This window comes from Phragmites australis, chromosome 15 (assembly GCF_958298935.1).
Source record: "Phragmites australis chromosome 15, lpPhrAust1.1, whole genome shotgun sequence".
NCBI classification, from domain to species: Eukaryota; Viridiplantae; Streptophyta; class Magnoliopsida; order Poales; family Poaceae; genus Phragmites; species Phragmites australis.
The window spans coordinates 30,376,729-30,447,319 of record NC_084935.1 but is presented as its reverse complement, the minus strand read 5'-3'; the positions used below and the strand labels follow the sequence as shown (position 1 = coordinate 30,447,319).

Here is a 70,591-nt window from a genome sequence, read left to right as displayed (position 1 = left end):
ACCATGTTTTTTACTCATATGTAATTGAACAATGCAGGAAAAGGTAGAGAACAAAACAAATTCGCCAATAGAAAAACATGTCGCAAGAATATATACAAGAGGTGTGTTTAACTTATTCAGTGAACAGCTTGTTGATAGTTTATCATTCAAGCTTGAGCCATCTGAAACTGAAAAGGTACACAAAGTTATTCACATGTGCAAGGATTCTACTAATTGGTGGCGGCGCCCTGAACATGAGGTATATGCCGATGTCGATCGAAAGGAATTCTCCTGTAACTGCAAAATGTTTGAGCAGAAGGGTATATTATGTTGTCACGTACTGAGGGTATGTATGCCATCCTTTTTGTCTACTATTCATAATCTTTGCTTAGTAATTACGTATTAAATAATTAACTGTTATCCCTTTATGATAGGTCATGTTTCAATATGGAATATCTGAGATACCAGATAGATATATCCTGAAAAGGTGGACCAAGAATGCAAGAGACTACATACCATCACATCTTCAGGGATACAAAGATGACGAGGATGCTACGGCATCTAGAACATACAGGCATTCTATGCTTAGCAGGTTATCAATGGAGCTTGCAAGACGGGGGAATAAGGATGTAGAAACATATAGGAAAACCATGGATGCGATGTCTCAACTATTAGATGATCTAAAGATTGGGGAATCTTCACAAGACGATGCCTCAGGTATGCAAGGCCCAAATAGATCAGGACAGCAAACGGCAAGGAGGTAAACACACTCAAAATAATAAGAACGATGTCGATGTCAACTTGACAGAAACAGATGAGGAATTGGAGCTTGAGGTAACTAGTGAAGAGGGTGTAGGGCATGGATTGGTGGCTCGAGAGGTGTTGCCTCCAGTAGCGAAGCATAAAAGAGGAAGGCCAAGGGTGAAAAGGATGAAGACAGGGGGCGAAGAGGCAAGCGTGCAATATGCACGTGACAAAAGAAAGGAAAGAAATATGAAGATGGATTTAGATGTTCCGGTAGTAGGATCATCTTCTGAGGGCACACAGAACTTAGAAGGAGACAACATACCGCCACGTCCAAGATACTGCCACACATGTGGCGAACGAGGTCATTATGCAAGCACGTGTGGAAAGGACTCGACATATAAGAGGAAGGACCATTTTAAGGGATAGAGTATATTTGTGATGTGTTCACTCTCTTGTTATAAAAAAATGATCATTTGTTTCATGTAATTTGATTTGTGTCGAGCTGTAATCGTAGTGTTGGGACGGTTTAATTTGCTTGTTTTGGGGTGCTGGTTAGTAAATTTTGATATTTTACAATACAGGATACGCAATACCATGTAGTGATTGCAGGGTAATTGACGCAATGGTTTTCCTGTGTTGGTTTTAGGAAAAGTTAAAATCGTCTCCGATTTTACAAGACAGAGTCTGATTACTCGCTATGATGATGTTTGTTGATCTCAGCTTGGGTGAGGTGTTAGTGTTGTTGTACCTCATCAGCTAGAATGCTGCTAGAACACTATCCTAACAATAGCTCCATGTTACACTCTGATCAAGTAAATGTTCAGGATTGCAAGGTCACTGTTGCTGAAGACATAACCTGGCTTGGTTTTTATCTTCTCTAGTATAGATACCCTTCTGCTCGTGGATGCCAGGCCAGCATTTTTGACTTGTCGAGTGAAGAAAACTGCTATTACTAGTTAGATCAGATCAGCTCTTGGGCGCCCCTGGTATCAGATCAGATCAAAGAAAACTGTTATTACTAGTATATACTGCTCCGTACCGTTGCATTGTTGAACCGTCAGATCAGAGAAGCCATTTCATTAACATCAATCAGCACATGACATCCAGCTAGGATAGGGGTTGCATGTTGCAAAGTACTACGTACTAAATTAGCTGTTTGAGTGGTCTTATTATCTCAAGAGAAGAGCATAGAGATTATGTGGTTATGAATCTCATCAGGAAACCATCCACCATCCATCTGGAGTATCAGTATTATTCAGAATGTAACCAAATTCGCTTGATAATAATGTGGACATAAAAGTGAGCAGGTAAGAGGTAGATTTCTGTAGTAATATGAAGGTTTGTTGCGATGGAGTTTATGTACCATCAAACACTGAAGAATAAACGTTGAAGGTAACGAAATCAGTAATCAACAACACAGTTTACAAAAACCAATGTGCAAGCTGCATTATAAATCCAAATTTGCATATATAGACAATCCATAGAAAAAATCAAAGCCTGCGTGACAATCTGTCCATGAAAATTGTGATTCAATGTCCAAACTGGTTGATGTAGGCACAATATCTAGGAAAATTTGGTAAAGCCTATATCTGTATTCGACTAAGCTGCTGGTGGACGAAATCCGGTAAAGTGGCCTCATTTCCCATGAAGGTTAGCAGCTGCATCATGAACTTCTTTCTTAACTCAACTGTGTCCTGCATGTTGCATTAGTAGATCAGAATTAGTAATGCAGTATATTGAGCGAGTTTTGCAGTATATTGATCCAAATTTGCTTGTGAACTGTGTCCTGCATGCTACCTCACTTATCGAGTTGATGAGCTGGTGATCGTTCCAGTTGGACATGTAGTTGAAGGCAAAGAACCCACAATCATCCCTGGAAGTGTATCACAATTATCATTATTTAATGGGTTTGTATGGATGTGCAAATAGATAGGTTAAACACTTACCAATTTTTCTGCTCTAGTAAATTCTCCAAGATCTCGTATTCCCAACTTATTATGTCTTCATCCCACCCCGGGAATGCTAATGCCAAGCACTGAGATAGACATTCTGATATTGTGATTCTTAACTTCTCATGCCTAGTTATTTGATTTTCACCTAGGGGGCCTTCGGAAAGAGAATCCAGTATAGCAAGCTTTTGATGCTCCATATCAAAAGCATACAGAACATAGTGGTTGAAGAGGTGAACCGGTAGTAATATCTAGATGTACATGAGTCAGTTAGAAGTATGTACAATATCAAGATATAAGCTTCGAAAAATAATTGAACTGAAACTCACCATGTGGCACTCTGAAACATCATATACTATTTCTGGCCCAATAAAGTGGGCAAGTTGATGTTCAGGGTTCCAGAAATCGTCATTAGCCACTGCAAACATCTGAAATGATGTAGGTAAGAAAATTGTTCTGAAACTAATAAGATTGTTCTTTAATAGAAGGGGGACGATCATACCCCAAAATCCTAGTTGATGTAGTGCCTCCAACCCAAGAATTTGGTGTTTTTAAACATGTCAACTTCAGTATTATATAGTTTTCGTACAACCAAATTCAAGCAGTTGGAGTCCATTTGGCCTCCTATTTTGAGTGTGTCCTGAAGATCCCGTAATTTTAGCGATATCTTAAATGGATGAGAGCTTTCTATCCAAATTTCACTGCAAATGACAGATGGCAACTCAATATGATATAAAAACAGTAGAAGAGTGAACAGTATGTAGAGTATGTACTCACTCCAATATAGACGTATCTGATATTGACATGATGTATGAGTATATAACATTGAACACGGCAGCATCGTGCCTCTCTGGTTGATAGCTTTTGGATATGAACGGTGACAACAGGTTCTTGTTGGGCCTTATGTTGCGCCTGGTTTTTTCTTTCAACATGTGTGACGGTGGGTTCTCGACGGTATACTTGCGTCTCTTCCGATCCTCGTCGGCATACTCATTGATCATAACAATGGCGCATTGAGTTGTCATATGCGTTGCAGTTGCTAGTGACAGTGACGCTGTTCCCTTGCTTGATGAGTGTCCTTCACTTATGCCCATACTTAATTTCAAGCAGAAAGCAAAATTAATTCATATGAAACGAAGTTTCAGTACCTGTATGATTGTTGGATTTCTTAGGAGTTTCGAATTCTTGTGATATTCCTAGGTCAAAAGAGGGGGGTTCGATGGCCGATGAAAAAGAAGAACTATCAGGAAGATGCACAGCAGGTGTGATGTCGATGTTTGAAGCTACACCTGCATGGAAAAATAGTATGCACATTTGTTTAAGAACACCCCTCCAAGGAAACGCTAATTACTTACCATGTTGGGAATAGAAGTCAGATTGAGGGCCTAAAAGTGAAAAATGGAAAAGCTTAGCAAGAACAAGTTAGTACTCATTAATGTGTCAGATTGACAAATGCCTTGCTTTTGCATAGGACTTCTAATTTCAGAAGACAACAGCAATGGGTAGAAAATGTTACTATCATACATACAAAAAATAGTAATGGGTGAAAAATAGTTGCATATTCATGGCAAAAGAATAATTAATTTATATACAATTAAGAATAATGCAGCATGCGTACTAGAATGTTCCTTCTGTCAATTAAAAAGCATATTTGCTAGATTAGAGCTGTATGAACATAGTTGAAGATTGAGCAATCAGTATGCATATTTGCTAGATTAGAACTTTAACACTGAAGATGCATATCTTTTTAGAAACACATTCAGCAACATAGATAAGTATATCGACAGCATCACAACTGATTACCACTGCTTTTCAACAGCAGATTCACTTGTAACAAAGGATTTACACCATTCTCATGTATTCTGCTACAATTCTATAAAACGTTCGACATCATAAACCATTCACAAATGTTATGTAACGAATGTAAGTATATCGATGAGGAGTATATGTAACAAATGTAAGTATATCGATAAGGAGTGATTCGAAAACTAGTATGTACTGTACACCGAAGAGAAGTATATCGAAAAGCAGTATGTACACTGAATAGGAGTGATTCGAAAAGAAATATGTACCCCAAAGAGAAGTATATCGAAAAGGAGTATGTACACCAAATAGGAGTGATTCAAAAAGCAGTATGTACACCGAAGAGAAGTATATCGAAAAGGAATATATAAGTACCTAGATGAGTACCTGGATGAGTGACGGAATTATTAGGAGTCTCTAATTCTTGAGATGGACCTAGGTCAGAATTGGGAGGATCGATGGCCATATATAGAGCAGCTCTAACAGGACGTTGCACAAGTGGTGTGGTGTCCTCGTTTGAACCATCACTTTGCCTTCTTGGGTAACCTGTTGTTTGGAAATAAGTATACGTAAGGATTGAGGGTATTTGAAACTCTTTTCACTTACCATAGTTAAGTATATTGTATCTGCAAAGAACATATCTGATCCCTCGCTACTTCCAGTACTCCAAGGCCCTATGCTAGATATGTTTTTTCTTCCTTCGGACAGTGGACCAGCAGGGGAATTAGCATGTTCTGGGCATGTACTGAGAATGTTGCGAACTGTTGATAAAACTGCTATCTTCAAAGATGACTTGACGATTTGCTCAAGCACTTGTGTTAAATCCTAAACTGTTTGGACATTGGCTGGGTTATCAAAAGGATTTATGAAGTCATGTATACCATCTATAATTGAATAGAACTTATTGTTTGCCACATCCACCATGTTGCTGATGCTTGTAACAGCCTGGTATGTAGACATGAAAGGTGGGGTCAGCTTGTTGTTGGAAAGTTGTAAACATGCTACAGATAAAAATGTTGCCAACATAGCACTCGAATGGAAATATAACTGCCAAGAGTATGTGTCACCTTGTGACCCACGACTGCAGATAGCTTCTTTGATTTAAAACAACTCATTAGGTATTCGTATACAAAGTCCATGGATGGTGAGCCTGTGCTTCCTAATTGTGTCGAGGAGGAGCCCAAAATGATTGATTGTGTTCTGACACTTCGATCATCCGGCCTTACAAAGCTTGGTGTGTCTGTCGGTGACACAGGAACCAGGGGTCCCCGAGTCCCGAGGCCAGATCAGCAGGTTGCCATGTGGCGCCCTCCCGCGGGGATCGTCTCCCCGAATCACGAGAAGACTAAGTCCCAGGAGAGGGTGCTCGGGGCCATGAACAGTGGTCCCCGAGTGCCCGAGTTCCCCGATGACCCGAGAAGTCCAAGTACCGGGAAGAGAGTGCTCGGGGCTGTGAACAGTGGCCCCCGAACACTCAAGTCCCCCGACAACCAGAAGAGCCGAGTGCCGGGAAGAGGGTGCTCGGGGCCGCGAGCAGCGGCCCCCGAGCACCCGAGTACCCCGAAGACCCAAAGGAAGTCAGTTCCGGGAAAGAGTGCTCGGGGTCGCGAGCAGTGGCCCCCGAGCACTCGGTTCCCCGAGGACCCGATCAGTCAGATTCCGGGAGAGAATGCTCGGGATCATGAACAGTGGCCCCCGAGCACTCGGTTCCCCGAGGACCAAGAGAGGGCATATCTGGGAGAGAGTACTCGGGGCTGTGAACAGTGACCCTCGAGCACTCGGTTCCCCGACGGCCTAAGAAGCCCATCTCCAGTGGCCCCCACAGAGGTCCAGCGGTGAGGTGTCGACCAGTGAAAGGCCCGGTGCCGCATTTAAGAGGGAGTGTGGCCTGTCACTTCCAACTGCTCCTACCACGCTCGATGTCAGTCCCTGCCACATTCTGGCAGGAGGACGTGGGGACATTTAATGCACGGGTCCCATCCCACGTCATCCGGCGCGCCTCGGGATAACATCGCGAAGCCCAAAGCGTCCCGCCTGCCGCCCTGCTGTGTCAGACCCGCTCTGACCGAACAGGCACGCCAGGCTGCTCGATGGCTGCCCGGTGGGCCCTCTACGCGGCGCCCATTGCAGGACGACATCATGACGATCAGACCGGACGGAGGCGCGTTTTCAACCCCCCCCCCGGTCACTTTGCGCAGCAGCCCATGATGGTTGCTTTCCATTTATGGCACCTTGGAACTCGAGCCCTCCCTTTCTGGGCACGCTACCGCCGGTGAGTATTTAAGGCGGGGCGGGCTCCCCGGAGAAAACAGGTAACGGAAGTTGGAGGAAAGGAAACCGAGGAAGAAGACAGAGGTCCAATACAAGCGCAGAAACTGAGATCACCGAAGAACAAGGAGCCCGAAGCTCTAGGATAGACAAATATTCTTGTAACCAGCAACATCTCTGAGAGACATTTTCAGTGCATTTATAGCACACAGGAGTAGGGTATTACGCTCACTGCGGCTCGAACCTGTCTAAAAACCTCCTGAGCATTTACTGCATTCTGCATCCGATCATCCCAGTCCACCTGCCATCGCATTTACGCCCATTTATTTCACCCGCAAAACAGATTCAGAATCATCCCCCCGGCCGAATCTCAAAGGGGGTCCCTCCGGATCCCTGCTCGAGGAGTTCACCCTCCGACAGCTGGCGCGCTAGGTAGGGGGTTGCATCCTTGAATTTGTTTTGTTTTCCTGCAGAAAAAATGGCAGGTGGCCGTCGTCTCCGATGCACCGGCTCCAGCTCTAGTGAAGAAATGGAGCCCCTCGCGCAGGAGGCCCCAGTCGCTACTGCTCCTCAGCTGCAGCCACGGTCCGCCCGCACGGTGCTCCCCTCTCACGGGGACCATGGCGCTGGGCCCAGCAGGGCCGCCGCCGCCGCTGCAAGCACACCGCCTAACCCTCAGCAAGCAGCAAAAACTCCTGTCGCTAGATCCACATCTGGACAGCGCAGGAGCTGCTGCGACGTCGGCTCACCTTCAGCGATGCCAGTCCTGGGAGCACGCTGCTTGCGGCGCAAGCTCTCCTCAGGCACCCGGAAGTCCAGACGGCGGGGGAAACCCCAGAAGGCCGCTGGCTCCAGGAGGTGGCCGCCTTGGTGGGCACGGCTCACCGTCAGGTGTTGGCCGAAAGCTCCCGGACTACCTCCCACCGCGGCGCAACCAAGACCGGTCCATCATCAGGTGGCAGCCGAACCGACCGGGGGGTCTCCAAGCGAGTGCCACCCCCCTGGCTACAACCGGAGCCCAGGACCTCCGCTTGCATCTCAATGAGCGGAGGGCCATGGAAGATGCGCGCGTCACCCTCGAGCGCCAGCAAGAGTCCTGGCATGAGGTCGAAGCTGAGGACCAGGCCTCCTCCATGCCGGCCCATGACCGCCGGGGTTCCCCGGCTAGCCCGCGTTCACCGCCCAAGGGCGCTGCCCGCGCAGCAGGGTACGGCACAGGCTGCCGCGCCTTCACCAGCGAGCTCCGCCGGGTCAAATGGCCCACCAAGTTCCGACCAGAACTACCGGAGAAGTACGATGGGTCCATCAACCCCATCGAGTTCCTCTAAATCTACACCACCGCTGTTCAAGCGACGGGCGGCAGTGAGAAGGTGATGGCCAATTATTTTCATGTAGCTTTGAGGGGCTCTGCCCGTTCTTGGCTTATGAACTTACCCCCAGGATCCATCGGCTCCTGGGATGACCTCTGCCACCAGTTTGTGGCTAACTTTCAGGGCACGTTCACGCGCCCAGGCCTGGAGTGCGACCTCCACGCCGTCAAATAGTAGGAGGGGGAGACGTTGCGGCACTTCATACAACACTTCAGCCAGGTCCGCAATACCATCCCGCGGATAACCCCCCACACCATCATTGTCGCGTTCTGGCAAGGCGTCCGCGACGAGCGGATGCTCGAAAAGCTGGGCACGCACGAGGTCGAGACCACCGCGGAACTCTTCGCGTTGGCCGATAAGTGCGCCAAGGCGGCCGAGGCTCGGGCGTGGCATGTTCCGCGCCCTGAGCAGCCCGCCGCCGATCAACCAGGTCCTTCCCGTTCTGACAGGCGGGAAAAGAAAATGAGAAGAAGGCTCAAGGCTGTCCCTGTCATGCCAGCTCAGGGCTCTGCCCACCGGCCGGCCAAGGAGCATGACCGCCGGCCAGCGCGCTGGGCGGCCACTGACAGAAGGCCTGCGCCCGCAACAGGATCATCACTGTTGGTGAATCAGGAACCGGGGGTCCTCGAATCCGCCACGTGGTGTCATCCCGCGGAGTCTCCTCCGCAAGGTAAAAAAGATTAAGTCCCGGGAGAGGGCGCTCGGGGCCACAGTCAGTGGTCCCCGAGTACCCAAGTTTCCTGATGATCTGCGAAGTCTAAGTGCCGGGAAGAAAGTGCTCGGGGAGGTATACGGTGACGCCCGAGCACCCGAGTCCCCCGACGACCAGGAAAGCTAAGTACCAGGAGAAGTGTGCTCAGGGCCGTGAGCGGTGGCCCCCCTGGGCACCCAAGTATCCTGAGGACCCACTGAAGGAAGTTCCAGGAGAGAGTGCTCGGGGCTGCGTGCAGCGGTCCCCCGAGCACTCGGTCCCCCGAGGATCCGTACAACGGTGCCCGAGAGAGAGTGTTCGGGGAGGTGAACAGTACCCCCGAGCACTCAGTTCCCCGAGGACCAAGAAAGGGCATTCTCGGGATTAGAGTGCTCGGGGAGGTGAACAGTGGCCCCCCGAGCACTCGGTTCCCCGACGACCCAGGAAGCCCCCTGACAGTGGCCCCCACAGGGGCCCACTGATGAGGTGTTAGCCAGTCAAAGGCCCGAGGCCGCATTTAAGAGCGCGTATGGCCTGTCACCTCCAACTGCTCCCGCCACGCTCGGTGTCAGTTTCTGCCACATTCTGGCAGAAGGGCGTGGGGTCATTAAATGCACGGGTCCCATCCCGTGCCATCCGGCCCGTCTCGGGATAACGTCGTGAGGGCCGAGGCGTTCCGTCTGCCGCGCTGCTGTGGCAGGAGAACAAGACAGGGCGGGCACGCCGGGCCGCTCTGCGGCTACCCGGTGGGCCCTCTCCACGGCGCTCGTTGCCAGTGCATTTATGGTGACGGATGACCGGGCGCGGGGAGCCTTTTCCACCCCCGATCACTTCGCACATAGGCTATGATGACGCCCTTTCCATTTATGGTGCCTTGGAACTCGTGTCCTCCCGTTCGGGGCACGCTACTACCGGCGGGTATTTAAAGCAGCCGGTAACATGGACATAATCAATGGCTCACAAGTAGACAAGCTTGGACAGGCTAAGAATATCAGAACAGGCTGAATCTCAGCATAATCTCTGAACAAGCTCGACAAGTTAGACAATCTCTCGGAAGTAGGAAAATCCCAGAGGAAGTGGGTAGAGAAGAGAAGAGAAGCCCAAGAGCACCCAAAGCCAATAGATACACACAGACCGAAGAACAAGGAGCCCCAGGCTCTAGGATAGACAAACATTCTTGTAACGAGCAACATCCTTGAGGGACATTCTCAGGGCATTTATGGTATCAATACAGGAGCAGGGTGTTACGCCTCCGTGCGGCCCGAACCTGTCTAAACCCCAGTGCATTTACTTCGTTCTGCACTAGATCATTCCACCCCACCGACCATCGCATTTATACCCATTTATTTCTCTGGCAAACATATTCAGTATCATCCCCCTGGCCGAATCTCAAAAAAGGGGTCCCTCAGGATCCCTGTGACAGGAGTTAACCCTCTGACAATCACCGACAATAGCACTCAGTTTACAAGTGCCCTGTTCGGGGACTACCGCGAGGACCTCGGTATCAAGCGCTGCTTCGCCTCTGTCGCTCATCCTCGGAGCAACGGGCAAGTCGAGCATGGCAATGTTGAGATACTGAAGGCGCTCAAAACCCGGACCTACGACGTGCTCGCAAAGCACGGGAAAGGGTGGATCGATGAGCTACCTGCTGTGCTATGGGCCAATCGGACCACGCCAAGCCACACCACTGGGGAGACTCCTTTCTTCCTCGTGTACGGCGCTGAGGCGATCCTCCCCTCCGAGCTCACTCTTGGCTCCCCTCGAGTGCATGCCTACTCCGAAGGCGAACAAGAACAGCGAAGACGTGACAACGTCGACTACTTGGAGGAGCGCCGACGGCGTGTCGCCGTCCGAGCAGCCCAATACCAGCAAAGCCTGCGGTGCTATCATCAGCGTCACATCCGGGCCCGGTCACTCGAGGTTGGGGATTGAGTTCTTCGACGCGTCCAATCGCGCGAAGGAAGGAATAAACTGTCCCCCATGTGGGAAGGCCCCTTTACCGTGATCAGTGTCCCGCAACAAGGCTCGTTTCGACTGGCTACGGAGGATGGGCAGCCGCTCCCAAATGCGTGGAACATCGAGCATCTGCGCAAGTTCTATCCTTAGGTGGACATGTTTGTGCTCGAGCCAACTAGGCCAGGGGTCCCCCCTGCCCAAGTTGGCCGGGGGCAACTACCAACCATGTAAGTCACCCAATCCTGTACAAAATTGTCAATATATATTCTCATTTTCTAGTTCTTATTTCGAATTTTATTTTTTCTCTCTGGAATCCATATGTTTAATCTGTCTGGTGAGATACTCGATTGTACGAGAAAAACATGCTCTCTCATTTTTCCTGTTGATAAAAGAATCCCGATCGGTATGCGCGCAGGCAATTGCCGCTGACCTAAGTCTGTTGTGGTAGGCTGTGGTGTCCAGTGCCATGGCAGCACCCCAAGCATCACCGAGCCTCTGGGGGTCTCGGGTAATCCTACCGCTTGAGCAAAGAGTGGTCGGGAGCCTAGACCCCAGGGGCGGGTTGTTGGTGCTCGGTCTGGTCAGTCCTTCCAGGGCGCCACCAAGCTATAGGACCTCTGGGTTATGCCTCTGTCTGCATACTTCGCCGGTTCGGGTATTCAAGAGGTCTCGGGTCAAAAATGAGAGCAGTCTATAATAAGTACCGCACTAAAAGAGCACACCGAACAAAGAATCTTTTCCTATTTTCTTAAGCTACAGATCAACAACCGAGAATAAAAGCAGCTCGACCGCAAGGGCCTCAGTGCCCAGGCCGCTGCTAAAGCCTAGGGGGTCCTCGGGTAGTCCTATCGCTCGGGCATGAGTGGTCGGGACCGCTTGGCCCCGGGCTCCCTCTCATGCTTTCCGGTGCTTGGGCGCTCCGTCCAAAGGAACCAAGTTCCCGGGCACCCCGAGCTTGGAGCGCATACCCCTCCTGGATCGGTCGGCCGAAAGGCTGACAGCTGTCCGGTGAGTGGCTAAAGTCATACGAATTTACATTCTTACAAACTTAGCAATCTATTGTTCCCGAGTTATCCTCGGGACCCTCGCATTCTAATCTGTTCGGCGAGATGGTCTCCTCGCGCACAAAACCCTGCCCATGTGCTCGCTTTTTCCGGAACGATAGAACAGACAGTAGAAAGGTGTACCGTACGAACGGCGATATCTGACCGAAGTCCTTCATGGTGGTCGTGGTGTTCGGCCCGCTTAGCAGTACCCCGGGCACTACCGAGCCTCTAGGGTTCTCGGGTAATCCTACCGCTTGAGCCAAGAGTGGTCGGGAGCCTAGACCCTAGGGGCGGGCTGTCCGTGCTCGGTCCCGTCCATCCTAGCCCAGGCACCACCAAACCGTGGGGACTCTTGGTCGTATTTCCGCCCGCACGTGTCTAAAGTCTACTCGTTTGAGTGGTCATAAAGTGGAAAAGCGTTCACTGGTCGTGGCGTGCTCCATGCTAGATCGACCTATCTCCCGAGCAAGGAAGTTTGTGCCTTTGTCTCTTGACTTAGCCGCTACGGACTCGCGAGGGCTCGAGGGCTGAACGCGCGGAGAGGCCTCACTACTCGGATGATGAGTGGTCTGGGCGACTTCGTTCTCGGGGGGGGGGGGGAGGTCGGGCTTGGTCCAGCTAAGTACTCCTCGGGACATCAAGTGAAAAGAGAAAAGACTTCATCAAGCATCAAGACAACATTGGAGTTGCGATCCCAAGGAAAAGCTTTCATTATATTCAAAAAAGGAGAGCCATTCGGAGGGATCACTCCCGTATTTACAACAAGTCAAAAGAAAACAAACGACAAAAGCCTAATCTAGGTCGGCGGGCTCTAAAGGCGGCGAGGAGTCTTCGCTGCTGCTGCCACTGCTCGGTACCCCGGCGGATCCCGCGTGAAGCACGCCGCCACCTTGGCGGTGACGCCCCGGACCGCCTCCCGGGCGGCCCCTTCCTCGGCCTCCGCCACCCCTTGCCGGGCTGGCTCCAGCGAGAAGTTGGGGTCTCGGCTCCGGTAGCAGGCCAGGACGTGCTCGGCCACCGCTTGGGCCAAAGCGCGCCCCTCTCGGGAGGCCAATTCCTGCACAGCCCGGGGAAGAGCCTTCAGTCGCCGGCTGATCTCCTCGAAGCCAAGGGCGATGTGGCCGATGGTCTCTCGATCCATCCCCTTCTCGCCCACCCTGACTCGCCCGAGCCTGCCCACCTTCATGGACCTCCGTGCTTGCCGAAGGATGTCTCGCATCATCAGCTTGGCGTTGGCCCGCTCGGCGACGACGGTCTCGAGCTCGTCCTTCACGATCTGCAGCCGCTCCTCAAGACTTATCTCCTCGGCCGCGCTGGTTGGGACGCCGCTGGTTGCTGGGGCTTCAGCTTGCCCCCGCTTCACCTGCTCGGAGAGGGCAGCAAGGGCCTGCTCCCCAGTGGTCAGCTCGGCCTCCCACCTGGCGGCCTGCTCCACCCGAGCAGTTAAAGCCGCCAACGCCGAGGCGGCCTTTGCTTCGCGGCGAGTAAGCTGCTCCTCCCGGGCGTCCTGAGCCGTCACTGTGATTTCGACGTCGGTCTCGCGGATCGTGACCTCCTCCTCCCGACGGCGGACTTCGGCGCGACTCCGCTCGAGTTCGTCATTCCGGCGGGCTAAGTCTGCCTGGGAGGTCTCCACAGCCTCCTCGCGCGGCACGATGGCCTCCTCCCGAGCACGTACCAGCCGCTCCCTAGCGAGCAGCTCCGCGGCCCGCCGCTGCGATATCTCCCCCAAGCGGGTGGCTTCCTCCTGCACGGAGATGGCTTCTTCGTGTATCTCCTCCAGCGCCTCCCGCTCCTCGGCCACCACGCGCGACTCCCTCTCATGGTTCGCACAGGTCGAGGCGATGCGGGCCTCCAAAAGCCAGCTGACCTCCTCCAAACGCCCCCTCTCCTCGACGAGGGCGGCGCGGTCCGCCTCGAGTTGCGCCCGCTCCCCCGCCACGGCCGCCACCAGCTGCTCGATCACCTCCCGGGCGCTTCCTAGCACGTCCGGGAGGGGTTCTGCGACCTGACTGGACGACAGCAGGGCGCTGGGTCCCCTGCGAGCCCTCTCTGCAAAGGCGCTCAGGGTCCCCGATTGCTGCCACGTCGGTACCGCCCTCGCCGAGGCCATTCGCCCCGCCCACGAAGTACTCGGGGCGGGCTCGGGAGTGGTCGCTGCCCTCGGCTCGGGGCAGGGCGGCGCCTGCGGCTCCGGTTCGGCCGGCGCGCTCGGCTCAGGCGCGCTCGGCTCAGGGGCAGGAGTCGGCCGTGGCGCCTCCGGTCGCCTTTGGTCTCCGGCGGCGTCCTTGGGCGGCCTGAAAGCAAACAAAGGTTAGTCCCCTAACTTACTCCGGGCGAACCGCGCTCGGGAGAAGGAGGAAACTCACGTTGATTTTGGACCGCGGTATTGCCACCGGGACTCTGGAATCTTAAACTCCGGGACCTACGGCTTCGGCCCGGAGTCTGCCCTCCTCCTCTTCGGCGGGGGGCTCTGTCCCTCGGGCCGCTGAGGGGCCACCGTGGAACCCGTCTCCAGCGGCCGATCGGCCCGGGTGCCCACTGTGGCGCCGCCAACCCGGCCTTGGTCTTCGGGCTCCCGCGCCCTAGACCTGGCCTCCATCGTGGAATCCGTGCCGGACGACTGGTCGCCCCGGCCTTCCTCCTTCGCGCCACCCGCCGACGGCCGCTGCCGTGGAGGCGATGGCGACGACGAAGACGACGGCTGAGGCACGAACGACCGGGGGCGTTTACCTTTGTCCCCTAGGGCCACCGCTCCACTGCCGGCGATGCCTCTCCCGCCGGCCTGATGGCTGTTGCCTGCGGCAGCCCCACGGTCGGCCTACGGCCTGCCACCCACGGTGCCCCTGTTGCCGACCTACGTCCGGTCGCCCGCGGCCTCCCTGCAGCCCGCCTGCGGCCTGCCACCTACGGCGTCCCCGCCGCTGGTCCTCCGCGCGCCGCCCATCTCCTCGTCTACCCCGGGAATCTTGATAGTCCCGGGATTCCGGTGCCCCGGTGGGTCGACCAGACCCTGCGCGTCGAACTCGGGCAGCATCACTTGCAGCGCCACCCGGCTCGGGTCCGCGCAGAGCGCCAACTGCTCCCGAGGAAGGACCGCACGGGTGAGGTCTTCCACGCCGGTCACCACCCAGAGCAGGCCCGCCAGCGCTGCCTCATCCAGGTTCTTGTCCTCGCCGATCTGGGTCCTGGTGATGTCCTGGGGGCCCGTGTACATCCAGCTGGGGCGGGTCCACTCCCGCAGGGGCGCCAGGCGGCGGCGCAGATAGTCCGCCACCACCATTACTGACGTCAGCCCAGCCTGGCGTAGGTCATCGATGCTGTTCAAGACAGGCCGCATCCTCGCGCCTTCCGCTGGGGCCACCTCCCAGATCGACCTCTGGGGCTCCGCCACCACCTCCAGCAGCATGAGGCGGTCGTGGGGGCTGATGTCAACGTAGACCTAGTCGCACCACCAATCGTCTCACTTGCTCCGTAGCACCAGGGGGATGTACAGCTCCGCCAAGCCGTCCCGCAGCCGGAAGTTGAACTAGCCGGCGACGTCCGAGGTGGAGGAGCCTCTCTTCTTCCCAGCCGGCCACAGCACGAAGAAGTGGCGGAACAGTGCCACCGATGGCGGCACTCTGACGAACATCTCGCAGAAATGCGCGAAGATCGCCAAAATGACCACCGAGTTCGGACTCAGGTGCGCCAGTTGAATCCCGAACGTGTCGAGGATCTGGAGGAAGAATGTTGAAAATGGCGGCACCAGTCCGGCCGCCACGAAGGAGACGAAGACGACGATGCGCTCCGGCCGGTCCGTGACGGGCGGGAAGCTCACCGGCGTCACCACCGATGCCTCTCGCTGGCCTTCGAGCACCATCAGCTTGCACACCTTCTCCACCCCCTCCTCGTTGACGATCCGTGACTCCGGCAGTATGCTGTCAGGCCCCTTATCACGGCGGCTGCTTCCTGCCCTCGGCATTGCTTCGGGGTGGGGAGTGTGCTGGAACGGTGGGGGAAGAGACTGCGCTGCTGGCCTAAGGGAGGGCGAAAGCTCTGGAGCGCAAGGAAGAAGAAGAAGAAGAAGGCAAGAAGGCTTGATCGCAAAGATGGCGTAAAGGGGCAACGGTTCACTAACCTCTCCTCTTTATATCTTCGGGATTTCAAACGGCGCTTTCCGTGGTGCATTCGGCGAGGCGCGGTTTTTTCCTCATTCTACGCGGGCGCCAGGCGAATCTCCCTCGATCTGTGCGGTTGCCAGGCGCACTATCCTCGATCTACGCGGTTGCCTCGCGTGCCACCCGCCTCGTTATCACAATCCTCAGGAATTGGACGGGCGTGCGCCCGTTCGGCTTCCCGCCGCGCCGTACGGAAGGCTTGGGCCAGAGAAACCGGTGCCTGCGAATCAACCACGTCGCGTCAGTGCTGGGTTCGGCCTCGATGGAGATGAGGGCCCATCCGTAGTCTCTGGACCATCGCCTGCCAATGGGCCCGGGACTGCTGTCGGTGACACAGGAATCAGGGGTCCCCGAGTCCCGAGGCCAGATCAGCAGGTTGCCATGTGGCGCCGTCCCACGGGGATCGTCTCCCCGAAGCACGAGAAGACTAAGTCCTGGGAAAGGGTGCTCAGGGCCATGAACAGTGGTCCCCGAGTGCCTGAGTTCCCCGATGACCCGAGAAGACCAAGTGCTGGGAAGAGAGTGCTCGGGGCTGTGAACAGTGGCCCCCGAGCACTCAAGTCCCCTGACGACTAGAAGAGCCGACTGCCGGGAAGGGGGTGCTCGGGGCCGTGATCAGCGGCCCCCAAGCACCCGAGTACCCCGAAGACCCAAAGGAAGTCAGTTCCGGGAAAGAGTGCTCGGGTCGCGAGCAGTGACCCCCGAGCACTCGGTTCCCCGAGGACCCGATCAGTCAGATTCCGGGAGAGAATGCTCGGGATCATGAACAGTGGCCCCCGAGCACTCGGTTCCCCGAGGACCAAGAGAAGGCATATCCGGGAGAGAGTACTCGGGGCTATGAATAGTGACCCCCGAGCACTCGGTTCCCCGACGGCCTAAGAAGCCCATCTCCAGTGGCCCCCACAGAGGTCCAGCGGTGAGGTGTCGACCAGTGAAAGGCCCGGTGCCGCATTTAAGAGGGAGTGTGGCCTGTCACTTCCAACTGCTCCTGCCACGCTCGATGTCAGTCCCTGCCACATTCTGGCAGGAGGACGTGGGGACATTTAATGCACGGGTCCCATCCCACGTCATCCGGCGCGCCTCGGGATAACATCGCGAAGCCCAAAGCGTCCCGCCTACCGCCCTGCTGTGTCAGACCCGCTCTGACCGAACAGGCACGCCAGGCTGCTCGATGGCTGCCCGGTGGGCCCTCTACGCGGCGCCCATTGCAGGACGACATCATGACGATCAGACCGGACGGAGGCGCGTTTTCAACCCCCCCCCCCCCGGTCACTTTGCGCAGCAGCCCATGATGGTTGCTTTCCATTTATGGCACCTTGGAACTCGTGCCCTCCCTTTCTGGGCATGCTACCGCTGGCAAGTATTTAAGGCGGGGTGGGCTCCCCGGAGAAAATAGGTAACAGAAGTTGGAGGAAAGGAAACCGAAGAAGAAGACAGAGGTCCAGTACAAGCGCAGAAGCTGAGATCACCGAAGAACAAGGAGCCCGAAGCTCTACGATAGACAAATATTCTTGTAACCAGCAACATCTCTGAGAGACATTCTCAGTGCATTTATAGCACACAGGAGTAGGGTATTACGCTCAGTGCGGCCCGAACCTGTCTAAAAACCTCCTGAGCATTTACTGCATTCTGCATTTGATCCTTCCATTCCACCTGCCATCGCATTTACGCCCATTTATTTCACCCGCAAACAGATTCAGAATCATCCCCCGGCTGAATCTCAAAGGGGGTCCCTCCGAATCCCTGCTTGAGGAGTTCACCCTCCGATAGTGTCCCTCAGCTAAATGATTGAATGAAAAAAAAAATTAAAAAGGTATTGAGAAGATACGGTAGTAAATTAAAATTGCTACAAATTACCTTTAGCTTGCCATATTTTGGAAAAGGGTAGCCTGGGTTTGTTCTGGTCACCAGGTCAGCCGATATCATCATGTTTATGTGCATGTCATTGAAAGCGGCTATGGAAGGAGACGTGTCGTGGGTGAGGTATTCACAACCAAAATCAAGGTTGGATAAATATAATGCCTACAAGGAGGTAAAATACTGAGTAAACTATATTTAGTTCATATTATACACTGAAGAATTCAGTACGTACCTGTAGGAATACAGTACAACTAGTTATGGATCCTTGTGAAGATCTTGGAAATCTTTTGGGCATGTTGTTAGCCGATTTCTTCAGATCATCCACCACAAATTGGGACCAATTATACTCCCTAATGTTGTCAATGTCGGCAACAGCTCTAATATATCTAGGAGAGATGAAATTGGCCAGTGATTGTGGAGCCAACAACTTCATCATAACATAGAAAACAAACGCAGCCTTGAAAGCCCTTTGCTCATCACAGGTCAATTGATGTGAGTACTACTTTGTCAGAATTTCTTTGAGGAAGGATACATTGAGTGTCTTAAAATTTGAGATCTCAAATAACCCACAAAAATATGCTTTCCTAACTTCTACTTCTTCTTGCGAACAAGCTTCTATAGCTTTCCCTGATGATGTTACACTGAAAAATAAGTTAACATCCTTGCTGGAGAAGGGTATCACCTTGTTTCTTGCAGGGATAATGGCGCATCGTTGTGGATCAACTTTGCTAAGCAGCCATGCTCCAAATTGCCTGTTAACTTTGGTTAACTTCAACTCTAGTATGCCACCAAATCCAGTCTGCCGAACTAGCTCCTTCTTCTGCTCATCAAATTGTGTAACCATGTTGACCACATGTTTGGGTTGGCATCTGCAATTGATTTTAATGCTCCTTCCCTTCTGTTTGGTTTGAGATTTTTGGATCTTGAGTTGGCGGTATCTGCTTGACACGAGCAGCGCTCATGGCAATAGAACTGCGTCTAGAAGAATGTGTGTTTTCTGCATTAGATCGATATGATATACCTTTTATCCTTGAACCCTGAAAATAAATTCAGTGCACATTAAATCTATAAGAATTATTGAACATGCATCTACCAAAGATTCAGTTGAAAATCTGTAATTTATTGCTTGCAGTTTGACGGTGCTTACAGTTGGCATCCTAGCACTATGATTGGTAATTGAAATAACACTAGTAAGAAGAATTTTGTAGATGTACTGTAACCTATAAACCATCTACTATGTTGGAATAAGCTAATACCAACATCTTTTTTAGTTAATTTAGGCAAGGCAAGGCCGATAACAATTGCCACAAATTGCAGAGGATGCTACAAAAAAGTGAGGCAGTACATAAAAAATTGCTAATCATGCAACATTGTAAATATGTCGAGCAGTGAAATCTGTATGTAATGAGGCAGTACATACAAAAAAATCACTAAGTATAATGCACTAATGCAAATTCAACAACCAATGAAATCAGTTTGCAAATGAGGCAGTACATAACAAAACTCTATGTAACATGCAAGATTGCAAATGCTACAAACACTTGAAATCAGTTTGCAAATTCTACAACCAATGAAATCAGTTTGCAAATGAGGCAGTACATACAAAATCTCTAAGTATCTTGCAAGATTGCAAATGCTACAAATAATGTGATCTGAGTTTGACAATAGACAGTAGTATCAGCATCAATACTCAAAAGAATTCATGAGAATGTCCCCAATTGAGTTAGATGGAGCGGGGCAGATAGCAGATGGAGCTATAAAGTTGCAAACCGATGGAGGATGCTGGGGTTGTGGGGCAGCGGCAGAATCCATCGCATCCGCGGGAAGAACCTCGTACGACTGCTCAGCCGTGCCATAATCGAACGCAGCCGTGGGTGGTTGAGCACCGCCGTGAGCGGGGGTGGAAGATCTGTGTTGGAGGGTGAACTCCTCAAGCGGGGATCCAGAGGGACCCCCTTTGAGATTCGGCCGGGGGGATGATTCTAAATCCGCCTCGTACGTGAAATACATGGGAGTAAATGAGATGCAGGTGGAGTGGAATGATCAGATGCAGGAGGAAGTAAATGCTCAGGGGATTTTTAGACAGGTTCAGGCCGCACGGAGCGTAATACCCTACTCCTGTGTGTATGCTATAAATGCTCTGAGGATGTCTCTCTGAGGGTCTGCTGTGTTACAAGAATGTTTGTCTAAGTCTAGAGCTTCGTGCTCCTTGCTCTTCGTACAGAGCTCGTTGGATGTGCCCCGGTGTTCTTAAAACTCGTCAAAGACTCCTCCTATCCTCCGGGGAGCCCGCCCCTCTTATATACCCGTCGGGGCGGTGGCGTGCCCAGAAAGGATGGCGCAAGTTCCAAGGCGCCATAAATGGAAAGCAACCATCATGGGCTATAGCTCGAGGTGACAGGGAGGGTTGAAAACGCGCCCCCGTCCGGTCTTGTTCGTCATTATTCCGCTTTTCAGCGGGGGCAGCGGGGAGGGCCCGCCGGGCAGCGACAGAGCAGCCCCGCGTGCCCGCCTGGTCAGAGCGAGTCTGACACAGTAGGGCGGCAAGCGTCGCGCCTCAAGCCTTGCGACGTTATCCCGAGGCGCGCAGAATGACGCGCGATGGGACCCGTGCATTAAATGTCCCACGCCTCCCTGCCAGACTGTGGCAGGGACTGACAGCAAGCGTGAAGGGAATGGTTGGAAGTGACAGGCCACGCGCCCTCTTAAATGCGGCATCGGACCTCTCACCAATTGACTCGTCACCGCTGAGCCCTTGTGGGGACCATCGGCGAAGGGCTTCTCAGGCCCTCGGGGAACTGTGAGTGCTCGGGGACTACTGTTCACTGCCCCGAGCACTCTCTCCCGGATATGCCCTCTCTTGGTCCTCGGGGAACTCGGGTGCTCGGGGACCACTGTTCACGGCCCCGAGCACTCTCTCCCGGAACTTGACTGCTCGGGTCCTCGAGGAACTTGGGTGCCCGGGGGCTACTGTTCACGGCCCCAAGCACTCTCTCCCGGAACTGACTTCTCTTGTCATCAGGGAACTCGGGTGCTCGGGGACCATTGTTCATGACCCCGAGCACCCTCTCCAGGAACTCGGCCTTCTTTTATCATCGGGGAACTCGGGTGCTCGGGGACCACTGTTTATGACCCCGAGCACCCTCTCCCGGAACTCAGCCTTCTTGGATCATCAGGGAACTCGGGTACTCAGGGACACTGTTCATGACCCCGAGCACCCTCTCCCGGAACTTGGTCTTCTCAGACCTCGGGGAGATAATCCCAGAGGGAGGGCGCCAAGTGGCACTCTGCTGTCCTGGCCTCGGGATTCGGGGACCCCTGGTTCCCGTGTCACCGACAATCTGCCTCCAAGTAGCTATCGTTGCCGCTCGTCCGAGCAGGCCGTGCCGTAGCGGGGCCCCTGGGGCGGATGCTCGACGTTGTCCGGGTAGGTCACGAGGCGGCCGAGAACCTCGGGCGCGGGCTCGACCTCGCCCGAGCTGGCCGTGACCCCACCGGGAACCTCGGGCGCCCGCTCGACCTCACCCGAGCGGGCCTCACTGCCGTGGGAGACAACCTTGGAGCACTCTCGCCGAGCATCCTGTGAAGAAATGTATCCGTGCGCCACCATACCAATTGCCGTGGAGAAGGTCCGATCTAATCTCTCACGGCGACTGAATTCTCGCGCGTGGAAACCTCGGAGAAGAAGGCGGCAGCAGCAGCAGCTCAGTATACGCGCCCAACCAACATACTCCGTATCTCATCAACTTTTCAGATTTCAAATGCTCTGTTTCTCCTAGGAAGCCTTATCGGCATCAGGTTTGTTTCAAAACGGGTGCAAGACAGCAAGACCCGATAGGAAGGGAAAACGTTCCCAATGGGTGCACGACTGTAAGACCCGGCAGGGAGTACGTGGTGCAAGACCCGATAGGCAGGGGGTACGTACTCCCAGGTGTACTAACTAGTTATATATATATATATATATATATATATATATATATATATATATATGCTTATTATGTCCTTCACTAACCCACTTCTGGGCATCAATTTTCTGGAGTTTAAAACACGACCTACAACTAGTACCTTGCTACATGACTCGAGTTGCACTTGATGGTCAAGATGTGCCACAGGAAGACGGTGGGCACAGATGTTGACAAGATGGTTGTGATCCAAATCATAGTCTCCGAACTATCCGTTGGTATACTGTTGGTACTCATAGTGCACTCTAATCTATAATGATAGTCAGACATAACCAATATTGAATGAGCAAGTAAAAGGAGTAGAGCATGATTAGCAGCACCAACCATCAAGTCATCTTCAATCCTGCCATGAGAAGATCTCACTAAACTTGCCGAAGTCGGCAAAGTTGTGATGAGTGGGTTAGATCATATAACTATGCCTGAGCATGCACATAGCATCACATTTCCTATGCATGATCATAATTTCCAGTATTCATTAATGATGATCAAATAAAATATAAAAACTAATGATCACATAACAATATATTCACCCTTAAATGGAGCAATGGAGAAAACAGTTCGAGACAACTTTGCAGCAATTCCTTTGCTGAGTTCACCCCAGACACCTTGACCAGAATCACTTGAATCGCCAAATTGCTCTTCAAAAGTATCAATCAGATCCCTGCGCACTGATGAAACAAACATGATACACAACAATTTTGAGTGCAATACAATGAAGTGGTGAAAAAACTGAATTCATGTGAAGAAAGAATAATTGACACAATGGAAAGCAATGACTTAATCATGATTTTTATTGCAATAGTTGTTTGCTTCTTACTTTGACTACTCTCTCCTCCGCAAACATCTTCTTGCTTATATTTCAGCATCTTTCCAACCTGCAGCAATAAGCAAATACCATGTCATAGCCAGTAGGTCGAACACAAGGTTCATTTCAAGCCCTGCTGTTCTTCAACCTGTAATAGCTATTTTTCTCTTTCTTCTCTCAATTGTATTAACAAATAGTGTGTATTCTACTGAAAGAACAGATATTCTGCTCAAAGTCGAGCGTGAACCATCTTGAAAAATGCCAGAATGTATGCTCCAATATATCAAAATCCTAGGCTAGCAAAGATGATAAGGGAACCAATTATTACCATGGATCAAAATTTTGGTCGAGATAAAACTCTAAGATCCTACTAACCTCCGGTAGCTGGTTGTCAGTCAAATTGCAGCCCAAGTCCAACTTTCACCCAATTTTGGATGAGGGGTTGTACGACAACTTTACCTATCTTCCGATGAACCGGTGATCGATCTGGTGGATTTCGACGACAAACTTTCCGGCGACGATCCAAGCGATCGCCCATGAGGACAGCCACGAAGGAGCCCAAAAGATGCTCCACCACCTGCGTCATGACTTTCACACAACCAGCGCCCGCGCAGTGCTTCAGTAGTTCGTTCGAGGTTGTGTCACCTGTTAGTGCAACAAGACAGAACACCTCCACCCGCCCGGCCTTCTCCTGCCATTGCCCGTGCCCTCCGCCATCTGAACCGATGTCACCATGGACTTCATTGAGGGGATGCCCAAGGTTGGAGGTAAATTGGTCGTCCTCATGGTGTTGGATCAGTTCTCGAAGTATAACTGACGATGACTACTAGATAATTACCATATCCAGGCACCTCAGGATTTCTCGCAATTACCGAGGCAAGAGAAAGGGATACATGGATGAAAGAAAACTACCTATAGGTATCCAAAGTATACCGTAAATAGGGAAGTTTATCTTCAAGAATAGGATGGAAGACTTCAGAGGACGTACTATGTCCACATATATATATATGGAGCCTAGGGACCCTACGGAGGACAACTAAATTGAAGCCATCACAATCAGAGCAAGCCTTTCTACAAGCCATAAAGTCCATTAGAAGCCAAAATGAGTAGGAGAGGCCCATACAAGCCAACAGACGCCAAGGAAGAAGTCAACGACTAGATTTAGATCCATCTAGGCTAGCTACACTGCCTTGTAACAGGCTCAGATCAATACAAGACAAATATGTTGTAGGGTTATTATCCTCAGGGAGGCCCTAACATGTCTAAAAACCCTTTTGTGTGTCTCCCTTGTGATTCGTCTACTCAAAGCATTCCCATATTCTTCAACAAGTTCGCTAGATAGACGATTTACAAATCATCAACAGTAGCCACTTCATCCTGCTGGCTCATCCATACTCGGCGGAAATGGTGTCCCATGTCTTCTTCATCGAGATTGTGTGTCTCCATGGTCTCCCTGCTTCCATCGTCTTTGATCGCGATCTCGTCTTCACCTTCAAAGTATTTGATGTCGACTAGAGGGGGGTGAATAGTTGTTTCTGAAAATTAAAACTCTGCAGCGGATCAGACATGGTCCGGAGACTCCGGCTCAATCCGGATACTCCGGAACCCGGAGTATCCGAGTTCACCCGGATTATCCGGACTATACAGGAACTCAAAATCAAAGTAAATCTAAGTAAGTATAATATTGTCTATGAGTTACCACAGTATCTATAAGATGTATATGCTCCTTTTCAACAATAACCTGCACTCAAATACTCACAAACAACAATATTGAGGCAAATCCCCAAATAATAATTTGAACGAGTAAAGTGCAAGAAAGTAAGTGGAGACAAGATTTATTCCCGAAGTTCGGCCACATCACAAAGAAGTGCCTACGTCTCCGTTGAGGAGCTCACAAAGAGCCGGGTCTTTTTCAACTCTATCCTCACCCAAGCGACCACAAAGATCGAGCTAGGGTTCTTACTCAAATTACGGGTAATACAAACTTCCTGTGGCACTCCATAAAGATTGGATGCTCTACGGGTGACCTCTTGCCGTCTAGAAGCACGAAGCTTCAAGAGTAAAGAACGCAAATTGCAGCTTGGCAAGAACTCAAAATGCTCAAAGGTTTGATTGTTGCTCTCTTGCTCTAAATCTCACTCCCTAAACCCTAACTCTCAAATCATGCAAAAATCAAGCACTAGAGGGGTTTGGGAGGGCTATTGAATGCTCTTGAGAGGGTTGGTTCACAGGTTGCTTAGCAGCATTGAATGGAGAAGGTAAAGAGGTATTTATACCCTTCCCCTAAAAACTAGCCGTTACTGTGCTTTTCAGACAGACCCGGAGTATCCGAGTTCACCCGGAGACTCCGGGTACCACAGAAACATACGCACCTAACCTGTCAGAACTAGCCGTTATACTAACTCAGAGTATCCGAGTTCACTCGGAGACTCCGGGTAACACTTGAGAAAAACGGCCAAGACTCTAGTTCGGAGGATGCCCGGAAGGTCCGAAAGCATCAGGACCCTGAGACTCCAGACCAACTCGGAGACTCCAGCTTTAGCACCCTCGATAGACAGAGACTCTTTCTCGGAGTCTCACTCGGAAACTCTGGGATACTGACAGCATCCGGAGTATCCGGGCTAACCCAGCTCCAGGCTCAGGCTTGAAGTGAGACAGAGACTCTCTCGAAGTCTCACTCGGAGAATCTGGGACACTAACACGGTCCGGAGTATCCGGGCTAACCCGGAGACTCCGGGCTCAGACTTAAAGCCAGATAGAGACCTTCTCTCGGAGTCTCACTCGGAGACTCCGGAACACTTAATAGAATCCGGAGTTTCCGGGCTAACTCGAAGACTCCGGTCTCAGACAACTCTGCCCTTTTTTCCGGTGTCCGTGAGTAAATGTGTCTCTCAAAATTTGATTTTAACAAGATACTTTGAGCACTGAGACACTAGCAAGACTACAAAAATGCATCCCTCTTAATAGTACAACATTCCTAAACTCAAATTCAAAAGCAAAATAAATTAAACCCTATGAGTTTCTTCATACCGCATCTCTTTTCCTTTTTGAGGGACGTCGACTCCTTTTAACCTTTTCAATGGGACTAAAACCTGTTCATAAACTCGATAAACTCATTAGTCCTTTAATCGTTTGTCATCAATTAGCCAAAACCCACAAAGGGGCCTAGATGCACTTTCAATCTCCCCCTTCTTGGTGATTGATGACAACCCGATTAAAGCTTACAAAGGATAATTTATTTTAAGGATTTTAAATTTTAAGGTATACGGTGAGCTCCCCCTAAATGTGTGCATTGACTTGAAATATGACTTTGAGATCAAATACACATATTTAAAAAAAATGTGAAAGCTCCCCCTATATCTTAGAATCCGTGGGGTGCAAAAGTGAGTGAACATATATATCCGTGATGCATATGACAAGATATATCACAAAACCTAAAAAAGAGAGAAACAAACATTACATCAAGTAACTCATGGCATCACACTAGCACAAAAATAGTCTTACGAATTTAAAAGGTTCAACTACAAGCACACCACACATAGTTCAACACAATTATTACAAATATCTCAAATATCCAACGGAAATGATGAAGGGTTTAATAATGAAGCAAGACAGGACACAAGGATTTCTCTCCCCCTTTGGCATCAAGCACCAAAAAGGAAAGAGAAGCAAGAGAAAGATCTAGCTGCTGTCCTCTTCAAAGTCGTTATCTCCATCATCATCGGATTCGTCTCCATCACCATTGTCGTCCGAAGAGCTCGCTTCGGCTTCTCCCATCTCCTCTTCGTCGTCGGTCTCCTCGTCCTCTTGAGCATGAAAAGGACCCTCAACAACTATATGGGCTTCATCATACCAAGCCCATGGATTCTCGAATTCTAGCTCTCTAGCTTCTTCTTCGGTTATAATTGGAGAGCAAGGTGGCTGAATTCCCAGATAAGTGTGAATCTCCTTTTACCTTGCCTCTATCTTCCTCATCCTTACTTTTGTCTCTCGGATTTAAGTAGCATTGTGAGTGCAAACTCAGAAGATGGCCTTGAGTGCACTCTTTATAAATGATTGAGAGCCACGTGAGGATGGTACACGCTTGGGAGTCGTTCTTTGTGCACTTGGAGCTGCGGGAGGAGGAGAAGGAGGAGGGGATGACCTAGTGCTCACAATCCTCATCCGATATGGTTCATGCTTAACTTCCTTGAAGAAGTTTTTCTTGGTGACCCTTTCTATCATATACATGATGTATGGAGCATAGGCACAACTTTTGTTGAGAGTGTATGATGTAGTGTGAATTTCTCCCAAACAAAATCAATTACACTGAAAGGCTCGCCCACATTTGACATCTAAGCTAGCAAGTTTCTTGATATACTTTGAACATTTATAGCATCACCACCCTTGGGATTCAATGTGAGATGAAATAAATTGTTTAAGTACTTGTAATAGGGCTTCATCCCTGTTGTCGTGCCATGAATCACCCTTCCATGATCCAAATACATGAAGTCCATATCATTTGGAGACAACTAATTCTCATTATGGATCTTTGTGTTATGCAAATCATGAACATCAAATCCAAAAATGTGAGCAAAGGTTTGATAAGTGATTTTGTACATCTCTCCTTCTATCATCCAAAACATGGATTGGTTTTCCTAGTGATCATAGGAGAGAGTCGCATAAAATTGTGCAATGACTTCCACACTCCAGTCACACTTCAAGCTCATGAAATTCTTGATCTTCTTTTCTTCACAAGCTGCAATGACTGCCTTGAAAGTTGGGTCATTCTTTTTCTCCATGTAATCCCAATCTATCCATTGCATTGGTGTGACAGGATTCTTCTTTTTGAGAATCACGCGTTCATAGAAATCAGCGTGAAACTCATTCCAAAATCGTGGATCTGCCACGCTCTTCTCATACTCATATGGACCATCACTTCTATCTTTTTTGCGCTTAGCTGCCTTCTTCATATAGTCAACCATTTTTCTTGGCATTTGATTTGCTGGGTGAATTCTGTAAGGTTTGTGCAGTTTCAGAGGAGCTAATACAATATTCTCTTCTTCAATTTCTTCTTATCTGTGGACACTAAACCAGCATCCACGGCTTTCCCTTTGCCTCTTCCTGCTGTCACAGGGGTTGTTCCCCTTCATCTGCCTACAACTGTACTTGATGTACCCCTTGCCCTCATAGCTTGCAGTTTAGTCAACCCACGAGGCACATTTTCACATTGTGCCTGCTCCTCGATCCGAATGCCGCTTGACTCAAAACGCGGAGGAGGAACATCACTTTGTCCTTGAGGTTGTGGGTCACTCTTGTGCTTCTTTCTCCTCTCATAGCTATGTCCCTTGTTCCGATCCATCTCAAAAGTCCTGAGGTATACATGAAAGATATATAAGAGAAAGGACAAGGATTGCTAGAGAAAGAATTTAGAACAGAATACAGACTACCAAGTCTGACAGACCCCCGACCCAGGGGCAAAGGTTTAGGGTTTGAACGATTCTTCCTCCACATTGTGAAACCCTTATAGGAAATGATTCTAGGGAGCATAAGGAACATCTTCACCAAAGAGATTTGATTCTAGATCAAACTATTGAGAGATCGGCTAAGAGGTACCTTTTAGGGCTAAAAGAGCACGGAAGATCGATTCGGAGGGAGGGTCGGAGATTCCGACCTAGAGATGATGAAGATTCCAAGAAGTTCTTCAAAAATCCTTGGACAAGGCTTGAAATTGCTGGAGCTCTCCTCTCACGGTGAAGGGAAGGAAGAAAGAGTGGAATAGATGGAAGAGAGAAGAAAAATTGTTCGGGTCTCTGTATAAACTGGATAACCCGGAGACTCCAGCTTGACCCAGAGACTCCGGGTGGAGTCTTGAGTCCGAACAGAGAGCCTTTCCCGGAGGGTGACCCGGACCCTCCGGGTTGAGTGACAGAATCCAAATACTCTGGGTGGACCCGGAGACTCCGGGTTCTGTCAACTCAACAGAACCAGAATTTTGCAGAACAGTTCCAGTTCCTGGATACTCCGACCTAGCTCGAACACTCCAGGTTCTAGAGAAATTGCAGATTGGATTAAGAGCTGAGATTCGACGAGGGATGGATTGTTGGACAAATGAGATAAATATTTACCACTTGTGATCAGTCAATGAGCAACATTACATAACTATAATCACAAGTAGCAAAATATGATCCAAAGATCAAAGAATCAAAAATATTTTTTTTCAAAAATAGCACACAAGAGTTTTCGCAAACCTCTATCTACAAAAACTATAAATCTACAACAATCAATTGTATGCAATGTATCAAGCCACGTTGCGAGAATCTAGAATATTAAGCTCACATCTCAACTCGCAAAACCTTCGCTCATCTAATGGCCTTTAGGATATTGGCTAGTTGTTTCTCAGTTCTCAGATGGCGAATATCGATATCCCCTTTGGTTGAGTGGTCTCTCAAGAAGTGGTGAAGAATGTCTGTGTTTGGTTCTTGAGTGTTGTACGGGGTTGTTGGCTATTTTGACGGCACTCTAATTATCACACAAAAGTGGAACTTTGGTCATATTGTAGCCGTAATCTCTCAAGGTTTGTCTCATCCAAAGTAGTTGAAAACAACAAGCGCCCGCAGCAACATACTCGGCTTCGGCAGTGGATAGGGCTACGGAATTTTGTTTCTTTAATGACCAAGACACTAAGGACCTACCCAAGAATTGGCAAGTCCCAGATGTACTCTTCATATCTACTTTACAACTGGCATAATTGAAATCCGAATAGTCGATAAGTTCAAAGGATGAACCTTTAGGGTACCATAAGCCAAGGTATGGAGTATGAACTAAATATCTAAGAATTCTCTTAATGGCTATTAAATGACACTCTTTTGGAGCGGCTTAAAATCTTGCACACATGCACACACTAAGCATTATATCGGGCCTAGATGCACAAAGGTAGAGTAAAGAGCCAATCATGGAACAATATACCTTTTGATCCACGGCCTTACCTTCTTCATTTAGATCGAGATGCCCATTTGATTGCATTGGGGTCTTTATGGGCTTCGCATTCTCCAAGTCAGACTTATTAAGCATGTCCTTGATATACTTGGTTTGACAAATGAAAGTTCCTTCCTTGAGTTGTTTCATTTGAAATCCTAGGAAGAACTTTAGTTCACCCATCATTGACATCTCGAACCTCTTGGTCATAATCCTGCTAAATACCTCACAAAACATTTTGTTAGTAGAACCAAATATAATATCATCGACATATATTTGGCAAACAAATAAACCATTATCGATATTTTTAGTGAAAAGAGTAGAGTCGGCTTTGCCTATTTCAAGGCCTTTCTTGATAAGAAAATTCCTAAGGCATTCATACCATGCTCTAGGTGCTTGCTTAAACCCATAGAGTGTCTTATGGAGTTTATACACGTGATGAGGACACTTGGGATCTTCAAATCCGGGAGGTTGCTCCACGTATACTAATTCGGAGATTAATCCATTTAGGAAAGCACTCTTCACATCCATTTGATATAGCTTGAAATCATAGTGAGTAGCATAGGCAAGTAATATACAAATTGACTCAAGTCTAGCTACAGGAGCATAAATCTCACCAAAATCCAAACCTTCTATTTGCATGAAGCCTTGAGCAACCAACCTTGCTTTGTTTCTAGTTATGATCCCGTTCTCATCTTGTTTGTTGCGGAAGACCCATTTGGTGCCAATTAAATTTTGGTTTGATCTTTCCACCAATGTCCAAACTTCATTCCTCTTGAAATTATTCAATTCTTCTTGCATGGCCATCACCCAATCCGGATCTACAAGTGTATCTTCCACCTTCAATGGTTTCAAAGAGGAAATAAAAGAGTAACATTCACAAAAAATTGCAATTCTAGAACGAGTGGTTACCCCCTTTTGTATATCACCAAGTATGTTGTTCACCAGGTGATCTCTTTGGATACTTTGATGAACTCTTAGGTGTGGCACTTGGGATTGGGGTTGAATGTCTTCTACTTCATCATCAAGAAATTTGTTGAAGTCATCATGAGTTTGATCTTGACTTTGTTCTTGATTTTGATCCTGCATTTGAGTTGATGGCAATAGCTCTACTTGAATTGATGAAGATGGTTGGCTTGGATCATTATTGACCATGTGTTGCTCTTGGGACTCTTGAGGCTTGATTTCTCCAATTGCCATCTTATTAATTGCTTCGCTTGGAATTTCTTCATCACCTAAAATATTAGAATCAACTTGCTCCACTTGGGAGCTATTAGATTCATCAAATGTCACATTACATGCAATTTTAACACAACTGGAGGTTTTGTTGAAAACACGATAGGCGTAGGCATTTGATCCATAACCAAGCATAAAACTTTTATCTACTTTAGGGGCAAATTTAGAACTTTTTGCTTTTTTATTAAGAATGAAACATTTGCTACCAAAAACTCTAAAGTAAGATACACTTGGCTTGTTACCGATTAGAAGTTCGTAGGTGGTCTTCTTCGAGATCTTGTGGAGATATAATCGGTTGATTCTATGGCAAGCGGTGTCGATGGCCTCCACCTAAAATTGATTCAACACCTTGTATTCATCAAGCATGGTTCTTACCGACTCTATGAGAGTCATATTCTTCCTCTCTACAACCCCATTTTGTTGAAGGGGGTAGGATGCCGAGAACTCATGCTTGATTCCTTCTTCATCAAGAAATTCTTCAACTTGAGTGTTCTTGAATTCGCTTCCATTGTCGCTTCTCACCCTCTTGATCTTCACATCAAATTCATTTTGAGCTCTCCTCACTAATTTCTTGAATATGGCTTGTGTTTCACTTTGGTCATGCAAAAAGAATATCCAAATGAAACGAGAATAATCATCAACAATAACTAAGCTATATTTGTTATCATCAATGCTTATGTAGGCGATTGGTCCAAATAGATCCATGTGAAGAAGTTCCAATGGCCTTGTTATCGTCATCACATTTTTGGCGGGGTGAGGAGCTCCAATTTGCTTTCCTGCTTGACAAGCACTCCAAATCCTATCTTTCTCAAAAGAAACATTTGTTAGTCCTAGGATGTGCTCCCCCTTTAGGAGTTTAGATAAATTCCTCATGCCAACATGGCTTAGCCGACGATGCCATAGCCAACCCATGTTAGACTTAGCAATCAAGCAAGTTTTAGGTCTCACTTCATCCTGTTGAAAAATCAACAAGATAAAGTTTACCCTTCAACTTACCCGTGAAAGCTATTGAGGCGTCCTCCCTTCTAGAGACGGTCACACCCTCATTAGTAAAAAGATAATTATAACCCATCTCACACAATTGTGACACGGATAACAAATTGTAACTAAGAGATTTAACTAACAAAACATTAGAGATAGAACGATTATTTGAGATAACAATTTTACCTAGACCTATTACCTCTCCTTTTCCATCATCACCAAAAATAATATTTTCATGTGGTCCTCCATCTTCTTCAAACGATGAGAACATACTCTTCTCTCCGGTCATATGATTTGTACATCCACTATCGATCACCTAACTCGATCCACCGGAGGAGTATGCCTACAAACAAGTTTAAGGCTTTGTTTTAGGTACCCAAATTTGTTTGGGTCCTTTCATGTTAGTCACAAGCATTTTTGGTACCCACAAACTCTTTTTCACAATTCTATCCTTTGTGCGGGCACCAACATATAGAGCAACCACTTTACCACGGTGGTTCCTCTTGAGCATATAAGAAGCATAGAAAGTGGATTGAGGTACATGAGTCTTTTGTTGCTTCACTTGAGAGGTATGATCGACTTGCTTGCCTCCCTTGATAAATTTGAGGCACTCCTTGCCATTGATCACAACATGCTCATTTGTCTTGCTTGTATGCATATCAAATTTGATGCCTCTCTTTTGCTGGTTGTTTTTTGCCTCAATGGTCTTATATAGTGCATCCTTTGATTTATAAGTTTTAATGCACCCATACTTGACCAAAGCATTTAGCCTCTCATTTTCCTTTTTAATGCTCGCAAAGATTCAATGTTAGTAGCACAAGCATTTACATCAATGTTATAACAACAGAACAATCATTGCTTGTGGAAACACTAAAGAGCAAAGCTGCATCATTAGAGAGGGATGAGCTATCATTGAGGATATTAATTTACACTTCAAGAGTTTTATGACTTTTATATAAACTTGACAATTTCTCTTGAAGCATAGAATTGTTATTCTCAAGACTAGTAATTGAGCTATTGGCCAAATTTAGATCTTTGGTCAATTTCTCAACTTTCTCCTTCTCTTTAGCAAGGAGTTCCTCGAGTTCAAAGTTTCTCTCCTTTTCAAGGATGAGAAAGTCTTCTTGCTTCTCGAGGATCTCCTCTTGACCCTCTATTGTTTCGATAAGTTCTTTTAATTTAGACATTGCATTCTTGCTAAGACCTTTAAACATGCTTTCATTACAACTATCACTATCACTATTACTATCACTAACTAGAAGCTTGGATGTGATTTTACCTTCCGCCCTTTTACCATAAGGCATGTGGGGGTGTCATCGTTGCTCATGTCGCCAAAGAGTGATTTTGTTGGTGTAGGGGCGCGGATGGCGATGGTAGCGACTCCTTCATCATCGGAGTCGGAGTCAGAGTTTGAATCCCACTGCTCGCCAATATGAGCGTGACCCGAATACTTCTTCTTATATGTCTTGTTCTTGTCTTTCTTGAATGGCTTGCTCTTCTTTTTATCTTTGTCTTTGCTCTTCTTTTTGTTAGGACAATCGGCTATGAAATGGCCAACTTCGCTACACTCATAGCATGCCCTCTTGGACGTTCTTTTTTTGGTCATGTCTCTTTTGTACTTGCTATAGCCTTCTTTCCTCATGAATTTCTTGAATTTCCTCACAAAGAAGGCTATCTCTTCATCATCGGAGCTTTCATCTTCACTTGAACTAGACTCTTCAATTTGTTTGCTCTTGCTTGCCTTGAAAGCTATTTCTTTGATCATGGAGGTGGAGCTTTGATTGGCTAAATTCTTCACTTCATTTGCTTCCTCCTCCATGAGCTCATGAGCAATTATTCTCCCAAAAACATCACTTGGGGTAAGCCTTTTGTAATCTCTTCTTTCTCAGATGAGGGTGACCAAAGTTGGGTTTCTTGGTGCGAAGGCTCTAAGCAACCTCCTCACCACCTTGTGATCATCAAGTTCCTCACTTCCAAGTCATCCAATCTTATTGACCAACACCATCATCCAGTCATACTTAGCTTGGGGGGTCTCATCATCCTCCATCACGAATATCCCCAATTTTTCTTCAAGCAATTCTATCTTAGATTCCCTCACACTAGTTGTACCTTCATGTGAGACTTGAAGTGTATCCCAAATTGCTTTGGCCTCCTCAAGCCCATCCACCTTGTTGAACTCTTCGGGGCTTAAGACACTAAGTAGAATACTTGTTGCTTGAGCATTTCTATGGATGGCTTGCTCTTGTTCGGGTGTAAGCTCAATGTCTTCCGCCAGAAAGTCAAGACATACACAAACAATTTTCCAAATGCTCGGATGGAGCGATATTAAATGCATCTTCATCTTGTGCCTCCAAGCGGCGTAATAAATACCATCAAAAAATGGTGCACGCTCAGAAGGCACATAGATGAAGTTGTTAGATGGGGAATTTAATTTGCTATAATCAAAATTAATTTCAACTCTCTTTCTATCTTTGGAGCCACCGGCTGTTAAAGCATCTCCCGTATCCATTTGCCTTCTCGAACCATCACCCGAAGTTTCACCTTTAGGACTTCTCAGGCTTTTTCTCCGGATGCCGGCATCTTTAATTCCTCCAAGCGGTTAAGCCTTATAGAAAGTTAGGCTCTGATACCAATTGAAAGTACTTGATGTCGACTAGAGGGGGGTGAATAGTCGTTTCTAAAAATTAAAACTCTGCAACGGATCAGACGGGGTACGGAGACTCTAGCTCAATCCGGATACTCCGGGTTCTGGAGTATACGAGTTCACAAGGATTATCCGGACTATACAGGAACTTGAAATCAAAGTAAATCTAAGTAAGTCTAATATTGTCTACGAGTTACCACAATATCTATAAGATGTATATGCTCATTTTCAACAATAACCTGCACTCAAATACTCACAAGCAACAATATTGAGGCAAATCCCCAAATAACAATTTGAATGAGTAAAGTGCAAGAAAGTAAGTGGAGACAAGATTTGTTCCCGAAGTTCGGTCACCTCACAAAGAAGTGCCACGTCTCTGTTGAGGAGCTCACAAAGAGTCGAGTCTTTTTCAACACTATCCTCACCCAAGCGACTACAAAGATCGAGCTAGAGTTCTTACTCAAATTACGGGTAATACAAACTTCCCGTTGTACTCCATAAAGATTGGGTGCTCTACAGGTGACCTCTTACTGTCTAGAAGCACGAAGCTTCAAGAGTAAGAACATAAATCACAGCTTGGCAAGAACTCAAAATGCTCAAAGGTTTGCTTGTTGCTCTTTTGCTCTAAATCTCACTCCCCAAACTCAACTCTCAAATCTTGCAAAGATCAAGCACTAGAGGGGTTTGGGAGGGCTTCTCTATGAGTTTCTTCATGCCGCTTCTCTTTTCCTTTTTGAGGGACGTCGACTTCCTTTAACCTTTTCAATGGGACTAAAACCTATTCATAAACTCGATAAACTCATTAATCCCTTAATCGTTTATCATCAATTAGCCAAAACCTACAAAGAGGCCTAGATGCACTTTCACACCTCAGCTTTCTGGCAGGAGCTATTTGGCGCTTCAAGCTCCAAGTTGCGCATGAGTTCGGCGTATGCCTGTTCATGGGCAGCCCGCCCGGTAAGCCTGACCCGACCCAGCCTTTAAAAGCCTGACCCGGCCTGGACCGACCAGTGCACAGGGCCAGGCTAGGGCTTAACTTCATAGCTCGCAGATTTTTTTTCGGGCAAAGATCAGCTTCAAAAATAGGCTCAAAACCCGAAAAATCCTAGAAAATCCCGAGAAACCCTGGAAAAGAAAAGACTGTTGTCGGGTTGGACTCGGGCCTAGAATTTCAGCCTACTATCGGGCTCGGGCTAGGCTTAGGCTTGTGGTTTTCCCGTTGTACTTTTCAAAGCTCGGCTCGGCCCGACCTTCGAATAGATCTAGTTTGGCATTTCACCCGTAGTTCGATGGGCAGTTTGAAGCCGTAAACAAGGTAATCACCATGTACCTTCGTTGTTTAACAGAAGATCGACCCGTTAGTGGGTTTGTTGGCTGTCATGGGCTGAGTACATCTATAACACCTCTTACCATTCGGTGTTACGCGAGATGCCATTCAGGGTGGTATACAGCCAAGAACCCCCTTCTATTTGGTCCTATGATTTGGGTGACTTCGGGTGGCTGCAGTGGTGCAAGCAATGACCGAGAGAGATAAGTTTCTAGATGATATCCACCATCGACTGGAATAGGTGCAACAGTTGGCCAAGCTCACTATGATCAGGCTCACCGGGACGTCTCTTACTTAGTTCGCGACTGGGAATGGCTACGCTTGCGCCATTGTTTTCCTATGCCGGCTCCAGACAATGTTAAAGGCAAGTTACGGCCTTGGTTCTATGGGTCGTACAAGGTTATCGAAGTTGTCAATCCAATGGCCTACAAGCTTGAACTACCTACAAGATCGTGCCTCCACAATGTCTTCCACATCAGCCTACTCAAGAAATATGTGGGCGACACTCTGGCAGCTCCCTCCCCCTTGCCGCCCACACATCATGGCACCATTGTTCCTGTTCTAGCTCACGCAATTAAGGTTCAAATGGCTCGTAGTGTTCGTCAAGTTTTAGTTCAATGGCAGGGTTAGCTAGCTTCAGCTGCTTCATGGGAGGATCTGCAATCTTTTCAAGCTCGGCATCCTGATTTTTAGCTCGAGGACGAGCTGTTTGTCGAGAAGGGGAGTGATATTATGTGCAGCAATTACTACAGCCGCCGCGATAGAAGGAGGGGGGCAGTAGCAGAAGTCAATCTGGCCTAGGAGATAAGTTTCCCTTTTAATTAAAGGATAAGTTTGGTAGGTAAAAGATTTGATTTGGTTAGAGATCAGATTGTGTTAGTTTCCAATTCAGCAGGAGTTAAGTTAGGAAAGTAAGATTTGGAGTCGGTTTATGATTGTAAAATCCTCCCTATATAAGGAGAGGTGATCTTCATAATAAAGCAATGAATTAAGAGTCCAATTATCCCTCCTATTCTCTCCTCTCTCTCTCCTAGCCGAACCCTATCTCCCTATCAGCTTGCTTCTTCCTCTAACAGTATCATGACGGAGAGGCGGTGGTAAGATTGGTCACGCCCTCCCGTTGAGCATACCTACAACCTTCCCTACCCTCCACAATCCACTAGCCATAACATTATAGTTACTTGGGACATCTGTCACTCGATGCTTTTATGGAGATCCTCACTTGCTGTTCATGTGCTTATGTTCAACCATAATGTTTTCTTGGCATACTTTTGGTTTCTACTCGCTCAAGGTTTTTCTATTTTCTTTTCTAGGGCGGCCTATCCTGTGATTGTCATGTCTAATTCACTGCTGAATTATAGGTGTCTTATTTTGCAGAGTCATGGACCGACTTCCAGGATCAAGAATTGCATTTATTGGAGATGGACTATTCAGGTCAGCATTGTTATCTGCAACCCTTATGTTGGTATTGAACCAAATAGTTAGTCTCCTCCTTTAGTGGGAAGATGGCAACATGAAGGGAGAGAGAAAGGGTGTCCATTGATAGGTCATAATCGATTATGAAGCCTCACCAAGAAGATATCTTTGTCCTTTGTCTTTTTGTTCTCAGGTATGCCTGCAGTGTTCACCAAGACGTTACAAGGGGAAGAGCTATCACAGGCCTAAGCTAGTGGGGATGTGTTTGTGATGCCTTGTGAGTCGGAGATGCTCGCTCGGCTTTGTTGTTGCTTGAGGCCATATCATCCGGAGTTCCAGTAGTCGGCGCTGGAGGATGAGGAGGGCAAGACAAGCTTTCTCTACACACCAGGGGATGCTGATGATTGTGTTGGCAAGATTGAGCATCCCTTGCCACACGAAGAGTTGAGAGAGGCGATGGGGAGGGCTGCCAGCTAAGTATCACCGATCTGTCCAGAGGTTGCCAGCCGGTTGTCCCTTGCGTGTATACCTGCAAGTGAACCACGTTAAATAGAATTGACAGTAAGACGAATGTTACGAATTATTCACTTCATTATATTTACTTGTGGACGTGCACTGGAACTGTGCGAATGTGGACGAGAGGGAAAGCCTGGTGGCGGCCAAACTGCCGCATGACGCGGTACGGTGAGTACTCCTCGACGTATATGTCGAAGATAAGTGGTGTCTCCGTAAGCCAGTACTCCTCGTCACGAGTACACAACCGATACAGACCCAAACCAGCATGGCCTTGGATGGCCAAGAAGCTGTATAACGTCTATACCATGTCGTCCGGACGCAGCAGGTCGAACTACGACCGAAAAAGCTCATAAGCGTTGTGAGCCTGCTCATACGCCCAGTGTGGCTGTGTGACAAATATAGTCAGAATTCATTACAAATACATGTGAGAAACATGATCTACATCCATAACAATAACATGTGACAATTAAAGTATTAAAAAAAAGTACGTACCCAGCATCGACACCAAAGCGAGGCCATGGTAGGCGCGTCCTCCTCGGGCTCGCCGTACCATTCCTCAGGGTACGGGGAGCGGTCCACCACTGGCTGGCCTATGGCGAACCGCTCATAAGACCACAACTGCAGTAGTAGTGGGCATCCAGCAAAAGTGGCAAGTGGCTCATTCTTCATGCACGCGTTGCACAGCGCCCGATATATTGCAACAAGGACAGTAGATGCCCAACTGAACTGTGGTACCTCCTCGCTAACAGCATCTGCTATCAACCTTGTGTACGGAACAGGGGTCCTCGCCACCAGGTGGCCTTGGCCGCTGGTGAACATAACCCAGCCAAAGCAGATAGGCCTCCAAATGCCTGGACACCGAGTACACATTGGCCTGCGGGTGCATGTACGATGGCTGCAAGTATGACAAGTGATAATAAGGAACAGAACTAGATACTCAAAAAATAAATGAGAAGTTGCATTGTACGGTACCTGGAACTGTAGGATCCACTTCTTCATGGGCCCTCGTGGGTCGAACAAGAACTTAGGCACGTAGGGGGTGCGTCGTCTGTCCACTCAATCGGGCCAAAGCGCTGATGCATGACGTTCATCCAGTCAGCATCCATGTCGATGACTCCAACCGCAGCTCCCGCGCAAGGTAAGCCTAAGAAGTAGGCTACATCCTGCAAGGTCGGAGTCATCTCGCCGCAGGGGAGGTGGAAAGTATGTGTCTCAGTCCTCCATCGGTCAACCAGGGATGCTATCAGCGAGCGGTCAAAATAGAAACGACGCGCCGCTGCCTCGGGGTTCTCCGTCGATCGAGCCTCCACCAAACGACAAAGCGGTAGGAGTCCCGCTACTGCCAACCTGCACCATTGCGAATATAAATAAACTAGGGGATGCAATACATAAATGAATCGGCACATGCGTATACAAGTATCGACTTACCTAACCGCCCCCTCATCGGCTACACCCATCGGTTGCATCTCAGGAATATTCCCAACATCTGCCCTGGTCCTGACATTTACCGGTTCTGATTCATCTTCCACTGCCTCATTTGGTCCCGCTATTGCTTCCGCAGAGTTTACCTCTGTTTGATCTTTCTGGTACGCCTCAGCTATACTGCCTCCAAGTAGATGTGGCTTCGATCGGGACAAGCTCGCCAAAGTATCCTGACTAGCACGGCTGAGGACAACTTTCAGCTTAAGATCATGTTGCTACAGATCTAGTTGAAAAAACCGCATCAGCCACTTGCACACACCCACAATGGTCCTCTCATTGGCTTTACTAAGACCCTTCATGACATGACGAAACCCAGACAGATCTACACTGTTAGGATCATACCTAATTTCACCCTCACCATAATATATCTGAAAAAATAATTTATCTGACATCACTGGAAACATCTGCAAATATAACCAATGTTAAGACCGGCAAACTATATTTCTGAGTATCGAAACTAAAAAAATTACCGACACCGATTCATGCCTAACAATAGGTTCTTCAATAATACCCCTAACCAAACTAACCTACAATTATTACTCTATACAATCTACATATTCGAAACTACTAACTAAAAATACTACTATGTATTTAATAGCTATCCTACCATGTCGGAATTAATATTGACAATATACTAGCATTTTCTAAACCTTAAACCCTAGGTCATACCGCTAAACCCTAGATCATACCGCTAAAATCATAGGTCATACAATACTAAACCCTATATCATATAGTGCTACCATAACTAAACTAACCTACAATTATTACTTTGTATAGTCTATATATTCAAAACTACCATAGAAAAAATACTACTATGTATTTAATGACTATCCTACCATGTCATAATTAATATTGACAATATTCTACTACATACAGTATTTTCTAAACCCTAAACCCTATGTCATACCGCTAAACCCTATGTCACACAATGCTACTCTAACCAAACAAACCTACAATTATTACTCTGTACAATCTACATATTCAAAACTATCATACTACAAATATTACTATGTATTTAATTGTTATCCTACCATGTCGTAATTAATATTGACAATATTCTACTAAATACAGTATTTTCTAAACCCTAGGTCATACATGTCTAAACCCTATGTCATACGGTGTTACTTCACTTATTAACAATAATAAAAATATAAAAAAAATTACCAGAAAGTGCTCTTCAAATCCGCGGATCAAATGCAGCAGAGCTTCACCGCGCTCTCTTACTCTCCTCTCCTCTCTTCTTCAGAGTTTTCTCTTTTTTCGAATTAAAATAAGAATTTATCCTCATTTTTCACACTTTTATAAGAAGGGAAGGGGGGCACGCAGGGCTGCCTCCTTACTGCTCCCTGAGAGGGTAACCACCCTTTCAAGGGGTCACCCTCTGAGAGGACGGTTAGGGTCCTTACCGTTCTTTTATGGGACGGTTAGGCCATCCATCTTTTTAGAGGTGGTAAGGTTCCCTAATCACTCTTTGAGAGGGCTCAGGCTATAATCGTCTATTTTTATAATTATTGTGACGATGAATCTATTTATTTAAATTTTAATAAAAAATATAAAAAAATCTGGCGAAGGTGGGGTCAGCAAGCAGGCTCAGGCGGACGGACCAACTGGAAAAATATCTATCTCCTCCCCCTTGCCTCGTTGATAGAACAAGAGGCAGAGAGGAGCCCCAACCCAACCCCACCCCACCCCAGCTCTTCTCTTCGCTTTCCCGATCGATGGGTCCGCCGCCGACCAAGGATGAGCCCGGATCCCCTCCCTACCCCGACGCCGACGGCCCGGAGGCGTCTACGGCTCAGGATGCTCCGCCGCCTCTACGCCAGCAATTCATGGGGGCCTGCCGCGCCGACGACCGCCTCAGACCGCTCCTCACCCTCAACGTCTCCTGCGCCGCCGCCGCCGACGACCGATTCATCTCACAACTCTCCCAGGTAAGCCTTTCCTCTCCTCCCTTCTTAGGTCAGATTATTAGGGTTTACCGATTCGTTGCTCGTCTTTGCAGCACTTCGAGGCGTCGGAGGTGGGCATGCTCGCCAGATGCCTATGCGTCCCCCTCGTCTCCCTGCGCGTCGGCAAGGTCCAGAGGCACGGCGCCCTCCTCTGCCCAACAACCATTAGGTTGGTACACTTTCTTCCTTGCTTCATCCAACCATTAATCCAACAATCCAAGGATGTGGGATGGGTCTCTTCTTGCCTACTTGCCACATGTAAGGAAAAGTACAGATTTGTGTTCGTAGATTGGTCCCTTGGTGGGTTGCAATGAAATAGTGAAATCTTCTACTCTCGGATTGTCAAGCATGATTTGCACTTGCCGCGCATGAACACGGCCTGATACTCCTTAGACTTGCATCAGGAAATTGCGTGTTCTATCAATTTGCCCCCAATGGGATCCTAAACATTCATATGTTATTGTTGACAGGGCTGGCTTATTCTTTTAAAAATATGTACTGTATATACTCAACTTGGCATGTCATTTCACGTAAAGGCACTGCGATATGTTGATGACAATTTGGTATTTTTAAATCTTGTAAGTTTTGTTTGTATTGACCAAGATGACCTTGCACAGCTGCCTTTGGAAAATGAAAAAGTAATATTATAGCTGTTTCGGTGCTTCTGTATTATTTTGTTGCCCTTGTAACCCTCCCTGCTATATTAGCATTGCCTCTGCTTTTGACATGAGCATGTAGTTTCTTTTTACTTTATGACACAGTTACTTTTGTTAGGAGAGATTTTTTTCAACTAATTTAGAAGAATGTGTATCAGCAAATGTTCATGTTGATTCTAGGGTTACATGCTTCATCTTGTTAGCGATGGCATTGTTCATCCTACCAAATAAATATATCTTTTCATTTGTAGGTAATTTGGGCGTGTGTCATAATCTCTGATATATGAGGAAAGAGAAGGTAGTTTCTTTCATGGCCTTGCAATATTTGGTACCTGCACTGATAATGACTAATCACATATTGCAATATTTAATGAGATTGATCAATAGATTCCTAACTATTTGATGCTTTAGATTTTAAGTGCTGTATTTTAATGAACTGGCTGCTAAGAATGATATTTTTCTATTGATGTCCTTGTTCTGCAGTTACCATGTGAATGTTTTCCTGTTGCAGGCCCAGACTCTAGCATCATTAATTTGCACAATACTTTACTATTTGGTTCATCATAAACAAATGAACAGATGTATATATGCCCACACCAATGCGTATCTAAAACCTGTTACTTGGTTTACCAAGTTCTTCATCCATGAATCATTCTGTGATCCATAGCTGTGTATTTGGTTTCCTCTCTGTTAAGATAAACCACGCCTAGTTGTTACATAAATGCGTACTGTTTATCAACATCTCTGATATTAGTACCCTTTCATTTCCATCTTTCAGTTTGTATTTGTTGGATTTACTCCTAAAATGGGTATAACTGTCCCAGACTACCCTGGGTAGTTGTTATGCACTCTGCCATTTTTCTTGCAAAAATTACAGGACACAGTTCTTATATTCTCCATGTTCACAAAGTATTGTAGATTTGCTCATGTGCAGGCAAAATCACAATGCAATAGTCCTCACTATTTATGTCACGTGTCTGGGATACTTGATTTTATAACCTATGAGAAAAGATCATTGATGTGGGGAAAAAAAGAGCCACTAGACTTTTATTCTCTGACCTTACCTTCCAATGAAAAGGCAGAACTTCTGCTATTGTTTGAAAAGGGTTGTGAAACATTGTATTTTGATAAATTCAATGTCTTCTCTCTTAAGTGAGTCATGTATTCTTCTTTCAGTGAAATGGTGATGTATGTTTTACTTATATAATGGTGCAGAGCAACGAAGTTTTTGCACTAGCCTCTGGGTTTCTCTGTCAAAAATTTATTAGTGAGCCTAGGCCTCAAGACAATGTTGTACCACTTCATTAGGCCTTTTTAAACAAGATTACTCTTTTCTTGCATAGATGTCTGTAATGGCACCTATTTTGGTAATAACTAAGAGCCTTTAATTTTCTTTCCATTGAAGTTTCTCTTTCTGATTTGAGATGTTCAATTTCATTGATGTCAAAATAATTTTTATTTTTCTTACTAGTGGTTGTCTTGTGTATGCTTGCATGTCTGCACTGGCACCTCTTTTGTAGTAACTAGTAACTTTAATTTTTGTTTCCCTCAAAGTCTCTCTTCTGATCTATGATGTTCCATTTGATCGAACTTCTAAAATATATTACTTTTGTCTTACTAGTAGCTGTGTTGTCTATGCTTTTATCAGAGCAGAAGAATGGTACTTCTGGTGAAAGTTTGTAGTTATCTTCTTTTTGTTATCAATATGTTCAGGGATCTCATGTATACTCATTTCCTATGTACAGAGGGAAGCTGAACCTTGGTTTTCTGCCTTCATCTATCATGTGCCTTACCTTTGCTGGTGATGATGGTTATTCAGAGCAATTAGCTCTCTTTAACAGCGCCTTCGAAATTTCAGAAGTTGTGATTGAAGAAATATCAGCTGATAATTCTGGACGCTCTTTCGTAATCAGGATTTCAGGATCTAAAGTATTCTACTACTGGTGTGCTGAGAAGTCAAAGGAACACGGAGTGGAGCTTCTTACCAAGGTTTGTAAATGACATTTATCTTGATTGTGATGTACACAAGTTGTGTCTACCTTAGAGAGAATTTGCAGAAATAGTGGTAGATCTTCATGGTTCTAAAACCAAAAACATAGATGTTGCCGATGGAGATATGCACATACTGATAAGGATGCTTATTCTTTTTGTTTTTGTGTGTGGGCAGATGAAAACCCTTCTAGAGAGGAGGCCAACGCTCTCTGATCTCACAGGCATATCCAATTCACGACTTGATACTTTTGCAACTCATTTGCACGCTTATCTTCTTACATCGAGTATCGGTGATGTTAAATTGTTGGGATCGCTTAGTGACTTTCTGAGTACTTCAAGACCACACAGTCAATATTTGCAGCCCCAATTGGCTGCTTCCAAGAGTTCCAGGTTTCGGGCTTCTGCAACTAACGCAACAAGAGCAAGCTCTGTCTATCAGACCAGTCTAAGTCCCAGATCAGGCAATTTTAAAGATGGGGTGCCAAGAACCTCATGTACTAAGGTTGTTGGGAGAGAGAAACTGAAGCGACGTGGTGAATGGTCGGGGCCATCAACTGCTCCTATTGACTCAAATCCTTTGACATCAAACAGTGGCAACCTTGATTCTACCAGTGAGAACTGTGATGTGGATTGTTCAAGAAACATTGTGACCTCAGTTCTATTAGACTTGCCTCTTTCATTTCCTTTGCTGCCATCTATTTATCCTCTTGCCACTTGTCCGTTGCCTGAGGTTTCTTCAGAGAAGCAGTTTAAGCCTTACTACTGCTGGTGCCCACCAAGTCCATCTTCACTTCAATACAGTGTTACCCCTTCGCATCTGCCAGCTACTTCTCTAGAACCTTTGCCCCTACCACCTTTAAGTTCACTGCTATCAAATGAACTGCTGCCTTCTTCTGCAGTTTCTGCAAAGCTGGATACAACTGATCTCCCTTCCCTTAATCTTCCATCGATACTGCATGATCCTTTACTTCACCTGCCGCTTCCCACTTCACTTGTCCCCCTACATGGTTCACAGGTTCCAACATTCACACCATTGATGTCTGATCCCATTGTGCATGTCCCAGTCATTGATGTGTGTTCCGCGGGCCAGGCATATCTGGTGACTTGTGGACCTTCTATACCTTCGACTGTCCCCTTGTTCCCTAGCTTGAAGCCTTTGCTTCCAGAAGCAGAATCATTGGTCGAGAGAAGTGCTAGGGAAACACTAATGAGGCTCATAGCTTCGACACCAGCTGCAAGCAATCCTCAGTTGGCCAACATTCTCCCTGTGGTCGTGCCTGATCTGCCTGAAAATCTCTCTCGAGCTAATAATGTAAGTCTGGGGTTCTTGTAGTTCGACTGTACTTAACTTTCTTGCCATGTGGCTTATCTGCCCTTGATCTGTTTCATAGGTGAACAAGCATGTTGATGCTACATCTTATTGTGTTGATGTGTTTGGAAGTGGGATTGGAGCCATGAAGTTGCACTCCGAGGATAAAGTTTCTATGGAAGATGATTCTGGTGCACCGTTTGCAGAATATGATACCAGAAATGATTGTGATCTGCAGCATTTTCAGGAACTTTAATTTGCAACTATTTGGTGCAAGAAAATAAGGGTGGTGTACTAGCTACTTGTCGGTTTTGAAATGTGACAACATTTTGAACGGCAGTTGCATCTGCATGGTAATAGGCTATATGGATTTTGCGATGTGATGCTCTGCATGCATCCTGTTTGCCGTGATTTGTATCTGCCCAGCCAACAGATTCATTTGGTTGGCAAGTGTAATTAGTATTAGTTTGTACTGTATGTCACTTTGGCAAAACCAACTGCGAACCACAGTGAGTCATGCACCTTTAGTTACTGTTCGTTCATAATATGCAATTAGTTTTTTTTTTTTTTTACTTTTAGAAGATTAAAGCTCGTACGCTGAAGCTGCTGCGAGGCAAGTAGTCTCCAGCATATCTTTGCCTTAAGTTTGGTGTGCTTCTGAATCGGATTCTTCCCGGCAAACAAACTAACTTCTCGTTTTTTTCCACTGCCACGACCGAAGGAGAAGGAAATATAGAGTTCGATAACGTTGAGGTTTCGTCTGCCGGAAAATTATCCTAGATCCAATTCATTTTTTCTTTCAAATGATGCAGTTTACAATTTGATTGAAGATATTTTATTAGCTCCCTTATTCTCACCTATGTAAATTCATCATGCTCCTCTACCAGTCCAAGCTGGGCAGCAATAAGATGGAGCGCACGAAGCAGTTCCAGTGGCTGGACAGGGCGGAGCTGGTGACTGAGGAGGAGTATGCACAAGGGCATAATTACAAAGATACCCAAAAAAAAAACGCCCATGAAGGGCGAAAACAAAGAAGGCCTACTCTTGCCCTAAATGCTGTGACCCTACAAGCGCCCACACGTTGTCCTGGTCTTTGATCGCCTGCTAGCTGATGATGATGATGGTGCAGAGGCAAAAGGAGTCTATCCACATCAGAACACGGAAGCTCAACACTGAACCAAGGCTTTTGTAGCGCCTTCCATTCCTGCCACAACCAATGCAACCGAAGAGCACTCGCAAGATGGGCGAGGCTTAAGATAATCGAGTCTGCCATCCTTAATCAGTCGGCAGACGCTTTTTCCAATTGACCTTGCATTTTTCACCCGTCAGGGCTTCCGTTCCCACCCACAGGAAGCGCCTTCTAAGCTTGTTGATTCCCTTCAGGGCTGTGACCTCCCCAAAACGATATAAGATTTCCGCCAGGGCTGTGACCTCTCTTGCAAGAGAAACAAAGAGGATCGCGTCGTCAGCATACAATGATATGCGTAATTTGGTGGAGCGCCCTCTTAGCTGACTGAGCAACCCTTCTTCAGTAGCAAGTTGTAGGATTATTCGTTGAAGGGGGGCCAATGGCAAGAACAAACAACAGGAGGGAGAGGGGATCCCCCTGTCTGAGCGTTGGGGATGCCATTAATGAAGATCCTTAAAGATGAGGTTCTAAGGAGCAGAGGTATCCAGTCACGCCAACGTACTGGGAAGCCAAGTCGTTCCATCAGAGTAAGAAGACACTCCCATCGGATCGAGTTGAAGGCTTTTGCAATGTCCAATTTGAGAAGTAGGACAAGAGTGTTGCTATGATGGAAACATCTGACCGCGTTACAAACAGCCATGCTGTTATCATGAATGCTGCATTGTTTGATGAACACGCTCTGGAAGCATGATACCAAGTAGTTCATATGCAGGGCTAGCCTCCGTGCTAGTATTTTGGAGATGATTTTGGCAATTAAGTGAATTAGGCTGATGGGTCTGAAGTCTATGATTTTATCCGCTCCATCCTTCTTCAGCAGAAGAATAATGTTGGCCGTGTTTAAAACATGGAGGCCAAGGGCCCTCAAGTCATGAAAAGTGTTGGAACTATTTCCTGCTATAGTACCAAAGGGGTTCATTCTAGGCAAAGAGAGAAGAGTGGAGGTGGGAGGAATCCGCTCCTAACCTTGACCCCTTGAGTCCTTTTTATAGGTGAGGGGAAGATGTGAAACTTCTTCTCCAACCCTTGATGGGGTACAAATATTACAAGGAGGCCCTTAGGCCTTTACATGGGCTGCTTTTCTACACGGGCTTCTTTGTAAGCCTAGATCTTTCCCCCAACAGTAGCCCCTCAGCTGTAAGCTCCGATGGGACAACGGGACCAACAACTTTAACTAGGAAATGGCCTAGGTTTATTGCTGACATGTATGCCTCGCTAAAAATTCCATCCTAAAAACCCAGTGAAAAAAAAGAGCATGGAGAAAAGAGCGCATACATGCCGCAGATTCTTTCTTTACATGATTCTATAGCTAGATGCACTTTTATAACTAAGCTTCATCTTGCCCGGCGAAGGGGTCTTCAGCGAAGGCCGAGAACTTCGATGCATGGCAAAGGTGCCTCCTCCTCCATAGCCGAAGTCGAAGGTACATCTTCGTCACGCTCAGTGTAGGGGTCTTCGGTGAAGTAATCAGCGAAGGTTGTTGCCGAGGCTTCGACAGGCTTCGTCATTCATAGTCGATGTAGCAGAGGTTGAAGGCTGCCGTCGTGGCTCACCGAAGCAAATGATGTCTCCGTCTCCGCTCACGTGCGCTGGCCAAACTCTTGGGACCCAGGACGGGATTTTAACCCGGATACCCCCTAGCACCTCTTGATTGGTTTTTGTGAGTGGTGAAGGATGTCGTATGGTCGAAGTCGACGTAGTCGTAGTCGATGAAGGCGAAGTCGACGCGGCTGAAGCTCCTCAGGTCGACGAAGTAGGAGTTAACAAAGGCGTAGTCGTCATGGCCGAAGCCCTTCTGGTCGACGTAGTCGGAGTCGATGGGGACGGAGTCATCGCGGCCGAAGCGAAGTAGTCACGGTCGAAGCCCCTCTGGTCGACATAGTCGGAGTCTACGGGGACAGAGTCAGCGTGGCTGGAGTGAAGTCGTTGAGGCCGAAGCTCCTCTGGTCGACGTAGTCGGAGTCGACGGGGACGGAGTCATCATGGACGAAGCGAAGTCGTCGTGGTCGAAGCCCCTCTAGTCGACGTAGTCGGAGTCGATGAGGATGGAGTCATCGCGGCCAGAGCGAAGTAGTCACGGCCGAAGCCCCTCTGGTCGACATAGTCGGAGTCAATGGGGACGGAGTCATCGCGGACGATGCAAAGTCATCGCGGCCGAAGCCCCTCTGGTCGACATAGTCGGAATCGACAAGGACAGAGTCATCGCGGCCGAAGCGAAGTAATCGCGGCCGAAGCCCCTCTGGTCGACGTAGTCGGAGTCGATGGGGATGGAGTCGTCACGAAGCCCCTCTGGTCGACGTAGTCGAAGTCTACGGGGACGAAGTCATCGCGGCCAAAGCGAAGTAGTCACGGTCGAAGCCCCTTTGGTCGACGTAGTCAAAGTCGATGGGGACGGAGTCGTCGTGGTCGAAGAGAAGTAGTCGCAACCGAAGCCCCTCTGGTCGTAGCCGGAGTCAATGGGGACGGAGTCGTCGCAGCTGAAGTGAAGTAGTCATGGCCGAAGCCCCTCTGGTCGACGTAGTCGTATATGACTCTTTTGAGTCAATGTCGAAGTCGAGGGTGACGGTGACTCCATCTAGAGTCTCCTTGACATAGTTTAAGTCGAAGGTGATGACAACCCCGTCTGGATAGACGTCGAAGGTGAAGGCGAAGAACGACTCCGTCTGAGTCGATGCTGATGCCGAAGGTGATGATGACTCCCTCCTGAGTCGATGTCAAAGCCGAAGGTGGCGATGACTCCCTCCTGAGTCGACATCGAAGGTGCCAACGTAGCCGAAGGTGTAGCCATTGTTGACGACGGTGGTCGGCAATGCACCGTGTACAAAAGGACCTTCGGCTCCACGGGGCTTAAAGGGTCGTGTCTTCAAGACTTAAAGTCCGACGTCCGAGTGGAGCGTTGCTTTTACCTGAAGCTGAGCGGTATCTCGGTCCTCTTTGTTGGGCCTTCGCCCGTCTTGTAAGTTGATTGGTGCGCTGTCTTTCTAAGGACTGACGGCACTTCGACTTCCTATCCTGTAGGACAATAGGTGCTTCGCACCCCTTTCTAGAGATGAAACACACATTATAATCAATATGTGCACATGAAGAATAAATACTCAAATGCATTAATGTAATCCGAATGTCTCTTTTGCCTTCGGTGTGGGGGGAGACACTCTTAGCCTCCGTCTTTTGTTTAAGTCGAGAGGTGCGCTGCCTTTGTTTTAAGTTTAAGTAGCACTTCGGCTTTTTGTTTCCGAATGTCTCTTTTGCCTTCGGTGCGGAGGCATGCACTTTTAGCTCCCGACTTTTGTTTAAGTCGAGAGGTGCGCTGCCTTTGTTTTAAGGTCAAACAGCACTTCGGCTTTTTGTTCCCGAATGTCTCTTTTACCTTCGGTGCAGGCGCAGGCACTCTTAGCCCCGTCTTTTATGCATGTATTAAAAGGATGCACGAAAAGTACAATCAAAGAGTAAATGCTTCAGCATAATGATAAATGTAGCAACAAAGGATAAAACATTCGTCATATGAGGGATAAGTCCCATCCTGCAAAGATTAAAAATTCCTACATATAAGCAATAAGAGGCTTCTAGTGCAAAGGCTTAAACCTATGCATGATGAATAAATATTCCCTCGCACAGAGGATGAGGCACCTATATACTGTTGCGCTAACCCAGTTACAATCCAAAAAATAGTAGAATTACACTTCATGAAACAGGGAGTTACAACCATATGTAATTCAAAAAAAATTAAGTTGCAATTGCATTATAAATGAACATAACTTCTGACGAATTACTTGTCTAATGATGTGCAATCTAACAAATATGATTGTAATTGTAGTACAATTTAAAACATAACATAATATATAAAATGAACCAAATCCAATTAAGGTACGGTGTCCACTATGTTGTAGATTTATCTAGGTCACAACCAGAAGCATCAAGGTAGCAATCTGCTTTGGTTTTGCAGCCAGGTAGTTAGCTTCATTGGACCGATCGATGCACCCTTACTCTTAACCCCCGCCTGGCGTTCTTTCTCGTTTTCTTGTTTCAATCCGGTGAGGAGATCAGATGATGAGTGAGTGAAGGAAGGAGCAGATCAGAGGAATGATGGATGCGAAGGCAGCGTTGGAGCAGATCAAGTGGCGCGGCACGGCGAGCCGGGTGGTGAGCGCGCCCATCGGCCGCGTGTGGGAGCTGGTGTCCGTCACGTCTCGGCTGCGCGAGTGGATGCCCATGGTGGAGTCGTGCACCGCGGTGGCCGGGGAGGAAGGCGTGCCGGGCTACGTGCGCCTCGTGTCCGGTGGCCTCATGTTCCCCCAGCAGCTGCAGTCATCCGACGACTCTGACCAGCCGCCGCCGCCGTCGTGGATCAGGGAGAGGCTGGTCGCCATGGACCACGCCTCCCAGTCCTACACCTACCAGATGGAGGACGGCAACGTCGGCCTCGCCGGCTCCCGCAACACCCTCAGCCTCTTCGACTACGGCGACTCGGCCACGCTGGTGGTCTGGAGCTTCGAGATCGACCCCGTGGACGGCGCCAACCAGGACGCTCTGCTCGACTACCTCCGCATCCTCTACAAGTCCTGCATTGACACCATCCCTTCTTCCTCCTAGAGCTAGTGTTATGTGTGAATGTGATGATGCAGTGCAGAGACAGAATATTCACATAGTCACGTCATACTACCTCCGTTCTCCGTTCCTTTCAACTTATGCTACAGGCTTTGGGGGTCAACATTATATAAATTTGACTACTAATATACATAAAGATGATTGAGATTCGTCACAATGCACACCGATTCTTCATGCTGCACAATGCACACCACATCATTCTGAAACAACTTGCAATTTGGACCGAATTTAAACAACCAAATAGGCACATTTTTTTTTTCATTGACTTCATTTTATTGCAGTACAGCCTTGAATTGATCGTTTCCATTACTATATTGAGCTAACCTTCTCCACCCAAAAAAAGAATGAAAAAAAAAGTTGAAACTTCCAACTGATCAAGGTGCCCATCGCAACCGTAAAACTTGGCCTCAAAGATCAGCGAAAAAGTGGTAAGTACTAGAATCATGCATGATAAGCCTTAATGCAGCAACTGCGGCCGCAGCAGCCAATGCGCTGAACCCAACAACATTCAGCCAGTGCCAACATTTCTGGAGGGCAGACAGCTTATGCCACTTCACCATCAGGTACATGTGATTTGCAAGAACGAACGTCAGGGGGAAGGTGCTGAGGGCACCCGTCAGGCTCATGAAGTCGCCAAGGAATGGGAGCATTGCCGCCACCAGCGTGTTGATGGTGAGGTAGCCTCCTCTGACGAGAACCCTGAACAGTATGTTGTGGATTGCAAAAGGACCCCCATGTCCACTTCCGTATTTTGTGTCCAAGAACTCATACATTGGGCTTGCAAATATCTGTGAAATACATGTTAGCCTAAACCCTGAGCATATCATGTTGGCCAACTAAAATGGGCAACTACATCAAAAATAAATGAACAACAATGTGACAGAAGAAATAAATCACTCATGAACTTCATGAATGAAAAAAAAGAGAGATGAAGTTTGACGAGAGCGATAATAAGAAGGTGGCCTACATGTAAAGCTATGACAGTCTGAAGAAAGGCCGACAGATTAGCAATCGCTTTTATCCATATTGGGCCCTTGACGCTGTTCAGTAGATAACTTGATGTTGAGGAACCGTAAGCCCAGTAACCCATAAAAGTCACGGCATACAAAGGCAATGAACCGGCCGTGAACTGGAACCATAGAGCCTTCTCCATGTTCTTGACCACAGGAGGTCTTATGGTTGCCTGCAATATATTCAACGCGTAAGGTGACTTCCTGGCAAATTACTCTAGCCAATGGTCTTATGTGCTACAAATGACTCACTTGAATTTCTGGCAGCATTCCAGTGTTGTAAGCAAATACAAGGTTTGCCACAGCACCTATCGTACTGAAGACTCTGGTTGAGTGTGATCCAGGAATACTATAATCCCTTGCAGGTGTTGTTGTCCCTTCGGAAAATAAATAATGAAACAAAATGTCATATTAAACATACTTTCAGCATTGTACATGAAGAAAATAAAAAAGAAACGCATATGAAAGTATGGTATAGAAGTTAGCAAGGCTGCTGAAAAGGGAGGCAAAGGATAATACCATCTCTCAGTGACAGCACAAATGCTATCACAATATAGATGAGACTGAAAACTGTGGAAAATCCCAACCAAATCCGGAGAGCAGATAGATAAGGGATTCCAAAGGCAAAAAGAGCACAGACAAACCCTGATATTGCTATGCAGTAGGGAAGTTTTAGAACTCCATCATCCCTAAAGAGTACATATGTTGCCTGCACAGGAGTCAGGAGAGGTCAAAATTAAGTTCTGGAGGAAAATATCACACAAGATCTTTAGCACCATAAAAACACCACAAATCAAACTTAAACAATTTTTCTACGACAACAAATATATTTTAGGCCAGTGCTTGCACTGATCACATTGTCTTGAAAACGTTGCCACCCTTATGTTTCACATTATCTTGAACTTCGTCTTGAACTTCTGCCACCTATATGTACAATGTTGATAAAAAAATTTCTGTGACAAAATATCTAGTTGACTGCTCGCACTACTCCCATTATCTTGAACTATGTTGCCACCTATACAGAGTGGTGTCAACAAACTAACCGTTCTCCCTGGAAAGAAAATAAACAGATGGATTTCCAGAAAAATCTCTAATTTAGATACAGGATAAATGCACAGTAGGGACGGACAATAATGGGGGATGGAGACGAGGGCATAGAGTTTCACATAAAAAACATTATGTGTCAGTGGTTCTGCTATACCTTCAAGGCTTGGCCAGCTAAGATGATAAAGCCAGTGTTGATCATGAAAAGATTAACGTATTGCAGACCCCACGTAAGAGCATACATTTTTCTTCCTGTAGTCACCAAAACAACGGAAAACCAATCATGTTGCAGAAGCAAAGTTAATCTATTGTAGTTTGAAACAAATTTTATTTAGGGACAACGGTTTGAATTCCATCCAGATACACAGGCTTAGATTTCAATGTAAGGGGAAAGTGAAAAGGAAATTGGTTTATGAAATTAAAACTAACCATATATGTGTCCAGCAAGATCTCTGTATCTGATATGGCGTTTGCCACCAACTTCATGAAGGCGCGCAAGAAGAGCATTGGCATACATCGATATTGCGGCAGCTAGGATCAGGCCACATGTCCCACCAATCCAGCCTAAGGGGACCATAATTGATCCAGAGTATCCAAGTACATATGCACTGTTCACCCCCGTTGTCAGGACGAATCCAACTTGATACCAAGGATCTGAAAGTGACAATAGTGTTCCAGGATTTAACAATACGTGCAAATTTAGGATCCAAACAATTCTACGATACATTTACTCAGATCGTGGTGAATAAAAGGCATGGCTCGGGTTACTCCTATTCAGTACGTAGCGTGACCCTTAAAGATTCTTGTGCTTTATGATTCGGCAAATTTAGATGAGAGTTCGACTGACATGAAGTGACAGACAATATAGCCTCTGAAGAAGGTAGTTACAGTAATTTTTTTATGGTGGGTATGCAAATTGCAATCGGAGGAAACGAATAGGCAGCTGGAAAGGAGGTGGAGTGTGAATCATAATGTGCTTAATATTGTTTTTCTTTTCAGTTTGGAACCCAAAGTGTATCAATGATTTACATAATGTGTTGTACTTTGAGGTACTGTAAGGACTGAGTATAGCCATCAACAGATACCTGATCGAGTCAACAAACCTTTTCTTTTTCCATATTATTGCTCTTTGCATGATCAGAGTCTGAAAGATGGTGAACATGAATGTACAAGCAGTTCCCGAGAAAAAGAAAAACAGAAATTCCATTTGGTTGAATAAAGAAGCATATGAAGCAATTGACTTGTTGAAGCCTTTTATAGTAGAACATAGTATTGTCCATGGCAAGAAAACGAAGAGACGACGGACTAATGAATAGAAGGGAAAAAAATGGACAGAGAATCAAAATAAGGCAATTGTCAGATAGCCACAACTAGGCGCAGGAAGGAATAGCAAGGGAGAAAGAGATGATTACCAACGCTGATCTGGTGCGCCGTATCCTCGGAGATGTCGAGCCTGTCGCCCTTCTCATCGGCGGCCATGATCTTGTTGGGCAGCAGGAGCGGCGCCCTCTCCCCCTCCACCTCTCCTGGACCCGGCTGGGTGGGCAAGGAGGAGGACGGAGAAGAATAGTAGTTGGAGAAGGCCGCCGCTCCCTGATCCTCCTCGTCCTGCTCCTGCAGGTGGTGCTCCGTGGTGGTGCAAGAAGAAGAGGAGGCCTATAAAAAGGAAGGAGAGCCGCCACCGCCAGCAGCGCGGTGGTGGCGGTGGCTTCCCCAAAAGTAGCATCATTTTCGTTTTACTTGCACAAATTGACTCCACTGCTGCATGCTGTCCGCTCCACATCAGAGCCCGCATCTATCTCTCTAGATATCTATCTACGACTACTCCAGTATTATTATTGCGAAAGTGACAATAGTAATACTTTCTCTAATGGACGAATCAATCAATCATCAACTCATGCATGATTTGATCGTGTCATCGTATTCATATCTTCCGCGTGGTGTCGCGTGGTACACGAGTCAAGCTACGACTACTTTCTCTATTGCAGTACTCCCATTCGCCTTTCTGTGCGGCGCCTGTATATGTCATGCCATCATCATCCAAAGGAAGAGAGGAACACAAGACACCTCACTCCTCTAATAAAGACGACGATCCCATTCCTACCAGCATCAATAATCAGCATATATAGGCGGCACGGCAGCCGAGTAGAGCGGAGAAAATATAGAAAAGGAGAAGGAACTTGTGCTAGCTAGAGAAAGTGACCTAGAAAGAAAGGGGGAAAAGGAAAAGAAAGAGACTCACATCCATTGCTTGCGCCCTTTGGCTGTATTCCAATTCGGCCGTAATCCAATCAATGTATGCTCGAGATCGAGAGTCTCGGCTCGGCTTCTGCGCGATTCCCTCCCCACTAGCGCCGTCGGTCGAGTAGCCTTTCTTCTTCTTCTTCTTCCCTGACCGCACCCTTTTTCTCCTCCTCCTACTATACTAGACTACTAGATTGATTAATTAGGAGCCTCCTCCTCCTGCTGTTCCTAAAATAATAAACAGACTGGGGAGAAAGAGATGGATTCCAGCAGCAATCGCAACAAAAGGCAGTCTTTTTTTCTGGGCTGCACCCAGGAGGAGCAAGAAAGAGAGCGCTGCTGCTGGTGATGCCGGCGACGTGCTGCAATTTATAGGGAGTTCAGGCCCGGAGGGGGGAGGTGGACCAAGAAGATGATGAAATCCGAGAAGGGGAGGGGAGGGGAGGGGAGGGCGTTAGTTCGTCGGTTGCTTCAAATCAACCAACTCTTCTTGGAGTCGAGGAGGATGGATGGTTTCCTTTTCAGTTAGTTGGTTGGAGTCCCCGCGATTCCTCGCCTGGTTGTTTTCCTTTCCTTCCGTGCTTGCGGAAGCAACCCCACCTCATCCCCTGTTTCACACGAGGCCGGACAATTTCTCCTTTAATTAATTAATTTCTAGAACAAAGCTAGGCCAGAGCAAAACCATCATAAAATCTGCTATATAAAACATCAGTTAATTATCACATCACCTCTTACCCTTACCTCCCCCATTTAATAAAAATTGCTAAAATTCAAATATTTTACCCCTTTTTGCTAGAGCAAAATCCAGAATTAGACAATATACGCGATCGTATTTGCTGAAATAGACAACATATTATCGTATTTACAATTTTAGCATCCGTATTTGATACCTTATTTACCAAAAATTGACTTCGGTACACCGTATGCCCAAAAAATACGGATCTGACCATATTCGGCACACAAAATACCATGTGTCGAATATGATATATTTAGCACCTCATATGCCGAAAATCAGGTGTATTCAGCACATAAGGTGTCGAATATGATCTACAGTGCCGTATTTGGCACCTCGTGTGGTGAATATGACATGTACCGGCTGCGGGTACTTTGATGCTGTCATTTTATACCGGAAACCTCATGTGTCGGTATAAGCCATATTTAGCATATTCAGCACCTCATATACCGAATACACCTGATTTTTAACATATAATGTGCCGAATGTGAACTATAGTGACATATTCAGCATATCGTGTGTCGAATTCACCTAATTTTTGACATATAAGGTATCGAATATGAGTTACAGTGTTATATTCTGCATCTCATGTGCCGAATATGGTCAAATCCGTGTTTTTTCAACATACAATGTACCGAAAGTTAATTTTCGGTAAATAAGATATCAAATACGGATGCTAAAATTATAAATACGACGATATATTATCTATTTCTTCGATAAATACGATCGCATATATTGTCTAAATTTGGATTTTAGCCTTTTTCTATCAAATTTTGTTATTCAAGCCTGCCTGCCTCATTATGGGCAACAAATATATGACTCATTTTATTAATAAAAATAAAAAAAAATAAGAGAAAATTAGTGAATAACCTCTTTCTTATTTTTTGAATCTTATCTAAAATCAAACTACAATATCACGTTCAGCAATGCTCCCATAACGTATTCATGTCTATGTAACTTTAATTTATATTTGATATTACCTCATCTAATGTTTATATTTCGATGTCTAGTAACCACAAAAAAGGGAGGAGCGCGCCATCCTTGTAAATATCTTCAGAGTGCCAAAAACAGATGAGCGGGGAAAAAATGGATCTTTCTGTTTCTTCTTTTATATAAATAAAAAAAAAGTAAGCTTCAATGACAACAATATGAAACCAATTTCTTTTTCTTTGTTTGCCCTATATGTGCATGGCCAGTTCCTTTCGAGTACAAATAGCTTTCTGGCAGCGAATTAGCAATATCCCATCCCCTGCATGGATGCCTCTTTCTGCACAATAGATTAGAATAGAATGGTCAAGAGCCATCATGCCAAAGTCTTGATTCCATCAGTATTGTGTTCGATCCACTTCAGATGAACCAGATGCCCACTACACTAGTGGCAACAGCAAATGCTCATCTTCCTCCATTACTCGTCTCATTAATAAGAACGCACTCATCAAAGGAATGTCAAACCCACCGTAGCCAGGTAAACATCTAATAACTGATCAAAAAGCAACACACCAGCATCTTCATGCTCCAGCATAACAAGGTAAAATTAACAGAGCATACATACAAAGCATGCAGGTTGCAACTTGAATGTGATTCTGACAAGGGACAAAGCAACATCACAGCATCTATCTTGCATGATTCTGGAGAGACAATTAAGCATCTCACACTGCAAAAAGCTCTAATGTTAGCCAACGGTTTACAGTACAAATTCACCGATCAAAGGTCCCTAACCTAACAGGGTAGCACAATTTCCTCCATCAGGTGCACTCTAGTACAATATCCTGATCAACAGTTCTCAAGACCAGACGGTATGCTAATGACTAATCATGAGCATTTGCTCACCTGACATATAATTCTACTGAAGAGCATAAGTATCATAATGTGCTAACATTATGCGGTAATATTTCATATGATACGTCTGATCTTCCAAGTCATCTGGTCGCTACAAAATTTCCAAAAATGCAACTGGTCTGCTAATAGCAGCACCTGCCAAACTGCAACTATCCTAACTAAAAGCAACTAACATGTAATCTGTTGGTTGCAAAAAACACACTTATACTCTGTAATTTTTTTGGCTGCATAGGAGCCACTACGAAATGAAAATTCAAGTGGGGGGAGCTCTCCACCCAGGTGACATTTCCCAACAAAAAAAACTAAAAGCAACCCTGAATTCCAATATTCTAGTCAATACTTCCTAACTGAAAGCAGCACTGTGAATATATATATAGTCCTAGCAGCTCACGTACTGAATTCAGCACTCTGGTGTAATTGTGTGATATTAATGCAAAGCAGCTTTGGCTAACTGAAAGCAGCCCAAAACTTGGCCTCCATGAAGATATATGAAATTCAAGTGACTAGCTCCAAGTTGCATTCTACTCCACTCAACTTGAGAAGGACCTACATCATCAAGCTTCCAGTTGAAGCTGCTTGGGAAGAAACTCAAAAGCTACTAGCAGGCCAAAATGAAATGCAAATGGTCTGTGCTAGGAACCACATCAGCCAGTTCGCAAAGCACAAGTACATGAGATTAGGAGGAGGAATTACAAAGGAAAGAACTTGACTAGCAACATATGGATACAGCAGGTAATACAAGGGCAGAGCGCTACTGGAATTTATGAATACACTGAACTTGTAAGAACATGACCCTGGTATAGGATAGGAAGTGATTTGGAGTAATACAATTCAATTCTTGATTATTGTAGTGACGAAGTGCCAATCTTTTTGAACAAGTATAATACTATTGATGCTGATTGAGCAATATGCATTTAGCCAAAAGAAGAGATCAACTTCTCAGTTAGAGTTGAAAACTGAAACACTAGCACATCACTAAGTATCATTACACGAAAGGAAATAGTAGCAGTGGCGGATGACATGACGAGTTACATACAACTTAATTAGGAACAACATCAAAACCAAACCTCTAATTTGGGTGGAAAGTGCAGGGTTTGCTCCGTTTCCTTTGGTCGCAAAATCTGCAGTTTCCACTGCAGTCTCTAGCTGATGGTAGTACTTACAAAACATTTGCAAGGCAGCAGCAACATTGATTGAAACAAAACAAGCAAGATGAGCTAGAGCCCGTACTTGAGGAGGTGGAGGAGCATCAACTTGTTGTCACCGACCCTGGTAGGAGGCACATTGTCGTCGGGGCATCTACTTGTTACGGCCGGAAGGAGGCACATCGTTGTCGGCAGCGGCAGCGTCGTCCTTGACTCCAACGAGCACAATCTTCTCGTAGACGACATTGGAGGGGTGCATGGGGTACTCCACCGGCGTGATGGGGCGGCGGCGTGACGCCACGGAGTACCAGAGGAAGAGCACAAAGAATGTGACCATGGCACCGCACGCGGCCGCGAACAGCAGTGACACGGCAGCTCCCCAGTGGTTGTAACGTCGGTCGGCGGCACGGTGGACGCGCTCTGGCGGCGGCGTGGTGAGCAGGTCGGCGGGGTTGAGCGGCTGGGAGTGCATCTGGTAGGGAGCGCCGTGGCTGGCCCGGAAGGCCCAGCTGAAGAGGCTGCAGTTGCCGGCGGAGGAGGAGGCGGCCTGGAACTGGAAGCCGACCAGCATGGGCCCCCTCCGGAGGACCGGGGACAGATCGAGCGGGTAGGAGAGCAGCACGGGCGGCGGGTTGGGGAGGCGCGCGGTGGAGAGGCGGACGTGGAGCGTGGCGGTGGTGGCGTTGTAGTCTATCCACGAGTGCAGCCTTTGTCTCCTGGGGCTGGTGCCGGGGGTGTGGGACTGGGACTGGGTCTGGAGGGCGGTGCGGCCGGCGAGGTCGACACGGACGTGTGATGCGGAGAAGACGACGGCGAGGGCGGGGGGCGAGCGGGGTGAGGGGGTGAGGAAGAAGGCGAGGGATGCAGCAGGTGGTTGTGGTGAGAGGGCGAAGGAGAAGTAAGTGGAGAAGCCGAACCCGGCCCCGGCCGCCAAGGAGGAGACGACGATGGGGTTCCTGTACTGGACCCGGGCGCTGGGGGAGGCCATGTTGACGGCGCCGGAGGTGGCATTGGCAGCGCCGGAGAGGGCGAGCTGGGCGATGGCGCCGGGGAAGAAGTCGAGGGAGAAGGAAAAGCTGGCGGCGGAGGATGCTAGGAGGAGGAGGAGCGACAAGAGCAGCGTGTTGCAGCTACGGAGAGTGGGCATCTCCAATTGATGTGACTAGCAGTAAGAAGCAGATCAAGATTGAGGAGGGGGAGGAGCAAGTCAAATTAAATCTGCTGCGGAGACAATGCAAGATGGCTCATCATCATCTGCTGCTGCTGGCTTGCATGCAGTGCAGTGCAGTGCAGTAGCATCGATCCATCCCCGGGCGATAGCTAATGCGACTTGTCCTCCACCATCACATCAGAATAGCAGCTTGCAACCTCAGCTCGTCCTCCCAGCGCTCCTTCCTATGACTGGATCAGATGAGTGAGACACAGTGGATGGATGTAGTAGTAGTAGCTAGTTTGGTTTGCACAAAATCAAGGGCAACGAAAGGGAAGGGAAAGGGGATAGATAAGAGAGATAGATGAGCTAGTGCTGCAGGCTGCAGCCAGTGTTTGTCTCACTGACGAGGAGTGGACCTAGCTTAGCTGCTTTTGCTCTTGCTTTTTTCCTTTGCATTACTGGCGAGTGACGACGAGGGTAGAAGAAACAAGGCAACGCAGCTGAGTGAGCTCCTTCGATTCGCGTGAAGAATTAACTGAGCTCCTCACTACCTAACCTCGGAGCCAGGCCAGATAAACAGAAAGCTGTGTCCCCTGCTCCTCCTCTCCTCTCCTCTCCTCAAAAGCTGAAACCAGAAAAAGCAGTGCCTCCTCCCCTTTCCAGCCTTTATTTGTGGCATAAGCGCGCACGCTTTGTTTCAACTATGTCCGTGTATTTGGTTCAAGGATATCTTTACGATTCATTCAGTTTTGATGTTTGGTTGAAAGTGGCAAGCTAGATAGGATAATCACCAAATAGGAATATTTTTTTTCATATGTTTGATGAATTTATCCTGTAAAATTGCTCTCTGCGGTTTCATATTTATTGTCACTAGAGCGTTCTGCAAGATGGTTAAAAATTTATATCGTTGGAGAGCTTGGTAGATGGTTTTGGATGAGTTTACTCCTGTTGTAGTTAATGGTGTCACATTTTAAAACCCACTGTTGCATGCATATTGATTGCTGGACAGTGAAACGCTCTAGTGTGCTTGAGCTTTGCATGCACACATGAGTAGCTGCATGCACCCTGGCATGTTTCATACTACTATGAACAAGCAACCATTAGCATCTGCACTGTCCGAGGAGCAGAAGAGTGGAGTATTGGACGAGGGCAGTAGAGAGCATGGAGAAATTGAGCGGGCGAAGACGGTGTCTGCTGGTGTACATATAGCACAATGGCAATGCATTGTTTAGCGGCAAAACTAGCGGAAACACGATTTATGTCACTCGAACTAAAAAAATCTTTCGTTATGTTAGTGCTTGAATTTAGGAGTATTTTTGTTTCATGCATGCCTCCTGAACACGTGAGGAGAAAAAATATTCTATGCCTAAATGCTAGTGATACTCACTCTTGTCAAATTGGTTAGAGTAAATGTTTTTTTAAGCACGCTTTAAATATTGTTATGTCCTAAATCGTTTATCGAATTTGCGATCCGATTATACCATTATATTTATTGTAAGTAAATTAATAAAATAAGATCTTATGTTTTGATAAAAATTAAATATATGATAAGTGGATCTAACAAAAGTTTAGCTATTCTCATCCAAGTTATATCCATCCGATCAAACAAGAAATCAAATCGTCCAATATATACTACCAAATAAAAAATTAGATCTATAAAAAACATAAATAATCTTATCTTATCTAACCTTGTCATTTAAACAAACGCATGCTTCAGGGTGCTAAGGGCCTGTTTGTTTCAGCTAGAGATTCTGAAAAGCAGCTTATAAAAGCTGGATTGTTAAAAGCTGAATTGTGAAAAGCTTTTAGACTGTAGATTCTAAAAAAATTTAATGGACAGTTTAGTAAAATGGACTTTCACAATCTATCAAAAGCTGAGGAAAACCAACTTCTCATATTCTCACAATCCAACCAGCAGATTTTAAAAAGCTATAACCAAAAGCTGCCTGTTTGTTTCAGCTTCAGATTATAAAAGCTGAAAGCCAGAATCCGAAGCTGAAACAAACAGGACCTAAGCTACATACTCCTACATATGGTAAGTGGTGTGCCAGCACTAGTGCAAATTCGCCGTGGTTAAATATATAGTTGCACTAAAGCAAAGTTATGAAATGCATGCCTCCCAAAGGAACTATATCTGGCACGCTAAGGTGTGGGGAAGCGTGTCAAGGTTTGACTCCAGACCAAACAGGCTCAAACCAACCACAGTACATAGCTGAATCATATTTACATGTCGGGTCCTCAAAACATAAGCATCTTAAAATAACCCCATTAGCTTCAACATCACACATCATCTTCCTTTCTTTATTGCGTAAGTCCTTGTTGCAAAACAATGAGGTCGACTGCAAAACACACCATGCATTGAAAAAAAAATCAATAGTTAAGTGAATGTAGCAGATCTGAACAGCTGCAGGATACACGCTCTGCAAATCAAGCCCTATGGCATACAGCAATATTTTGAATATTATTAAGACAAAGTTACCTTCAAGCTGCGTAGTCATAGCAGGGCCAAATGAAAAACCATTGGGCGTCAATCAAAAAAATCACCAAATGAACTTGTATCCTTTCAAATTACACCACAGTGGTACCTTTCCATCATCTCCTGACCATTGGGGGAAAATAGGAATTGAGCTCAACCAAGCACTCAGCGAAATCATTATAGCTCTAATGATAGATGTACGATGGCAATAAATCTAAGCCTTTCTTTCTAATGCCAGCAGAAGCTAATGGCAAAGAAAAACACGAGTATATGCACTTGAAATCCCTTGCTTGCATCCAATTTGTTGCTTCATCTGCATTTTAAAAACCAGGCCATCAAGTGTTCCTTCCCAGCTGGTTCCTAAAGAGTGATATGCATATCAATCTCCCATAGAGTTTCATCATAGCTCAAGTGTAAATAAAATGTCCATCATTCCAGTAAACTCATTGCCTCATAGATGCGGAGCTTAAAAATCAGTCTGGTAGATTTAGCTAGTCAGTGGTTAGAGAAATAATTTCTAATAAACGTCAGAAGAAACTAATCTACTGGGAGATATCTTACACAGATAGAAATTTGAAATTACTACAAATCTCAAATCGTTAAGCATGCAATTCCATAATCCCATAGGCGTTAAGCATGCAACTGAAATCTGTGACCACAATACGCCACATCTGCCTGTGTTGGCTCCATTTTGGTCTTCCTCGATCAGACACTCATCAATAACCATGAGATGCACTCATTAGCAGAGCAAAGCTAAAGTACACGCTAAATTGCAGGCATTTCCGGAATCCGCCGAGGGGCATGAAGCATGCTTTTGTACCGCGCTATTGGAGTATTTGTAGCAACTGAACGGAAGAAAATATCCAACGCCTATCAGGCTTACCTGGCGAACCCCAGATTGATAAGGAATCCTCGCCGCGTGACCACCTTCAGCAAGAACTCCCAATCGATTGATCCCCCCGCCCCCGCCCCCACCCCGAGGCGGACGGTGCCAAGAACCACCTCTGCCGGCGGGGCGGACAAAGAAGTGAGGCAGGAAAATGTTGACGATACATCCATTAGGCATTTTTAAACGTTGACGATTAAACTCCTGCCATGGTCAAACCTCGGTCCCCCTCCTTCTCCCCTCCGACAAGAGGGAGCGGTGATCTATACAGTTAGAGCAGTTTAATCCACAAATAAAGTTCCCCGGTAGTTTAGATCTACTTAGGTTAAAGTTTATCTTCCCCATGGCGACGGATGTGCGGGGGACTTTTTCTTCCTCTATCTCTTCGTCGGTGACGACATCGACTTATGTGAGTTCTTCGGTGAAGATCTATGAAGGTATGTTTCCCTCGGTCTGATTGCAAACGGGTTCGATGGATTTTTGCTCTCTTTGGGTGCTATTTGTTTCGAGTTGTCGATTGTTTCAATCGGCAGTGTCGGCACTATCTTTCGAGTCGCTAGCTTACTTATATGCTAGGGAAACGAAGATGGTGGCTGAAGCTCATTCCTATGCTCTTGCTTGTGTTAGAGTAGGTTAGCGTTGAGCCTGCGTTCATCTATATACATCTCTTGTAGGGTTCTAAGGTTTGGAGCCTCTTCGTTTTGTTTTAGTAGATTGTTCGTGTCCCGTACTCGGTGTTCTTCGTCTTGACGTGCTATCGTGGTGGTCGAGATACATGTCGAACTTGGAGATGGGAATTGAATTGGTGTCTCTGTTTGTATATTTTAGCTAATTTTCAGAGTCTTTCATGTAAAACCAGGTTAAGTGTCACGTCCCAAATTCTATAATCACGTGATTAAACTTAATCATGCGTCATTAGCATCATAATTAAATTTGAGATAAAATATTTTGGCACACTTGATTATTTCATTCTAAGTCAATTGGATGAGAGAAAGAAATTCAGGAGAGAAAAGAATTGAATTTACAGTTAAAACAGACTTTTTCTCTAATACGTGGGACCCATCGACCGGCCCCACACCACTCTGTCTCTCTCTCTCACTCACCACAATAGCCCCTCTCCCTCACATGCTCTCTCTCACTCTCACCCACTCCCACTCTCTCCCTCTCCCACGCCAAGCAGCAGGAGCTGCTGCTCCTTTCTTCCCCCAACCGAGCCAAGGAGAGGAAGCAAAGGGGAGCCAAGGTGGAGGTCTCCAGCGAGCTCCTCGCTGCAGCCACCGGAGGTTGTCTTCCCCGTAGAGTTCAAGTCCCTCGGCCACGCCTTCTTCCTCCTCAAGCCGGTCACCACCTCCCTGACGGTGATTTCGAGCTCCAGCCATTCCCTGACCTCCACGATCGGACCACTAGCTTGATAGGGCATGGTGAACACCCCCATCCCCTCCCTTTCCATTCCCATGGCTGGATTTGCCGGTATCAAGCTCAAAGGAGCCCAACAATGGCCTCCACCACCATTAGAGGCCATAGCCGAGTTTCGATCGTTTTTTGCGTGTGCTTGTTATCCTCTGTGGTACAGGAAGTCAAGATAATGCTCTAGGTCCAAATCACCACCCCAAAAGGTCACTAGAATCATCACCGGTGAGCTCACCAAGTGCCTCCGACCACTCCCAGCGGTCTGACCACTATTTTCCACGGTATGACCACCATTTCAGGGGTCCGACTGCCTCTCAGGACGGTCTAACCACCAAAACTCAAACCTCTCTGAACACCGACGGTCTAACCGTGATTTCCAGAAGTTTGACCATGACTCCCGGTGGTCTGACCTCCCCTATCAGTGGTCTGACCGTGGTTAACTCAGACAGAACCGTTTTAGCGTAGTTTACTGTTCGCTGAAACTTGTAAAATTCATAATAAATTCTTTGTAGCTCCAAAAATTCTGAAACCAATTTTTTTTGGTTTCATAATAACATACTCTACCTATTAAAAATATCCCCAACCATAAAATAATTAATTAAAGTTCTAGGATAAATTAATTTGGTTAAGACTTCATTAATTCACCGTTAATTCTTTACAAGTCTAAAATTAGTGAAACTAATTTTGCTAGTTTTCTTATGACATTTTCTAACTAGGAAAAATATTTTTCATGCATTATAAAGCATATTTTATAGCATTTCATCATGCTTATTGCGATGCATTATTTTCTTTAACGATCGTCGAACCGAAAAGTAATGGGTTGTCACGAGGAGGCTTTGTGGTTGATCTCGTTTTGAACAAGAGTAGCAAGGCAAGCATATAAGCATATTGTACCTATTAGTTTGGATCATATGTGTCTAAATTGATAAATTACGCTTTATGTATGTTTGCATATTAGTGAGTCATCTGTCGGGAGATATGGGTAGAATCTATGTTGATGCATTACCTCTATCTTGTATTAGATGATCTGTAGCCCTTATAGCTGGGTTTTAACGTGATGATGTCTAACTTAAAAGTGTTGCGAGATGCTTAGCAATGCATAGGTCACCGGTAGAAGTCGAGTGGTGGTATGTTTCATCGCTCGCGAGTTTTAGGTTTATTTATTGTTCACAATGACAATGTCAATGGTATTGGTTGGATGAGTGGTGAGGATGAGGCGAGATGTGGGCGGTGTTAGGGGTTTATTCTACCCCGGAGGAGTTCATCGGGGTAGTTCCGGAGAGGAGCCTGGGCACCATAGACCGCTTTGCATCATTTAAGTACCGATCATCGGTGTTGTTGGCTTTAGTACTTTTTCGTACTCACCACATGCTGATATAATGGTAAGGCAAGCCAAGTATCGTAAGTCACCGCATTCATTTGACTCATGCGCCGGGGGTGTGAGCAAGGGCTTGTAGAGGCACCGAGAAGTGCCGGTAAATCCGTTCGGGGTCTCGGTGGCCTCCACATACATCGGGCATGGACACAAAGGTTCGGGATGGTTACGTGAAAGGTTGACATGTGAATCATCACTCACGACTGTCAGGTCGTGTGGGCGGTGGTCTCGTGTCGTGTCGGTCCAGGACTATCCCCTGCAGGGTGTAAAATCAATTTGAATTGTCGCGCTCTCGATTATCGAGCAAGCTTCTGTCCATCTGCATCGGTCGTAGAGTCACGATTGTGGGATGGTTGGTATGTTGGGAGGTAGTTGGTCGTTACTATTGTTGGTCTATTATGGTTCCATTTACAATAGTTGTTATATTATGTTGTTGGTTACGGAATAGTTTGATATAGGGGTTCTAGTGTAGATGCTCACACAGTTGTGTCAAGTTTTGCTTTCGCATAATAAGTTACTTAACCTTGTGGCATTTTTCCTTGGTAATGGCTCAATGCATAATCCTTGGAGTCGGGCTATTTATATGTGCTCTATATAGATTAAGTCTTGCGAGTACCTTTGTACTCAGCTACTCTACCAGTTTGAAGGTGAGAAGGAGTCGTGTTTGGCTACTTCATGTTCGTCGATGTCGATGGCAGGCAAGAGTAGTGCATCCTACTCTCTTGTGGCGTGATTTTGAGTGGAGCCTAAGGGCATATGGCTCCGCATAATTTTTGTGTTGATAGGTTTTGTTCTACTAAGTAGTTTATCTTTTGATGTAAACTGTTGTAAATTATGATGCTTAAGACTTGTAATATAATTTTAATTACTTGCTCTTTTTAAAGCTATGTTGTGATGCTAAATGTTGGAAGGTATGTATTCTGATCTTGGGCACAAAACACGTGCCAGGACTACTGGAGCGGTATTCGGGTTAATCATTGAAGTCTTGATTAAGTAAATGATCGACTTAATGATTAATTTGAATATTGTTTGAACGGTTCCCCATAGCGTGGTATCAGAGCCTGGTTTAATTAAGTAATCTAAACAACGTCCTAAGAGTGTTTAGTAAGATGTGTCAATTTCACTAAGCAACCTAATAAAGTTTATTTTCGTACCTCCTCATGTTAATATGTATGAACTTGCTATTATGCCCCTAAGTGTAGTATTTGCGTAACTAAGTGGGGAGTGGCAACCGTGAGTGTCGGGTCAAGTCGCTCACATTGTAGAAAATTTTCGTTGTGTGTGGAAGTGGTAGCGGACTGCTGCTGGCACCAGACTATATAGCGGTCTGATTGCCAGCCAGGCAGCAGTCTGACCGCCATTGTGCTGTGGTCTGACCGCCACCCGCGGTCTGACTGCTGACACTTGTGCATAATACGTTGTGAGATATGATTAGGCAATGCTTTCACATATGTATTGTTATATCACTGATTATGATTTCCCCTTGTAGTGATGCTCTAGTGTGCATCATTTGTTCGGATCCGACGAACGTCGTTTTTACTAGGTCGTAAATTGACCTTTTTCCTCTCTTTTGTCTTGTCGACACCAACAGAATGCGGACCCATCGTGGTGCCCGTAAGGACAATAGGGATTTTGAATACCCGTGATGGAGAGCCATCCCCTCCATCGCCCATGGCGGAGATGTTGGACCTTTGTAGGGTCATCGCTAAGAACATGGCCCATCCTGTTGGCGGTAGAGCCGACCCACATGGAGGTTTCTTCAAGTTTCTCCATACTCAACCTCCTGTCTTCACCCGCGTCAAAGATCCCAGTGACTCCGATGATTGGCTTCGCAACATTGAGCAGAAACTTGCTCTCGTGCGGTGTGATGACCAAGAGAAAGTCAGATATGCCACTCATCAACTTCAAGGTGTTGCCGGGGCATGGTGGCAGAGCTACCTCGCCATGCAAGCCCCTGGCCATCTCATCACTTGGGCAGAGTTCCAATCATCTTTCAGTGCTTTTCACATGCCTAAGGGTGTGAGGGATATCAAGAAACACGAGTTCCTCAACTTGAAGCAAGGGGACAAGTCAGTAATGGATTACGTGCAGGAGTTCAACTCTTTGGCATAGTATGCACCTGAGTTCATTTCCACTGACAAGCGAAAGCAAGAGTATTTCATGGGTGGGCTTTCCACGAAGATGCAAGAGAAGCTTTCTGCTCATGACTTCGATGATTTCAACATGATGGTGAGCAAGTATATTATGGTTGAATACAAAATGAAGAAGCATCAGGATGAGAAGAAGCGTAAGAGGGAGGAACAATTTTCTGATGGAGGCAGTGAGCAGCACTTGTGTGTAGAGCCGTCGCTTTCATCTCACGCAATGACTGTAATGCCTCCTCGATTCATGTGTTTGGCCCATGCTCCTACTTCTCAAGGGCAGTCCCAAGAGGCTGTGAAGCTTTAGAGAAGCAGCTTGGATCATGGAAGAAGGGTTCCATGTTTCAATTGCGGCCAGTTCGGGCACTTTGCCCTACATTTTCACTATCCCAAGCAAGGGGGTGTGGTAAATACCCCAATTATGCCATCACCTCTTGGTTCACAGAAGATCCCAGCTCTAAAGCAAGGGAATATTAGCATCACCACCATTGAGGATACCCAAAAGGAGATTGATGTGCTCTTGAGCATGCTCCCTGTCAACTCTCACCTGATGACAGTGCTCTTTGACTCTGGAGTGTCTCATTGCTTTATCCAGCAAAGTTGTGCCATGACCCATGCCCTTGCCATTCGAGTCATGCCTACTCCCTATATCATAACATCAACCGGTGGAAAGATGTTCACGAAGGATATAGTTCGGCATGCTCGGATTCTCATAAAAGGAATAGCCTTTCGAGCTAATTTGATTGTGATGGACGCGATGGGTTTGGATGTCATCTTAGGGATGAATTGGTTGACCCGACATGATGCGGTCCTCAAGTGTGCACCAAGGTCCGTTTCTCTTGTAAGTCCTTCCGGTGGTCGGGTCACCCTTCATCTTGAGGAGAGTGGTCCACATCTTTATGCAATGAAGGTTGCCATCTTCACAAATCTTGCTCATATTCCCGTAATGTGTGATTACCCGGATGTCTTTCCGGACGAGTTGCCCGGTATGCCACCTGATCGGGAAGTCGAGTTTGCTATTGAGCTTGTGCCTGGAACAGCTCCAATATTCAAGCGTTCCTACCAGATGCCGCCAAATGAGCTAGTAGAGCTGAAGAAGCAAATTCAATAGTTACTAGCGAAGGGTTTCATTCATTCGAGCTCCTCACCTTGGAGATGCCCGGCGCTCTTTGTGAAGAAGAAGGATCAGTCTTTGCGGATGTGTGTCGATTATTGTCCGTTGAATGCGGTCACTATCAAGAACAAGTACCCACTTCCTCGGATTGATATATTGTTCAATTAGTTGACTGGTGCCAGATTATTCTCCAAGATCGATTTGAGGTCGGGCTATTATCAAATAAAGATCCGACCGGAGGATATTCCGAAGACGGCCTTCTCTTCTTGATATGGGCTGTATGAGTTCACGGTTATGTCCTTCGGTCTGACCAATGCACCGGCCTATTTCATGTATTTGATGAATACGGTTTTCATGAAGGAGCTTGATCAGTTTGTCATGATTTTCATCAATGACATTCTTATTCACTCCAAGACACATCAATGACATTCTTATTCACTCCAAGACCGAAGAAGAACATGCCAGTCATCTTTGAGTTGTTCTTGAGAGACTTTGGGAGCATCGCCTTTATGCCAAACTCAGTAAGTGTGCATTCTGGCTAAAGGAAGTCTCTTTTCTTGGACATGTTCTTTCTGAAGGTGGCGTTGCAGTGGACCCGAGCAAGGTTCAGGACGTGCTCAATTGGGTGCAACCCAAGAGTGTCACCGATATCCGGAGTTTTCTCAGACTTGCGGGTTATTACCGTTGATTCATCAAGAATTTCTCCAAGATTGCAAAGCCGATGATCGAGTTGTTGAAGAAGAATGTTAAGTTTGGATGGTCCAGTGAGTGCGAAGCAGCCTTCCAGACTCTAAAGGCTTGTCTCACAACAGCGCCAGTCCTAGCACAACCGGACATTCACAAGGACTTCGATGTCTATTGTGATGCATCTCGCATCGGTCTTGGTTGTGTCCTCGTGCAAGAGGGTCGCGTGGTTGCATATGCTTCACTCCAGTTGAAGCCACATGAGGAGAACTACCCCACTCATGATCTGGAGCTTGCCGCAGTTGTACACGCCCTGAAGATCTGGCGACATTATCTCCTTAGAAATGTGTGCAACGTATACATTGATCACAAGAGCCTCAAATACATCTTCACCCAAGCCAATCTTAACATGAGGCAAAGGAGGTGGCTGGAGTTGATCAAGGACTATGAGTTGGAGGTCCATTACCATCCCGGCAAGGCAAATG

At 46.7% G+C, this 70,591-nt stretch overlaps 5 protein-coding genes across 11 annotated transcripts in view; 3 read left to right on the top strand and 2 right to left on the bottom strand.

Moving 5' to 3' along the window:
• Positions 1-1,538, top strand: part of LOC133891934 (protein FAR1-RELATED SEQUENCE 5-like) — a 3,611-nt gene extending 2,073 nt beyond the window's left edge. For 2 of the 3 annotated variants that reach the window (XM_062332651.1, XM_062332649.1), the window contains 2 exons: positions 38-325; positions 414-1,538. In XM_062332651.1, coding sequence (XP_062188635.1) covers positions 38-325; positions 414-743 — 618 coding nt within the window. In that variant the 3' untranslated portion in view covers positions 744-1,538. The remainder of the gene's footprint in view (positions 1-37; positions 326-413) is intronic. The other variant, XM_062332650.1, reaches the window with a different exon arrangement.
• A 39,268-nt stretch (positions 1,539-40,806) lies between these two features.
• LOC133892463 (uncharacterized) lies at positions 40,807-45,592 on the top strand. Of its 2 annotated transcripts, XM_062333259.1 has the most exons (6): positions 41,070-41,086; positions 41,158-41,273; positions 42,012-42,058; positions 43,506-43,749; positions 43,928-45,064; positions 45,144-45,592. In XM_062333259.1, the coding sequence occupies exons 4-6, from the start codon at positions 43,543-43,545 to the stop codon at positions 45,315-45,317; spliced, it is 1,518 nt and encodes a 505-aa protein (XP_062189243.1). In that variant the 5' UTR covers positions 41,070-41,086; positions 41,158-41,273; positions 42,012-42,058; positions 43,506-43,542; the 3' UTR covers positions 45,318-45,592. The 2 variants fall into 2 exon arrangements, with proteins under 2 accessions (XP_062189242.1, XP_062189243.1); XM_062333258.1 differs by lacking the exon at positions 42,012-42,058 and having other exon boundaries at positions 40,807-41,086.
• Positions 45,593-50,198: 4,606 nt separating this feature from the next.
• Positions 50,199-50,953, top strand: LOC133892564 (uncharacterized). Its single transcript, XM_062333417.1, has one exon. It carries the CDS (start codon positions 50,328-50,330, stop codon positions 50,835-50,837), a length of 510 nt encoding a protein of 169 aa, XP_062189401.1. The 5' UTR covers positions 50,199-50,327; the 3' UTR covers positions 50,838-50,953.
• A 126-nt stretch (positions 50,954-51,079) lies between these two features.
• On the bottom strand, positions 51,080-55,745 carry LOC133892562 (probable proline transporter 2). Of its 4 annotated transcripts, none has more exons than XM_062333416.1 (8): positions 54,319-55,745; positions 53,992-54,050; positions 53,336-53,560; positions 53,064-53,158; positions 52,382-52,571; positions 52,115-52,239; positions 51,820-52,035; positions 51,080-51,640 (listed from the first exon to the last, which is right to left on the bottom strand). In XM_062333416.1, exons 3-8 carry the CDS (start codon positions 53,481-53,483, stop codon positions 51,260-51,262), a joined length of 1,155 nt encoding a protein of 384 aa, XP_062189400.1. In that variant the 5' UTR covers positions 53,484-53,560; positions 53,992-54,050; positions 54,319-55,745; the 3' UTR covers positions 51,080-51,259. The 4 variants fall into 4 exon arrangements, with proteins under 4 accessions (XP_062189400.1, XP_062189398.1, XP_062189399.1 ...); XM_062333414.1 differs by lacking the exon at positions 53,992-54,050 and having other exon boundaries at positions 54,319-55,006; positions 55,149-55,744; XM_062333415.1 differs by lacking the exon at positions 53,992-54,050 and having other exon boundaries at positions 54,319-54,614; positions 55,149-55,744.
• A 2,799-nt stretch (positions 55,746-58,544) lies between these two features.
• Positions 58,545-60,611, bottom strand: LOC133893679 (uncharacterized). The gene has a single exon (XM_062334773.1). The coding sequence runs from the start codon at positions 60,012-60,014 to the stop codon at positions 59,022-59,024; it is 993 nt and encodes a 330-aa protein (XP_062190757.1). The 5' UTR covers positions 60,015-60,611; the 3' UTR covers positions 58,545-59,021.
• Between the last annotated feature and the right edge of the window lie 9,980 nt (positions 60,612-70,591).

Excerpts from the sequence above, each read along its gene's own strand:
- LOC133892463 (XM_062333258.1), top strand. The coding sequence starts at position 40,874 with ATGGGTCCGCCGCCGACCAAGGATGAGCCCGGATCCCCTCCCTACCCC. Across the intron at positions 41,274-43,505 it reads CTCTGCCCAACAACCATTAG|AGGGAAGCTGAACCTTGGTT; the intron begins GTTGGTACACTT and ends TCCTATGTACAG. Across the intron at positions 43,750-43,927 it reads GAGTGGAGCTTCTTACCAAG|ATGAAAACCCTTCTAGAGAG; the intron begins GTTTGTAAATGA and ends GTGTGTGGGCAG.
- LOC133892564 (XM_062333417.1), top strand. The coding sequence starts at position 50,328 with ATGATGGATGCGAAGGCAGCGTTGGAGCAGATCAAGTGGCGCGGCACG.
- LOC133892562 (XM_062333413.1), bottom strand. Across the intron at positions 52,572-53,063 it reads TAGCTGGCCAAGCCTTGAAG|GCAACATATGTACTCTTTAG; the intron begins GTATAGCAGAAC and ends ACTCCTGTGCAG. Across the intron at positions 52,240-52,381 it reads TGTGCTGTCACTGAGAGATG|GGACAACAACACCTGCAAGG; the intron begins GTATTATCCTTT and ends TATTTTCCGAAG.
- LOC133893679 (XM_062334773.1), bottom strand. The coding sequence starts at position 60,014 with ATGCCCACTCTCCGTAGCTGCAACACGCTGCTCTTGTCGCTCCTCCTC.